This window comes from Saccopteryx bilineata, chromosome 1 (genome assembly GCF_036850765.1).
Source record: "Saccopteryx bilineata isolate mSacBil1 chromosome 1, mSacBil1_pri_phased_curated, whole genome shotgun sequence".
NCBI lineage: Eukaryota > Metazoa > Chordata > Mammalia > Chiroptera > Emballonuridae > Saccopteryx > Saccopteryx bilineata.
Window position 1 is genome coordinate 379,334,246 of NC_089490.1, and position 71,701 is coordinate 379,405,946.

The 71,701-nt window shown below is 43.0% G+C and overlaps 1 protein-coding gene and 2 long non-coding RNA genes across 4 annotated transcripts; 2 read left to right on the forward strand and 1 right to left on the reverse strand.

The window, feature by feature from the left end:
* The first annotated feature begins 5,373 nt into the window (after nt 1-5,373).
* Nucleotides 5,374-48,385, forward strand: EHF (ETS homologous factor). 2 transcript variants are annotated; one of them, XM_066251258.1, is made up of 9 exons: nt 5,374-5,531; nt 26,668-26,767; nt 30,665-30,910; nt 33,077-33,139; nt 35,677-35,745; nt 35,867-35,935; nt 42,015-42,077; nt 43,689-43,884; nt 43,980-48,385. In XM_066251258.1, the coding sequence occupies exons 2-9, from the start codon at nt 26,671-26,673 to the stop codon at nt 44,077-44,079; spliced, it is 903 nt and encodes a 300-aa protein (XP_066107355.1). In that variant the 5' UTR covers nt 5,374-5,531; nt 26,668-26,670; the 3' UTR covers nt 44,080-48,385. The 2 variants fall into 2 exon arrangements, with proteins under 2 accessions (XP_066107355.1, XP_066107356.1); XM_066251259.1 differs by having other exon boundaries at nt 42,018-42,077.
* A 10,396-nt stretch (nt 48,386-58,781) lies between these two features.
* On the reverse strand, nt 58,782-65,235 carry LOC136320734 (uncharacterized). Its single transcript, XR_010728369.1, has 4 exons — nt 65,183-65,235; nt 60,745-60,841; nt 60,419-60,643; nt 58,782-58,966 (listed from the first exon to the last, which is right to left on the reverse strand). It is a non-coding gene; the product is annotated as an uncharacterized lncRNA (long non-coding RNA).
* Nucleotides 65,236-67,369: 2,134 nt separating this feature from the next.
* On the forward strand, nt 67,370-68,818 carry LOC136320735 (uncharacterized). Its single transcript, XR_010728370.1, has 3 exons — nt 67,370-67,448; nt 67,852-67,917; nt 68,338-68,818. It is a non-coding gene; the product is annotated as an uncharacterized lncRNA (long non-coding RNA).
* Nucleotides 68,819-71,701: the final 2,883 nt, after the last annotated feature.

A 71,701-nucleotide genomic window follows, 5' to 3' on the forward strand; every position in this document is an offset into this window, starting at 1 on the left:
CTGGAGGAAGACATGGCAGAAAAGGCTGCGTGCCCATGGCTGGGAGGAAGGGCTACCTGTGAGAGAAGGCTCCCCCTACTGCCTCCCCTCCAATCTCTGTGTGTGACGTCTCGTTATTCTGTTTTCTATTTGGAGGTTCACATGGTCCTGGACATTGAGTTTTTAAGCTAAAATAATGTATAGAAACAACTGCTATAATTATAAAAAAAAACCTTCCCCACACACACAAAAAAGAAGGAAATACTGGCTTGCGAGTAGGTTGCTTGGAAGTGGCCAACTGTTGCCTGGTCTCCCCTCCGGCTCTGAGGCTGAGAAATGAGGCTCCTTGGTGCTGGCAGCACCGTTTAGACTCCCAAACAGTCGGATTCAAAGTGAAGTTGGCAGTGAGTCGGCATTAAGTCAGAGCGCTGTGAGCAGCTATTAGAGAGGCAAGATAAGGCCCGAAGGAGGGTAATGAGATACAGGCGAGGCAGCAGGACTAACACAGGGTTGAACTAAGTTAGGCATGAGCGGCAGTGTCCTGGGAATAATGAAAATATAAAAGGGAGTTCAGAAAATTCATCCTCAGTACCTGGATAAGACTGGGGACGTGTTAAGGCTATATGTGTGTGCAGTGCGTCCTTCTGTCCGAGAACGGTAAACCGCCCTCCCCCACTCCAGCGCCAAGGTTGTCTTCCAGCACAGCAGTTCAGTGGTATGTGCCATTGGCAGAGGATCTGCCCAGCGTGTAGGCACAGGTGCGATGGCAAAGACACTATTGGAGGGCGCCACGCTAACCTATTAGGACAGCTGTCAATGTCAGACCTCCCAAACAGAACTCAGGTGCCACCTTCAGATGCCATGCTTCTCCTAGAAAGACTTGAAGAGCATCAGGAATCTATTCTCAGCCAAAATCTAAAGATTTTGAAAATGTGGCTTTAATGAGGGGTAGAGTAAGAAGCAAGGTTATATTTTTTAAACCTTAATTCTTTATTTGACTCTATCCAAGGAAATCGATGATAATATTCTGCTCTATGTAATCCCCTCTCCTACATCAGACAGAGGCTCTGGTTCCTGTCAGTCCTACAGTGATATTCCTATGTGGCTCTCACTAAATAGTTGTCATGTTCTGCCCTGGAGGGAACTCTATGTCATCAGGAGGGGATGATAGACAGAAACATATATAAACACACACTTGCTTTCAAAAATAAATATAGGGCTTCCAGTTAAAAGGCACTGTGTAAAGGAAGCTAGCATCCTCTTTCTTGCAAAGCAAGCATACAACTCTCATTAACCTTGTAACCACAGCCTGTGTCGGTATTAAGACTCAGACCCCTTAGGGGTTGATACTTGGCTTAGAGTGATTCTTTGTCTTGGCCTTGATTTGGGAATGAAAGTCCCTGGGCTTCTTAGGTTCTGTGACGTATGTCTTCTAGTAGACAATCCAACCAAAAGCAGGGTCCCCAGGCTGCTGTACATAACTTAGGCTGGTTTGCTGTACCCCTTTTTCCTCTGCCGTAACCAGGGTTAGGACTCCATTCAAATCCTCTGTGTGTTTGTGCAGGTCTGAAATGGTGATAGCACCTTGACCTGCAGAGAAGACCAGGCAAACTTCTATGTGGGTCTGTAACAGTAGGTTCCAGTTCCCAGTGTTATCTTGATCTTGACCTGAGGGCAAGCTGCTTGGCCTCCTAAGTCTTCCCGTCCATAAAACCCAGACAATTAGCTTTGTCTTATGACTTTTCCTTCCCTGTGTCTTTATCAGTCTCCTAGAGAATCCTGGGATCCTAGAACAAATGCAGTCTATCCTAGGGTTGGAGGCCTGACATGATAATGAGGCTATTGCCCGATTTCTCCTGGAAGAGGTTACGACTTTTAGGCAGTGGTGAGATTAAAATAATTTAACAACTGGTTCTCTGCCCTAATGACCATTGTAAGTGTAAAAAAAGATATACTGAAAGGTAGTTTATTATTTCACGCATTTAATACTTAAATAAGAACAATAAAAGAGGTACTTAAAACTAGATTAGGTTATAAAAAAGAGTTCTAAAATATTAATGTAAAAATATTAAATAATATCTGACAAAAAACAATAAACTTGTTAAAATATTTCTATATTGTGTCTTGATTGGTGAAGACTCTTGCAATTTTTTTCACCTGTGGATGGAACGAACATTGTTCAGACCCTCGAACTTTGGCTAGGACCGCCCACAACCAAGCACGCCAAAAGAAACTTCGCAGGAACCCTTTGGAAAAAAGCGATCATCTGCCAGCCAGTGAGATTTCACCACGTCATATTAGCTTGACCACCCTAGGAACCCTTTAAATATCTCCCACACGGGTCACCACTTGCGACTTCCCTGGCCTCCATCTTTCCTCGGGGCCAGGAAACCTAACCTGGTGGGAAGCGCTCTGTACTAAATAAAGCCTTTTACTATTCCACACTTCGTAGCTCCGACCCCCTTCCTTCCTTCTTGGTGGGAAAAATAGCTTATAAACATCACTACGGGTGCTTAGAATATGCTGTTGTGCAGATGAACGTTAACAAAGAGTAAGGGATGTAAATTTGTGATTTCTACATTAGGCAGTTGCCCAGGTGCCCACCTTAGAGAAAATCCTGATTACAAGTGCCATTTTAACAATGAGTTCACTTTGCTCAACAAAAAAATTAGGTATTGGTTCTGCCGAACTGGTGCAAACAGGCTGAATCCCACCACTGCTTTTAGGAAACTAGCAATGTCCTTATTATATCAATATAAAGGTTCTGGTGTGTTTGATATTTTTGTGGTTATACTTTTAAACTTCTCATCCATGAGAGACATGCCTAAATATCTGAGACTCTTGCAATAGAAGGCCTCAGCATCAAATCCAATTTTTAACATTCTCCATTAAACATCAAAACTTTTATCCATTCTATCTATCTATCTATCTATCTATCTATCTATCTATCTATCTATCTATCATCTATCATCTATCTCTATCATCTATCTTGATGCAAGGGCTGTCTTGATGAAGTTGACCACAGGATAAAAGACCTCATATGTACATACTCTAAAGAAATTTCTGTATATATGTCTAAAAATCTAGTTTTTTGGGGGAGATGGGAGTACTGTTTTTGTTTTATGCTAAGAAATTCAAGCAAATCTCAAGTAAAGAAGAGAACCAGTAAGCACCCACTAAGCACCAGACACATTGTTAAGTACTTTATGTGCATAAGACCCCCATAAGTACAGTGGTTCATGAGTATGAGGTGACATCTTTTCATCCCTTTTATCCTCACCATCCCAAAGTGACTCTTCTCAGTCTTAATGAAGCATCCTCAGATCTAAAATGGGCAGGATAAAATGGATGAATGAATGGAGATGTAACTGCAACTTTTTAGTTAGAAAATAAAGGGCTTATTAAAGGTAGTTGGCAGTGGCCTGGAGAGTGATGTCACTTTTGGAATTGCTTTTGAAGTTCATGACCTCTTAACCATCCCACCCCATCCACCTGCTTGTGATCCCACCTGCTGTCTTCAGGGTGATCCCAGGCATAACTGCAAAGGAGTTGTACTGGCACTAATAATACCCTGTCTTCCCAACACACACACACACACACACACACACACACACACACACACATGCGTAAATACATACACACACGCACAAGTACACACACACACATACACACACCTGGTATACATACATACACACACGCACAAGTATACACACACCTGGTAGTGGGTGGAGTTACTACTTCAGTTGCTACTCCTGATTCATCACCCATGCAAAAGAAAAAAAAAAGTCACCAGGCTGTTCCTTTAGGGCCCTGCTCTCAGATCTGGAGCTGATAGACTAATTGGGGCTAATGTGATAATGGGCAATAATGACGTTTACTGTTTTTATCAGACATTTACATTTTAACTGGGCCCTTGGGAAATATGTGATGGAAGAGAGGAAGGGATGGGAAAGTTCAGGTTAGGTAGGAAGGCAGAGGGGCTTTTTAGAGCCTCCCTAAATTGTACACCCAAACCTTCAAAACCTCCCATACCTGTCTGAGCTCCACAACCCTTCCAAACCACCCCTGCTCCCCTGCTGATCTCTCCACCCTCAGAAACCTTGGCATTCGTGTTGCACAAACTGGGAAAACAGGCAAGAAAGGAATGTCACTACTGCTCACTCACCTTAACGTGACAACCGCTTACTTTTTGTTCCATTCAGCCTGTGCCCACAGACAGACTTTTCTTTTTCACACAAAGAACTTCTTAGTTTTAATCACAAAATCTTTGTCCCTTTGCCAAAACTCAATTTCCTTTTCCTCTCCCACAGAGGGGCAGCCTGGTAAGTTAAAGAAATCTGCTTGGACACTTACCTCAGGTCCGGCCAGTGGCCAGAAAGACCTGAGAGAAAGTTAATGGTTAGAGGAGGCCATGTTCCTGGCCAGGAGCAGTGGCTCACCTGTGTGGGCGGAAATGCGGGGAGGACCCAGTGGAGCAGAGGATGGGGATGGCATTGGCATGGGCATTTACCATCCACAGAGCCTCCTGGGGGGGGAGGGGGCTTCCCCAGACTGTGTTGTTTTATTTCCAGTTTCAGCATTTTGGTCTTCCCCTCTGTAGCTCCTATTAGGGGGAGCATCGATAAATAGTAAAAAGATCATGTAAGTGTCAAGAGCAAGTAAAGAACGTGGGTAATCTGCCAGCTGGATACTCAGCTCTTGCGTTGTTGAGAGTTGACTGTCCACCTGAACGATTCAGAGGGGAGCCTCGCTCCTGGGACCCTCTCTTTAAACTGTCTTCCAAGGCTCTTACCTGGGGCCAGGAGAGACTGGCTTTTCAAAGTCCATTGGAATTGCCGGGGGCTACCGTCAAAGAAGTGATTGCAGTGCCGACTAAGAGAACCCATGTTATGTGTGGGCCACCTGGCTGGGAGCCCCTTCTGAACCTGGTGCCTGCATAGCCAGGGCGAAGATCTTGATGCCAAAGCACAGTGGACTAAATACAGATGAGCACATGGGGCAGATGTCACTCCCCTATGCCTTCCTCTCCTCTGGGTTTGAATTCCTGCTCACTTGGCTTTTACATTCTCCTTTCCTGATGGTGTCTTTGGGGAACACGTATGGTCCTTTTCACCCGAAACAGCCTCTAAGCTGAAAAGAACAGTCACCACAAAATCAATTCCTCATCCATTAACAGGTTGTCTCTCTGTTCCTGAGACACAGGCATAACCTGGTTAGACCTGTTTTGTTTGAACACTAACGTGTGAGTTGGCCAAATGCAAATGAGCCAATGTTTGTAATCCTTTATTTTATTTTTTTTAAAGGGCCTGGCAGCCAATCAGAAGAGGGGGAAGTGACTTAGGGAATTCCCGGTTGGTGGCTTATTGCTTAACATCCTACAAAATGATTTAAAATTATTGTCATATGCATTTATCTTCACTCTGATGAGGGCTCAGACGTGATAACGCCTCTGGTTCCCCATCCCCATAGGAGCTGGTGTGAGGGCTGCCTGCTGCCTCCCCTCTATCAGCCACAGCTATTGGATTTCCCACCCAGAATCTTTAGTAAATGAGGTAAGTCCTTATTTTTAAACCTTCTTTTGAATCTGGAATCCAACCACCTGAGTGGAAAGAGAAGCCTGCCTTGAATCAGACAGGTGAAACTAAAGCAGACACCCGGAGGCAGCAGGAAGGAAGTAAGCTCGCTTCGCCTGTGCTTACCTCGCTGGGTCTTCATACAATTGTATTTTGGGGGCCAGTTTGAATGTTATCTGAATTCCCTGCATTGAGCCTGGACTTGCAGTTACTGTGAATTCAAAAGCCCCTGGTTTCCTTCTATCTGTGTCTCAAAGCCATTTCCTTGGGTTGAATTCCTAGCCAAATAGACAGCTAGCTCGGTGAAGGGCTGGTGGGCTCACTAGCTGTTGGGGCTCAGGTTCTCACTGTTTAGAGTTGTCCTCTGTGGGTGATTTTTTTCTGACGCAATTGTAGGGAAAGGCAGTCATTTTTTAGTATCTTTTGGTGTTGGAAATGGCTAGAAATAAGCAAGGACATTAGCATCCACATTTGAAAAAGTGGTCAGTCAGCCCTGCTTGGCAAGGGCATTGGGGAGAGCTGCACACCTAAAATGACTTTGTTCAGAAAAAAAAATTTTGGCAAAGAGTTTCGCCATATCGCAAGGTGACAAACTAAGCCTTTGTTTGTTCCATAATGGACTACTCTGACCACACAGGCAGATGTGAGTCAGCAAGACCAAATGCCTTCTAAGTCAGGGACTCTTGAATTTGTTTGGATACCATGGAGAAATACTGACTCCAGGGTAGATGGAGCTGGGGACAGTGCAGAATTAATCTTCTTGTTGGTAAATAACAACACTGAGTCGGGAAAGTGATATTTTTTAAATTGAATTTATTAGGGCGACACTAGTTAACATAATTATACGGGTTTCAGGTAGCCAATTCTATAACACATCTCTGTACACCGTATTGTGTATTCACCCCTGCCCCTAAGTCAAGTCTTTGCCTGTTACCATTTATACCCCCTCACCCTCCTTCACCAGCCCCATCCTGGCAATCACCACACTGCCACACTGTTTTCTGTGTTCGTGAGCTTTTTTGTTTTGTCTTGTTTTGTCCTTTTTTGCTCTATCCCTCCTTGCCATTTGTCTTTGCCAAGGTTTAGTATACTTCCAGTATTGTGGGAACATGTGTCTTTTTTAAGATGAAGAGCTAGATTCTGTGAGTCTAAGTGCACAGGTGTCTTTGCTGTTTTCTTACCTGAGTAGCAGGTAGAAAGTGAATGTTTAGATTCTGAGAACTTTCTGATTGAAGATCTAATGCAGGAGTTAATTCTGTAGGCATGGGTATGAGGATGTGTCCAGAAAGAGCTGTATGATGTACGAAAGGCATTTGGGGGTCATGAGTGGCTGTCTGCTAATTCCACGGAGGTCAAAGGGAGAGTGAATTTCCAATCGGGGAGATGAAGCCATGTTATCAGGATGAACTGCATGGATAAGCAATGTTATCAGAAAAGGCGCTGAAGAACAGGGACATTAATAGCTGTGTTTGGAGTTTGTAGAAGGCCCCACTTGTTTTCTTTTTGAGATCTAGGATTATAAACTACAAAATAACCCACTAATTCCACCTTTTAATACTGTAGATCACATCACTTTCATAGCAATCGCTAATGGCTTATGTGGATAGATATTCAAAACAATGATGAAAAGTTAAATGAGGGTCGCTTGTAATTATGTTTGAAAAAATAAGTATACTGGAGACTATTTCTTTCCGTGTCTCCAAAATATTTTACAAAGGCATTTTAAGAGAAAGTAACTTTGAGGGAACAACTGTGGTTTAACTTCTCCTGTTATTATTCAAGATGGCGGCTCGGCCAGGACTTTTTAGGACAGTTGCGGGTAGGGTGATGACTTTGATCCAGGCGCCACATCTGTAAAATCTCAAACTCAATCATATATTCTCTTTTGTGTTAATAAGTTTCTATTTGTTAAATGTAAACAAACTTTTTGTGACATTTTAATTTATTATTTATTTTATTTAAAAATTTTTAAGAGATTAAACTAAATTTTATTTTATTTCACTTCCTATGGACACAATTTATAGTAATTAGACAAGCTCAACAAATTGGTTCAACATTTGAAACTAGGCTAAAGACAAAAGAGTTGAAATTCTGATATATTTAAAACATTTTTACCACTTGAGGACCTTTTTTTCACTTAAAAATTTTGTTATATTTATATATTCTAAGTTTTTCTTTTTTAGTTTCAAGTATACAACCCAGTGATTAGACATTACATATTATATAACTTAGTAAGTGATCATTTTGATAAGTTTTGCACCCAACTGACACCATATACAGTTATAAGAATATTATTCACTATTTTTCCTGCACTGTACTTGACATCCATCTCCATGACTATTTTAAAAACCGTATCATGAGCTCTTCAAAATGGGAGCACCTTGGGTCTTTCTGGACCTCTGGGAAGCCTTGTACCTTCATACTTATGATTCCGTGTTAATGCTTCCATTAATTTACCAACCTTACCCAGGTCCTCTTTTAATACCTCTTTGACTCCTTGAGAGGCTGAGACAAAATGAAAACTGAGAGGTTAAAATATTTACTCAACCGCATTCAGTGAGCCAGTTGGAAACTGGAAAGAGTTCATATCAGGTCTTCCATCAGAATGTGAGTGCTTTGGGCCAAAGTTCACTGCTATGAAGTAGAATTGAGCTATTGTGTATCCTGTAATGTTTTATTTCATCCTCACACCCCTCAGCCCCACCTCCAAATTATGGGATCTTAGCCCTGCATTGTGTTCCTGAGACCATCTTGCTTTCCTGAAAACCCAGTGTGAAAACAGTGTTCAATGTTAAAGCATCAAGCACAGACATAGACATTTATACAAACCATTAAAAAGTTGTTCAGTCTTCTCACCTGAGGCTGAATCATTTCTAAACTCTATCAAAGAGATGCGAGCTTTCAAAGACCTCTGGGTGGGGTTGGTACCCAGAATGCCATGGTACAACCTGCTAACACACTTGAGAAGCAACACCACAGTTTTATGGAACCAAATATAAAAATTGGAACCTGATTTTTGGTGACACCGTTTTGCTGTGTTTTAGCCCATTTCTCTTGTCAAGATGGCTTTCTGGTCGAGTTAGAGTGACCATCATTTCTGTCGTGGGTGGGGCCCCGGTCAGGAGGCATGGACTCCACTGCAGGTTTGGTGTATAGAAGCCACGCGTCCTCACCCTGGCTTTTTTACTGGGTAACTGACCGAGTGCGGTGGCTTGCAGCTTGGGTAAGCCAGACCTGCAGTAGGAACTGTCATCTGAAGACAGAGGCAGGAAGGCAGCTATATCTTGACAGGCTTTTCTTCCATCTGTTTAATAACTGCAGAGATGGGAAAGATAAACTCGTCTGAATGTTTTCTTATTTAGTTGTTAATAATGTGATTTTAAATAATGTGATTTGTCCTAAGGTGCAGACAGTTGTGCTCTTATTAGAAATATATGACTACTGTGTTTAGTTAAATTGGGCAGGGTTTTAAAGGGCCAGAGCAGGAAGCTGTGCAGGACACAAACAGTGGGGTAGGGAGACCGGCACTGGTATCAGAATGGGACCTATATGCTCAGGCCGGATGGCACTGAGGTCAAGAAGCGATGTGCTGGAGTAGAAATTTCCACGGATCCTTAGAGTTATTTGATAAAAACAACAACAACAACAACAACAACAACAAAAAACCACCCCTTTTATTGGATTTCAGAAAGGGGAAAAGTTGTTTCTTTAAGAATTTTCCCTGAAGTATTTCAGATTCACCCTCTGAGGGACTGGAGAGCAATGTGGACAAAGCATTGCTCAGCACAGGGCCCAGACCGGCAGTCGGAAGACCTGGTTCTCTAGTGCCGGCAAAGCTGCGTGCTCAGAGCAGCACACTCCACCACTGGGCTTTCGTTTCCTCATCTGGACAAAGGCGTTTGAATCCGATTGTCTTTAAAACCCATTTCAATCCTCAGAGTCTGATGACAGGGGAGAACCGGGTTGGGCCCGAAGGTCAGCAGATCTACCTGGAGTCTGTGGAAGCTGAGAGTGGGGTGGGAGGTGCCCTCCTGAGGATGAGACAGAAAAGACAATCAGTAGGAGCCTTTAAATGGCTTCTTTAGAGTCTTCAGATTTTTGGCTAAAGGATATAGCTGGTGGAGATATTAAGACTGGATACCTAGAGCCTTTATTGAGGGGGTTCGGGTCTGTTCCCATTGGCCTCTTGTATCCACAGTCGGTGGGACTATGGAATTGATGAAACTAACTGTTTTGTGACCACTGACCACAAGGAGCTGTCGATGTACACGAGTAGGCACTTTTAATGACGCCTCCATAGACCACCAAAGCAGTCTGCTGAAAAGTGACCGTTCAGACACCCATGGTGCGAAGTCAGTTTGTGTGGTGCTGATCAGCTCACTTGACTGACTGTTTATGAACTATTGGGTAGATTGGATGGACAGGGACTCAGTTCTCCTCGAGGAAGACCCTAGGGGTAACAGAAGGGGTGTATGATTGGCTGAGCCACTGGACAGCCAACCTGGATGGAGACTCTGGTGTTTCCAGAGGGCCTCGGCCTGTGTCTGGGGCAACGAGACCTTGAAACAGGGTCAAGTAGGGTGGCCCATTTAAAGAGGCCCCCAGGGTTTTAATTAGCCTCATTTTAAATGAAACACCCTGTAAAAATACTCTTTTAAAATTGATTTCACTAGCTCCTAACCACACTCCGTGTTCAGTTTGTTTTATAGGGTTGGACCCCTAGTTTTCACAGGGCTGGACCCATTGTTCCGGCTTATTAGATTCACGTTACCTTCTCCCCCCAGTCTTCTTCCACACCCTGGCCCTCAGAGCCCCCCCTCCCCTTCTCTCTCAGAAGCATCTTGATTGTTATTAAAGGTAGGAATCTATTTAAAATACGGCCGATAGGGGTGCATTCAAAACTACTTTCTGATGAAAACAAAGCCAGCCCCAATGTCTAGTATATTTTGGTTATTAGTCTAATACACCACCTCATTAACCCCACTATTTTAGCACAACTGCTTATTTCTACTTTTGCACGACTTTGTCTAGATGCACACTTTCTGCGATACTGTAATTGTGGTGAACTTAGATTTCCATATTCTGCCACTTCCCCCTCACCTTGTATTACAAACACAAAATAAACAGGACTGGGAGTTGACCCTCATTTGTCCAGTTATGGACTTGAGAAATTTCTGTAACCCTGCCAGCTCTTTCTCAGCCTGACGTAAACTTCTTCCAAAAGTCTGAATAGTTGTTCTTGAAATATGATGGAGGTCTTCCGTTTTTGTTTTTTTTTGTTTTTTTTTGTTTTTTTTTATATGATAGTGGATCTCGGAGAATATGGCTGTTCTCATAGAGGTTATTTGGAGATCCCTCATAGGGATCTTTTCAATAATTCCCTCAGTGGAGATAATGTTATATTCTGGTAGTTCAGGTAAGTGGGGTCCTAAAGATGAGGCTATTTTCAGCCTTTTCTTCGTGGTGACTACTGATGAGACTTATTTGGTCTTTGTAGTAGGCTTTAGACTTGACGCAAATTTAGCGTCTGTCTCAATAGCATCTGCTTATGAAATTAAAGCACACCTAGATGGCATTGTAACTCCATTGGCCAGAAGGTGATGGAGTGAGGGACGCAAACAATGAGCAGACTTTGCTTGTGTGTAAAAGGGGTAGGAGGCTATGAGCTCTGGTTACCTGGAAACAGCTGAAACATGGTTCAAAGGACACTAGGTTTAGACTCAGAATACCTGGATTCAAATTTGGCTTTGTTGATGCGTAGCTGAGTGACCCTGAGTGAGTTATATAAGCCCTCGAACCTAAGTTTTCCCACCTGGTAAATGGGGCTAATGGCATTTGCACAGGACTGCTGTCAGGATTAATTTAGACGCAGAATCTGAAAGCACCTAGACAGATGCTTGTGAGTACATGCTTAGTAACGTGTAGAGCTGCAATTGAGTATAAATCCTCAACATGAGTGTTTTCAGTGAGTCTCTGTTGGGTTGAAGTGGATGAACAATTCTGGGATTTTGTTTTTTTGAAATGATCCATGTTGGTTCTGCAATGAAACTTAGGGAAAGAAATGTTAATAGGTTTTCACTGGGGAAGGTGGGTGGCAGGGTGGTGGATAGATTGTGCTCATGCGGGACCTCCAAACTGAGCTTTGTCTTGAGCTAGCGCAAACCACCACCCATGGGGGTTCCAGTGAAGACCTGGGGCAGGCACATACGCGTTCCTATCCCTGTGTCTCAATGCCTGGCTTATAGGAGCCTCCAGAAAACACTGATCCCCCTCTAGGCAGTTCATGGCTAACTGCAACTTGATACAGCATTGCATACCCTACAGTTCTCACGAGTGTTTCTACATATCTACTGATCACTGCAGCTACGGCATTGCTCTGGGTGTTCTAGTGGCTTAAAAAATATTCCTACTTACTATGCCAAGGCACTATGGGGTCTGCCTCCTATAATTTGTTCAAATGAGGCTTCTGGCCATGTGAAAGTAGTTTCTAGAAGCTATCTGAGTTGAAGAAGCAGTCTTTGCTGTTAATAAAACAGGAGGAGTTCCTAATATCTGGGATCCAAGGGTCTCTCTGTGCCCATGTAGAAAATTTAGGGACTGTGAACTTGGATGAGAAGAGTTGTTTTCATTTTCAGTAACCTAACTGAAATTTAACATTTTCTTTTAATATGAAGGTAGGCAAAACTCTGCAGTAGTATCAGCTGTACCTTTGACTGTCACCAAGAGAGTTACAGGCAGGTTCAGGCCACATTACACCTGTTGCAAATTGTCTCAAAATATTGACATTCATCACTACCTATATTTCTTGAAGGTTAGTAGACCGGTACGAGATAGCCTTATTTTATCTATTAATATAGAAGTACATATATATCACACATTGATTTTAAAAAGTATTCTGATCATTGTATTGCAATAAAAACTTCCTTTCTAATCTTGTATATTTTATTTTGTCATTTAAAAACATTTTGAGGAGGGTTCTATAGGTATCATCAGACTTCAAATGGGTCCATGGTATAAACAGAAAGTGAAGAACTCCTAATTCAGAGCAATCTCTAGCATAGGGCTAATGAAAAGACTTCTGAACAGTGTCGGCTAATGGTTGGTCCCCGTTACAATACAGTAGCAGTATATATTTTCCCCACTCATTGTTCCTGCCTATGGGTAGTTTTGTGTTGCTGTGGGACCTTGGCATAACGAAAATAATGGTAATAGTGATAATAATAGTGGTGATAATAGCTAACATTTGCTGAGAGCCAGCTGTGAACCAGGTACCTTTGCAGGCACGTTCAATGTCATACTCTGTTTATTTCTTCAGCTACTTCAGATGGTTGTTCCTGGGGCAAAGGCAGAAAAAGGTCCCCCTCCCATTCTCTGTGGTGCAGGTGAACACAAAAGTAAGGACTGACCCCTAGACAGGGTCTGTGTCCCGGGTCTGTAACTTGTGCAGTCACACGGGACCCCTCCATTAGAAGAACCCTGTGCTCAGTTTCGTGCTGTTGTTGCCGCCTTGAAATGCTTTATACATTTTGAACAAGGGGCGCTGTGTTTTTCTTTTGCACCGAGCCCTGCCGATTATGTAGCTGGATCTGCCCCTGGATGCGGTGAGTTTGTTCAAACGAATGACAACTCCCAGGGCTGGGGCATTCTTGTGGAGAGGCGGTCCCTGTCATCCTTATCTTGCTCATCTAACCCATCTCTGGTAGAAAGCTGAGCCTTGAGCTTTGGGGAATTAAGAGGTTCTGTCCGTGGTTTTTGGCTAAGTTTCTATAAACTGGTCCAAGGTTTGAAACGGGATCATGGACTTAGTGCAGCGGTAGTCAACCTGGTCCCTACCGCCCACTAGTGGGTGTTCCAGCCTTCATGGTGGGTGGTAGCGGAGCAACCAAAGTATAAATAAAAAGATAGATTTAACTATAGTAAGTTGTTTTATAAAGATTTATTCTGCCAAACTTGGCGAAAATCCGACATAAAGTACTTGGTAAGTAATTATTATTATATGCTTTAACTTACTGTAACTCTGCTTTATAAATTTTATAAAATAAAGTTACTTCCCTACTTTATAAATCACCATTACTGTGGAACCGGTGGGTGGTTAGAAAATTTTGCTACTAACAGAGATACAAAAGTGGGCAGTAGGTATAAAAAGGTTGACTACCCCTGACTTATTGGAAAACGGTGAGAAGTTTCCTGGGTTTATTTGCTGGAGTGATGGAATTCAGGCTTCCAGAATGACACATCCACAGTCTTCCTCTTGTCAGGGTGATGCCCACAGCATGGCGGGTCTGTCATCAGGACCTGTGATGGCTCAGACATCAGGTGCTTTTCCAAAGAAGCCATAGTTTCCCCTTAACTTTTCAGTAATAATAAGTGCTCTTTTACCCTGGCTAATAAGTCTGAGGTGGCTCCAGGCAGCCAAGCCCAGCCCCTGAGTCAATCTGGGGTTTTCAACAGGAAGCCAGACTGAAGTTTTGATGGATGGGTTTGAGCGACCATGAACTAGTACTTTTGTAGCATCCTCACTGCTGTATGCTAAAGGGAACTTTCATATATAGCAGGGTGATTAGTATGCCTCCTAGTCACATTTAAGGAAAAAAATTATGGGAGTTGTACTTAAAGGAATCTCATCTTCCAAAATAAAAGTGTGCAATCCTAAGAGACCTCCTCCTTCTCTTTAGAAATACAAAGAGCCATTTTCAAAACTACAAAGAATTCTGTTGCACTCCCCTTCCCCCAATATATTTATTATAATAAATCCAATCCATTTACTAGCTCTGTGTCTGTGGATAAGTTGCTTAAACTCTTTCTGCATCCTCATCTATAAAATGGGGATAATATTAGTACCAACGTCCAGGGTTATTGCAAGAACTAGAGATAATTCATGTCAAGCCTAGCTCAATTCCTAGCACATCCTGAATGCTCAATAAATAGGAACTTTATCACTGTCATAGTTTGTGGTTTTTTAATTATATAGTCTGTGAGATTCCATACTGGTGGCTCTTGAACTTTCCTTAGCTGGAGCATCTTGTTATTTCTTTTAGGAAGAAACCTGACCCTTGAAATGGCCGAATCCATTGTCCCCGTCCATCCCAACCCCTCCCTGGCTCCAATCCCCGCTCTTACCTCCCTCCACCCTTTCTGCATTCCTGCACAGTTGGTCTTATTTATTTTTCAGTCAACTGAGAGTGTTGTTAAATCTTTTCTTTTTCTGGCTGCCTGATTTGGTTCTGAGGCACTTCACTCCCTGCCCTGCTCATGACAAGAATGCTTGGGAATGCTCAGCCAGCCACATCCCTCTCCTGTCAGAACACCCTGTTCTTAATGTGCCTTCAGAAGCAGCATTTCTGGCCTTTCCCCACTGCTGTGACCCCCCACCACCCATTAAGCCAGTGGTCTGCTGGTAATGAAGGCCAATGGCTCAGAGACAGCTGGGGGAAGGTGGAGGGGAACTTCGTGCATTGCCCACGACCCGTGCTTTCCTCTTAAAGCTTAAAAAGAGACGTTAAGAGGCTTCTTCTGTTCTGTGTGTGTTGAAGGCTGGGTGAGGATGCCATTGCTTAATTAATGTTGTCATGATCTCCATTTGAATGATTTGTTTAGCGTTTTGTGGCCGTTTTTGGCTTGAGCTCATCATGTGACATTGACAAAGTGATGAGAAATGAGAGTGTGATGATGCCTTGGATTAATGCAGAAATTGTACCTTGAGCATAGGTCCTTTCCACCTGGGACTTGTCACTCTGCAGGACATGAGCGAGTTTGAGATAGGTATGGGCAGCCTCGTTTCCCCATGGGGAAAGCTATGGTTTAGGGACCGGGATTTTCAAATTATGCTGTTTGCTCAGCACTGGACGTAGGAAGTCTGTGTGGGAGAGGCCAGACTGAGAGTCAGGCAACCTGAGTCTATGTTTTAGGAGGTCACCCTTAGACCACACCTACTCCCTGAACCATATTGACTCTTGGCAGTCAACAATTTGGAAGAGTGCAGTTTGGTTTTGATCATATCCTGGCAGCCCCTTCTCTGCCCTTGCTAATCTGATTCACGATCTTAACCTGGGCTGGCTGGAGGTTGGCCATGTCATTCTACAGATCTTGGACACCGCTCAGTGCCATCGCAGAGCCAGCCAATGGAAAAGTACAGTGTCTTCTGTTCTCCAGGCCCTACCAGCGCTGCCTGGTCTGCTTGAGTCCCTCTTTTTTTTGAAGGGAGTGGGGAGGGGGGTGCGTAGCATCCCAAATGAAAATGTAGGGTTTTGTGTGTGTGAATGTGTGTGTGATTTTTTTTTTTATTTTTATAAGAAAAACAAATTGGCATGAATGCTCAGTCAAACCAGCTCAGGCTGTTCGGGCAGATGCCTTTCTTTGCTTTTTTCTGTTTATTTTCCAACAAATCAATGCTTAACTGGTTGTTATCGGAGCAGAGCAACAGGTGCAAAAAAATAACTCTGCTGCCAACTCAAATGAAAAGGTAGGGCTTATACCCTCTGGGAGGTATTCAGAAGATAACAGAAGCCCCTGCCAGCAACTGAATTAACAGCTCTGTTTACGGTGGGTTTTATGTTAACAACCTGCTTCTAACCCTCCTACACATAAACACACCATTGTCTCGGGGAGAGACATTCAGCCATCCAGACAACCAACGGCTTTATTCTGCCAGAGTGGAGATTGCTTTTGGCTGAGGCTGCTTTGTGAAACTCAGGGGCATTACCCTGCCTGCCAACTTGATGTCTTAGGATGGGTTTCCTGTGAGGGCAAGGGCATGGGGTTGCCGGAGAGAAGGGGAACTGTCCTGCTTTTAAACGTAGTTGAAATTGTTGTCAAGGTTGGTCGTTTCTACACACAGAGCGAGCAGGAGGCCTGTCTCTCTCTGTTCTTGCCTCACTCCATCCCCAATAGGAGGTGGGGACTGTGCTCAGATGACTTTGGAGAGAGCTGCCGTTGTTTTGGAAGTGGTGTTCCTGCTGAATGGTCTACCAGGGCAGATGGCATCTGCCCTTTCTCTCCAGCACCCCGCATAGTGTCTGTTAGACATTATCTACACTGCTCACAAAAATTAGGGGACATTTCAAAATGAATATGAAGCTATAATATATATATATATATATATCCATATTTATATATATATGGAGATGGATAAGTATTGATAGTAGCGTGATAAGAATTTCTTGATGATCATTTCTCTCCACTGAAGGCTAAGACACTGATTTTCCTGGGTATGAGGGCTAAAATCCAGGGTGGTTAAGTACTCTTTTGTAGGGCTGAGGTGGGGGTGGGATCAGGTAAAGGATGACTCAGCCAGCCATGAGAGTCTCCTCATAGGAGGGATCGTTATAAAAGTCCTCTGTAAATGCTGTGTTCTGAGGCCCAGTTTGTTTGTTCAGGCTCCAGGGACTCCTACTTGTGAGTAGCTGAGCCCTGTTGAATTTACCAATTTGGTGGTATCAAGCATTAGGAGCTGCTTTATTTCAAGTCAGAAAATAACATGGTGATCGAATCTCCACAGACAGATTGGAGCGTGAGTTCTCTGGATTGAATGTGTTGTCTCGAACTTTTCAAGGGTTTCCTGGCATTTAGGAATCCTTCCTTCAAGACCGATGTCTCCTGGAGTTTGTTATTGTTTTGTGGGAAATGAGGGAAGGCACGTAAGTGAATCTATGACAAGAACCTTTTAACTGTGAGAGTGCTTACAGATTGGTTACAGGAGGTTCTTTAAAGTATAGATTCTGATTCAGAGATCTTGGGTGGAATCCTAGGACCCTTCAAATTTAACTCCTCCTCAGGTGATGATGATACAAGTGGTCTACAGAACAAACTCAGAATCACTTGTGTGGCCTCTTTAGCGATGTAGAAACATAAGCATCGTAAGGGTAACCGCGGATGCTACAGTTCCTCTGCTTCTTCAAAGACCTACAAAGGGCTGTGACTGTAATAAGAAATAAGGCCTGGGTTCTTTTGTTTTGTTTTGTTTGTTTGTGTTTGCTATACTTTCCTCACTTTATGATCATTTGGTTTTAGAATAGAGAAAAGGGGTTAATGGGGAGACAGATGCTGAAGTTCAGAGTGGTAGGAAATTTGGTGAATTCTTCATGGCATTCCACACAGAAGTCCAGAATGACCTTGCCAGATGCATGGTTTACACTTCAGCTGCTGAATGAGAGGGACAGTGGAGTCCTTCCTGGTGTCCCTGTAGGGGAACAACACCAAGGTCAGTTAAGAGAGTAAGAACAGAAATGTGTCTCCCAACCCTGACTCTACTAAAAGGTTTTCTTTTAATTTCAATCTAACCTGAATGCAAAAAAGATTTCTTAAAGATCCATGGCATCCATAGATCTGTAGGGGTCAGTGGATGGTCTCTGGTGGGTTGGGCTCTCACAAAATACATGTAAAACCAGATGTAGATGTGTGTATTTGGTAGAAGGACAGAGCCCTAGCTTCTGTTGAGGTCTGGAAAGGCTCTGTGACCTTGTAAGATCCAAAGCTTGCCCTGTTCTTCTTAGTTTGTCATATCTGAATGGAATTGATAAAAGCTCTCGAGGTCCTATAAGGTAATCTTGTCTTTCAATCAACTTTGGTGCCTGTCCACTGTCAATATCTGCGTCTTGTCTCAGTCTGGCACCAAGAGTGATAAAGATCAGCATAATATGTATGTTTCCAAATGGCTTACAGTCAGTACAGTCTATCTATAAAGGATCGACACTTGGCCTCCCTAGACTGCATCATTGCTCATGAAAACGCTCGAAAGTCCAGGAATAATACTTCAGATATTGCCCCTGGGAGCGTGAAGTGTCTGCTTCAAAACACATTACAAGGTTATGAAATTACTTGTGATGTAATCCCGAGAGGATCAAATACATTCCCCCAGCTTGATTCACATTTTGATTCAGTTGAAAAACATGAATTATTGTCTGTATTACATTCAGTTAGATTTCACATCAATGTGAGTTTTTCTCTTCCCTATTTGGGAATGTAGTTCTTTTGAGATGATAGTCATACTGAAACAGGAAGTCAGTGAGCTGTTGCAACATTCTTAAGGCAAATGCTTCAAATTCACCTGCTGTAACTTTAAGGGCCGAGAAGGGTCTGGGTATCGCTTTCATCGCCAAAGTAACTATTTAAAATGCCTAATTTCTCTTTTGGTTTGAGGAGTAAAATTACCCACATGCCAGCCACCTCCCCGGCAGATTGGGGATGATGTGGTTGAATGAATGAAAGAGCTAGGAGGATGAGAGACCATGGCTTTGACTTCTAAACCCCTGGGGTTGGGGACAGAGAACACAGGCACAAGCCCTGCTTAAAATCTGCTCTGTAACCCTTAGAGATCCCAAGATATCATTACCTTTGCGGCAGGAGGCAAACTGTGATTTTGGGCTTGCAGTCTAATTCAGATAAAGCACAAATAATGACAGATCAGTTTATCTCCGAAATATAAAATCAAACAAATTATTGAGTCATAGAGGAATTATTTATAGTATATCTGTGTTCAAGGTAGAGCAAAAGTAGGTTTACAATTGTGAGTATGTGAAACAATTTATTCTTGTATTATTATTTTATTTTCCATATGAACAATTGTAAATCTACTTTTGTCTCATCCTGTATGCACGCATGCGTACATATGTGTGTATGTATAGGTCTATATGTGTGTACTGATATATATATATATGTATAGACCTATTTTAATAACTAAAGGAGTGTCATGAATTAAATGGGCCCAGCTTTGGAACCACTGACATAGCCCTACCCGAACATTATTATGGAAGAGGCAAAATAAAGGCAGTTTTCTATTTTTTCATCCTGAAAGGAGCTCTTGGATATATTGGATAGAGAAATGGTTTTAAATTGTTCTGGTGATGGCCTGACCTGTGGTGGCGCAGTGGATAAAGCATCGACTTGAAACACTGAGGTTGCTGGTTCGAAACTCTGGGCTTGCCCGGTCAAGGCACATCTGGGAGTTGATGCTTCCTGCTCTCTCCCTTCTCTCTCTCTCTCTCTCTCTCTCTCTCTCTCTCTTCTATCTAAAATGAATAAATAAAATCTTAAATTGTTCTGGTGAGAAGGAAAGAGGGTCTCAATCAGGGTCCCTGGATGATTGAATGGGCCAGAGAATGTTACTATCTTGGAGAAGCTGGATAAAGGTGCGAGGCCCCGAGCGCAGAGGGAGGAAGCCGTGCCTGTGTGGAAGGCAGGTGGCGGTGAGGCTGAGTTGGACTTAAGGGCAATGTTTTTCTTGGGAAAATACCTTCTCCTCAGCAGAAAGTGGCTACACTTGGAGGGATTTGCTGCTAGACAGTCCGAGTTTGAACTCTCTTCTAACTCTAATTCTTGCTAAGCTGTCTGACCTTGGACACATTCCCTAGCCTCTCTGAGCCTCAGACTGGCCATCTGTGAAATGACATAATATTAGCCTTATAGAGTTATTGTGAGTCTCAACAGAGATAATGCATTTAAAACTATTAGTACAGACCTCACACATTAAGAGTTTAGTAAGCTCTAGATACCATAGTCTAGTTATTATTCTTCTTATTATTTTTACAGCATTCAGTCCTAGGTCTCAGTAACCCCACCCTGGAGCAAAAGACATTGACTCCCGCTGAACAAGCCCGAGCGGGGCTGTGTTTATCTCTGCTGGAAGCTCTCATTGGGTATTTAAGAGGAAAGGCCAAACGAGCAGTCCTTGGCCTTGATACAAGTCCTGAGACTGGGCATAACCTCCTGGGTTGGGCTCCAGCTCCCTGTCGGAGTCCCAGCCGTGCCTCCTTCCCTTGCTTGTTTTAGTCCCTATCAGGTCAAATCCCAGACCCTATTCCTTGGAGTGACTGAGCATTGCTTGTGCTAAGGGACCATGTAGGATAAAGAAAACGTCTGGTCGTTCTCTGGCAGGGGCTGTCATTTCAGACACGACACTCTCCTTTGCACCTGCAAACCAGCCGTTGCGTGTGGGAGTGCAACCCAGGGTGATCTCCATGCCTGTGGAGGTGTGGCGCCCACTGCTCCCGGCAACCTCCGGCACAGTGGGCCTTGTGGGAGGGACGGGAGCAGCAGGGATGGCTTTCAGTGCCTCGAGCAGGGACCATGCCCACAAAGACAGCACATCTCCGTGAGCAACGGCTGGGAGATGCTGTTCATGGCTCAGCCTAATGCTACATCCACAGAGCAGCCCAGAATGGGGGTGGGGAGGCAGGACATCCCGCTCTGGGCTCTGCTGTGCCAGCGAGCCAGAATTGGAGAAGACTGCGTAGGTGGAAGAGGGGAGAGGCCTCGCTTGACATGAACTTGGCCCTCAATTTCCTCCTTGGAGATCCAATAACACAGTAGCAACGTAATAAATAACAAGTGTAATTATAAGAACCAGCTAAAATTTTCAAGTACTTCCTATGTATCAAACACTTTTCTATGCATTTTACAAGTATCCTCTCATTTTATCTTTCAACAACCCTTTTCCTATCCTCTCCGTTTTATAAATGAGGAAACTGAGGCCCAGAGAAGCTGAATTACTTGCCCAAACCTACCCCTTTAGTAAATTAGCAAAGCCAGGCAGGACTTGAATGGTGGCTGTCTGACGCCTGTCTGGAGTTACCAACCATTATACCATCCTTCCTCTGAGTTCCCCCTGGCTCCAAGAATGTCCCCAAATCCAACCAAGACATTTTCAAGAGAGACTTGAGGGCCGTCCCTGTCACAATAGCTAAATTTCTTGACACCTGGCTGGCCTGAGCTAATATGCTGAGGCTTTTGCCGACCTTCTCGTTGAATCCACACATCAACTCCACCTCTCCACTGCTTTCTGTCCTACGGAGAAACAGAGGCTTTAGAGACGGCAGTGCTTCCCAAAGGCACACGCAGCCAGCTGGCTCTCACTCTGCCGTGGAGAAGCACAGCAACACCAAGCTGGGTTTGAAGCTCCATTCTCCTTGAATCTGTGCCTTCAACTCAGACATCAGGGAGATTCCGTCTCTGCTGCCAGGATCACCCTCTCCTGTTTGTGCCGCTGAGCCACAGCCAAAATGTGAGAGACTGAAACTGTAAGGTCAGGCCCAGTGTCCTGTCGCCCTGCCCCCAGGAGCAGTGGTGGTCACGCTGGGGCTGGAAGAGCATGTACCTGTGATAAAGACCTAGAGGAGGGGCGGGCACAGGGTGTTGGATTGTCTGTGCACGTGGGTGGCACAGTAGTCCAAGTCCTTAGCAATTTAGGGCTGTGTGGGACTTTGTGTTTAACCTGAAACCGCCCATTAACAAAGTGGGGAGCAGAAAGTGGCCTACCTCTCACACCACGGTGCGGGTGGGGCCACCCCAGCACGCACGATGCTGCCTCTGCAAAAACGAGTTTTAATGGGCCAAACCCTAGCGGCCCATCATTGGCAGGGCAGTCGCTGCCTCAGATTGAATAGGCTGGAAGTCGAGAGCGAGGTTCTCGTCTGCACTGTTGTCTGCTGGGTAGCATGTATGGTTCCTCGGCTTCCAATGAATCGTAGATGTCTGTCTCCAAAAGTGTCTGTCTTAGAAACTTGCACAGAGGGTGACATCTTGATCAATATAAAAGTCTAGACGATTAATGAAGGCCTGGAGTCAATTACTGTTCCTTCCCATTTTTTTTTTCTATACATGAAGGGAGATAAGAAATTGTAGATAAAAAAAACAAACAAAAAACCCCTGGATCATGCACATTGCCTTTCAGTCTTTGGGTTTGAAATACAATTTCCAGTTTGTGTGTGGGCATGCAGTATTTTAACAACCTAAGCAACCATTTTGTCTATATTCCCAGAGTCCAGAGTGGGAATAGACAGAGTTGGCCTTCAAATCCAGGGCATTTTCCTAAACCTCCCCTTAGGACGCAATGACTTGGTCTGTACCAGGCACTGGACTGGGACCTCACTGTCCTTTATGTCATTGAATCCTCCCACAAGCCTAGGTGGTAGGTGCTAATGCCACACCTGTTTCCCAAGAGAGCATAGAGCCGCTCACAAAGGGTAGGGAAGAGCCCAAGGTCACCACGCTAGCAAGATCAAAGTCAGAGTTGTCACTTCCATAGGTTCTACTGTTAACCAGTATTCTCAGCTGAGTGGGGGGTGGGGTGGGGGTGATCAGGCTCCAGGGGACATTTTTTTTGAGGGAGTTGCTGTTGCTAGAATCTAGTGGCTAGAGGCCAGGGATGCAGCTAAACATCCTGCAATGCACTAGATGACTCTGCAACGAAAAAACCATCCTGGCCCCAAATACCAGACACGCAGAAGCTGAGAAACTGCTTTTTGCTCCACGCACATGGCTGAAGACCACCCCCAGAATTCCCCCTTGAGCTGAAGCGAAGAGAGGGTAGCCCTTTTCCAGCTTGCTTTTGCCTGAAAGGGTGAAATCATTCTTACTTAGGCTCTGCATTTACTTCTTCAGTCCTGGAAAAAGTAAAATGTGTTAGAGAAATACCTTGAGGACTGATGTTTACAAAAAGGGAAAGGAAAGCGATTTCTGTTGAGGCTGGTGTGTGGCGGCCGGAACCCCGACACTATTTACCTTCCAGTGCAGTCCTTAAGCTTAGAGGACATCAGCGTTTCTCCTGACTCCCCCTTTTAAACCAAGGAAGAAATTGAGGCTCAGAAAAGTTAACATTCTCAGGGTCACATGGAGCCTGAATGCTTAGCCAGGCTTCAGAGATTCTAAATCTCTAGTTCATATCCTGACGCTTTGCTGTTTTGTTTGTTTGTTTGTGTTTGGTGGGAAATAATAAATACTATGCTGAAGCTAAAGTAGGAAGCTTATAGAAGAGCGTTAAATAATCCCCCTACTTTTAAATTAAAAGGATTGCTTTTTATACCCCATAAAGTAATCACTAGGTACCATAGAAATTCCGTATTAGTAAAGGGAGCGTGGGTGAGTTGGTTATAATAATGCCTTTTTTTTTTTTTTTTTTTTTTACAATTCTCAGGTCACATTTATTACCCATTATCTCATTTGGTCTTCACCACAGTGCTCTGAGGCTGTTGGGGGGGGGGTAGCACATGTCACCATTTTATACCTGAAGAACTAGGCCCCAGAGTCTGGTGGGGCTACGTGAGCCCGGGGCCTTCTGTGCCCATCCTGAGGGCACTGTTCCTGCAATGCCACGCTGGGCTAGAGACACTGACCTTCTTTTCTCGCAAGCCTGGGTAAGCTCGAGTGAACTCTGACTCACCAAGGGTTAAGCCACATAAACTCTTTTATGAGGAGTAACCATTTACTGCCCCCTGTAAAAAAGGGCCCCTCACTGTGCCGGCTGCTTTCCCTAGGAGAGGGGTGCCAGCAGGGAGCAGTGCTCGCGCCAGCCCCCGGGGTTGGCCAGGACAGCCGCCACCTTGCGGTCCCCGAGGCTCCTCTGCGGGCTGAGCAGTTCTGGATGGCTCCAAAGGGTCATGGCCAGAAATGATGTCCTGCTCTGAGGAAAGGGGCTTGCGGGAATTAGGTCACATGGGGAGAACCAGCCCACATTGTCCTGTGATATCTATTGAATTCTTTTTTACTATCCACTAAGTTCTCTCCCTGCACAACCTCATCGGAGTCTCATAGTATTTTGAGTGTCGGTATTGTTCCCATTTTACAGGTGGGGAAAGTGAACACCGGAAAGTTTTTGGCTAAACAGACTTGGAAGTGTCTCAAGATCACACACAGTAATCAGGGGAAGCGAGGATCTGGGGCCATATCTTTCCAACTCCAAAGCCAGGGTCCTTAGCCCTTACCTCACTCTGCCATCTGGGGTTTCATTTTGGGAAGTGCTGAGCAAAAATTCTGAGTCAACCAAAGACTCAGAATTGGCCAGAGCAGGCCTTAGTTCCACTGAAATAGCCACTTAGAAATAACCCTACAGGCAAAGCCTTGTGAAAGAGTTTCAGGGAAGTCTTCCCTCCCTACCCCCCCCCCCCCCCCCCAGCCTGGAGGGCCTATTCCTCCCTGCAGATGGGCTGGGCTCTGAGCTTCAGCCCTTTCAGGGTTAAACAGTAACCTTTTTACTGCTTGAGCAAATTTTGGCGAAGAACAAACCCAGCCTTGAGCAAACAGGAGACTGGCCATGCCCCTTCCCTTCCCAAGCCACCCCCTCCAGGGACTGAGAGGTGTTCTTTTCCCTTGAAGTCCCTCATCTGATTTCCTAGCTTTAGGGCGGTTGTTCTAAAGAGCTGGATGGGGTAGGAGCCCAGTTATTGTGAAAAGGAGAAAAAGCGTTGACTTACATTGGTTTTTCCTTCTCTGAGGGTAAGAATCAAAGAGGTTTCTGGAAAGCAACTTAAAAATGATTTAAGTCACCTTCTTTAGGTGTTTGTGTGGGGAAACTGAGGCCCACGGTTGTTTCTGGTTCAGGTTATTCAAAGAGGTTGTGACTCTCCTCATAGTAACACCTGCTGTTATATGAGCCATGCCCTATTTTGTGCCAAGTGCTTAAGGTGTAGAAACTCATTTAATCTCCCATCAATGCCCATGGTTAAGTATGACAATCTGCATTTTGCATATAAGGAAACTGGGGTTCAGAGAGGTTACTGACTTGTCAGAATTAGCACTAACTTTAGCTCATTAGTGGTAGAGCTTAGACTCAACCCCAGCTCTTTCTGGCTTGGAAACTCTTCTTACACAGGGTTGACCCCGCAGAACCCAGTTCTCTCGTCTTATCACGCGGTGGTCCCTTCTGTGGCGATGTTCACCATTCCCACCCTGTCTTTCCTTTCCTACCTTCTCCTTAGGCTGGCTTCAAGTCCAATTTTTGCCAAACAGCCATGATGATGATATTAGCAATCATCATAAAGGTTTCTGTCTAGCCTGATTGAACTCTTAATCACTGCTCTGTCCTCAGTACCTAACACAGTACCCAGCCTATGATAGGGCTAATACATTTTCGTTGACTAACAAATACATAAATGAATTTTTACTCCTTGTCCAGGCCCCTGTCAGGCCCTCCACAGAACCAGAGGAGCAGTTGCTAAATCAGGAAAAGGGTTTATGAGGGCTGGGACTACTCTGGGTGGGCACTTTGATCCTGGGGATACTGGGGACACTTAAGGATGCAAGATTCCCCCACAACAGCCAGAAAGATTTCTATGATCTGCTGCTAGTAAAGCTAGCTTTTTCTACCTACCCCAACATTTTTGGAAATGCGATTACCTTTATAAATCCTCGGTAATGTTCAAGCACCTTCTGAAAACAAGGCTGTTCTTTTGAATGACTGAACGTTCATTCCAATGGGGCTGGAGTCTAAAAGGTGGGGGTGCTTGGCTTCAGGGAGGGGGGCATTACAGGTGTTGGACAATTGAAGCAAGAATTTGGGCAGTATAAAATGTTTACATTATTTAAAAAATTCAAGCAAGCCCATGAAAGACAGACTTTTCTCCTGGGTCCTTTACTGTGAAAACGGACCCCTCAGACTGAGTAAGTTACCTTTGGGTCAGCTTTGAAGCTTGCGTCATTCTCCAGGTCTGCGAGAGAAAGAGTCAGAATTTTTACGAGGTAGGTAGAGGAGGGGCGGTATCTTGTTAGGGAAACCAGTTGACTCCTGATATTCTCATGGAAACCAGATACTGCAGGAGTTGTAGGTCAAATATGAGCAAGGCCCTTGGATCCCAGCCCGCCCCATGGCAGATATCTTTGCTGGAGACACTTGCTGGGTGCCCGGGTGAGGGGCTGCCCCGGTGTGCTAGGACCTGGAATTGTCTGATTTCAGAGTCCCTGCCCAGGTGCCGGGTCTGTGCTACTACTACCAGCTTGGATCTTCATTGCTTGTAATTTCACTTTGAACAAAATCTCTTGGGCATTTTCACTTTTATTTTTAAAAAAAAGAGAAAGAAAGAAAGAAAGACTTGGCTGCTGGCCAGACGTGCCTTGTGAGCAGGTATTGCATTTTCCCTCCATTCCATTCCCGATCAGAGATTATTCATTTATGAATGGGTGGCTGTAAAAACTTGCCTCATGCATATGAAAACCGAACCTGGAAAATTTTAATTGCCAATGAGTTTTGCTTTTACTGAAAGGGCCGTGGCAACGTGCTTTGTGGGCTATGGTTGGGAGGACACGTTCTTCTTTTTCTGTCTCCCTAAATTAAGTTGATGACCTGTACTCTCAACATGACGTTTGTCCAAGAGGCACTGACTGAAGGGGCTGTTTGATCACCTTACAGATCATGATTCTGGAAGGAAGTGGTGTAATGAATCTCAACCCCAGCAACAACCTCCTTCAACCGCAGACAGCCTGGACAGACAGCTACCCCCTGTGCAATGGTAAGCAGGCTGAGTGGGTGTCATGCCCCATGGGGATTTTTGCCTCGCTCTCATTAGGCTTGAAAAGTACAGCAGGAGGTGTGGGGAGCCATGGGAATGAAGAAAACTTTTCATGCTGGTGTTCTCTTTAGAGCCCGGTGCTCCCGACTGAAGCCCATTTGATATATTTCGTTGTTTTTTTCCCAAGATTCCAGGTTCTGGGTGGAAACCTAGAAGAAAGGGTTGTGGAAGAGATGTCCAAAGGGAAGGCTGCCTGTTGAAGCTTGGAACAGTGTTTGGCCTAGGACATCAAGATAGGATTGGAGAGAAGGGCGTGTGCTTGCATGAGGCTGCATTGTGCGGAAGCATGGGATTTGAGGAGAAAAGGGTTATAGCAGCTTCATCTTTCTAGTTCATGTTCCAGTGACCTACCTTTGTAGGGGGAGAGAAGATTGGTTATGAGACCGTGTGCCTTGCTTTAGTGCTTTAATCTAGAACCTATTGATTAGAAGAGGGAGGGGGTGGGTGGTGGGGCTTATAGAGGGTTTGGCGACCAAGCCCGTGGCTTACTGTAAAAGCGGAAGTGAATAGAGTTGTTGCTGAATCAGGGCCCCACACCCCATTGGGAAGGCATCCAGTTTAGGCGGACTGCTGTGTCTTTGAGAAGCCCTGGGTCCTCCCCTACCCCGCTTCTGCTGCCGATCTGCTCCCCCTGGACTCTGCTGTTCTGACTCCCCTAACAAACGGAAGCGGCCAGGGGGTGAGCAGAAGCCGAGAAGGAGTGGGAGGGTAATGGGAGGATTAAGCCCTCCACTGTGCAGCTGGTCCGTGCGCAGCTCCGCCTCTCAACCAGAACCCAGCCGAACGTGGCTGAAAGCTGCGCAGGTGACCTGCCCCTCCTTCGTCACCAGTCCCACCAAACTGCTCCCTTTTCTGGGCAGTGACATTTTCTGTTGCTGGCCTCCAATTGCCTGTGGGGACATCAAAGTAGGATTCTAAATAGAGCAGGAAAGTTCTTCGGACTGGAAAATGGAAAGTCTTTGGCATCCCCAGAGCCCTGGATCTTCAATGAAGGCAGCTGTCTTCCTATTTGCTTCGGAGAAAGCCAGGACAATGTGCTCAGCAGAGAGTAGAATTTAGGTGCCGCTTTTACTTTCTTAATTTCCAGAGGCCTCAAAAAAACCCCAACTCCTGGTCATGATTGATGGGCTGGGGAAGTCAGCTGAATGACAGAGAAGAGCTGAACTCATAGGACTTTCAGGGTTTCTCCTGAAATTCCGTGAATCTGATGAATCCATGGGCTAGTGGGGAGAATTCCCTGGTCAGCTTTATACACAGTTCCCTGGTTCTTACAAGGCCTGATAGGCTGCTCCATCAGGAACTAGTCTTTAACCTGGATCGGGTGAAGTTGAGAGAAGACATCATTCCAGGCCGGTGGTTGGCTCATTGAGAGTTATCAACCCTTGTTTGCACTCCCAGAGTGGCCCGGTCATAGTAACACAGTTATTTTAGAAAAAGAGAAGATTCATGGAAGCATAAAAAATACATACCATCCTTAAACAGCTGTGAGACCTCCAACATGGAAAGGAAATGGAAACACCCAGTCTAAGCTCTGTGTGTCTATATATTTGGAAATATTTCTATGTAATTAAATTTTTGGATGAGATTGTCCCAACCCTCGACCCTATTCCTCTCTACCACTGGCTTGCCCTTCAGGGTCCGAGCTGAGGGTTAGGGGCTGCGGTTGTCTGGCTGTGAGGTATGAGGAGTAAAGTATACACTGTGAGTGGCAGGAACTACCCAAAGCAGTCTCGTGCCTACATCAGCTCGGCCTCCTGGTCTTAGTAATTCTGAGGTCTGGAAACAGTGGATGGATTCTGAAAGGGTGAGTGAAAGTAAGATTGGGTTGGAAACATTTCCCCTTCAGCCTCTCCCCTGGAGGCGTTGAGGGCTAGGTCATGGGTATTATGGGAATCCCATCTTCAAGAGTTCCGTAGCTTCTTGCAACTCAGACAGTATCCACAGACCATCCTCCTCCTCCTCCTCCTCTTCTCGTGGAAGCTTGTTAGGAATGCAGAAACTCAGGTCTCACTCAGATCTGTGGATTCAGAATCTGCGATTGAACAACAATCCCTGGTGATTCATAATTACCTTAGCATTTGAGAAGTACTGATCTATCATGACCTTGAAGCAAAATTTAGGGACAGTTTTCTATCTATCATCTATCTATCTATCTATCTATCTATCATCTATGATTTTAGTTTATTGTGTTTACATAGATTCAAGTGTCCCACCGAATATATCTCCCTCTACCCCCGTGTTCCCCTCACCCCCCCCCCACTTTCCCCCTTCCCCCAACGCCTTCCCCCTTCCCTCCAGGAAGGGACAGTTTTCTTGTGCAATGCATTCCTCTATTGGTCCGTGCTTGAGTCTATGGGGATGTCTGTGGGCCCTGTTCAGTTAGGTTTCCCCTGCTTTAGCTTGGTGGGCTGCAACAGTGTATTCCTCTTCCTCCTGCCACTCAAATTTCCAAAAGAGAGTTATTTCCCTCTTGATCTCTGCTTACAAGGGACCTCTCAGCCCGGTCACATGCTCCCAGAGGCTGGTTTTCTCTTCTCCATCCCCCAGGACTTTAGACTGACTTTGTGATGTTCTCTGAAGTGAGCATGAGGTAGTAACCATACACAGGTGGTTAGCCCACATTAAGTTTAGCAAATTTCATTGGCTTGAGTGAACATTTCTTCTTCACTGGGATTGAATTAACCATCTTGTGCATGCACCTCACGTCTCTTCCAGGCTCCCACTTTATTTCTTCTTCAGCAACAAATTCCACCCAAGAAATCTATAGAGTGCACGTGAGATGGCAAAGCCTCTAATGTAGTTTTTATAGGTGATACAAAGATGGGTGAGACAGGGTCCATGACCTCGAGCATACAATTTATGAAGGAGGTTGAGACAGTACTTAGATACTCCTAAAACAAAACAAAACAGAGGATGACAAAAACCACTAGGAGACTAGGAGAAATACCCGCCACGTCTCCTGGGGGTTCAGAGGGCAGCAGCCCTCACAGTAAGCTGGGAATTGGCGACGACTTTGGGGGGGGTCATAGTTTGAAAGCTGTGTAGGAATTCAGCAGGGAGTGATTGGTAGAATATAAGCTGGGCTGAAAGGACAACATAGAAAAAAAAAGCAAAAGTCATAGGTCACTTGATGAATAAATAGCCAGTCGAGGGCTTCAACACATGGCTTGGCAGTTTCGTACTTAATTTCAGTGAAAAGCGACTGAAGGTAACTGAGTAAGGATAGGACCCCGTAGTAGCTATGATAACCAGTGTGGGGCAGGCGTAGATCAGCACAGTTAGCCGATGAGTAACCTGGAGCCACCTGGGGAGAAGCAAAGGCGTCACCGAAAAGAAAAAAATCTTTACTCTCAGGTCCCATTTTTGGCTGAAAATAGTCTGAATTTGTGGCATGTATGTGTAATGTGTGTGTAAGAGAGAGGAAAATATGGGAGAGAGAAAGGAGGAAGAAGAGAGCAAGAGAACTATGTGGGCATGAATGGTAGCTAATAAGTTGCCGAAACTGTAGCAATGCTTTGGCTTTTGTGGTACTTTGGGGAATGAGCTCATGGGCTCAGAGTATCTCAGGTCTCATGTCCTCATCCAGCCCCCAGGGGTATTTTATACTAAGGACAGCGTCCAGATGCACGGAGGCTGAACGACTGGTCCCCACAACGGGGAAAAAAGCCACATTTCCTAGAGCCTCGTCTCCAGAGCCCATGCCATGAACCCGCAGCAGTGCACAGGGACTGTGGTTGTGTTCCTCGTGACATCTGGTAGCAGCGGTGCGCTCCAGTGCCTGGGATCGCGCCCAGGAACAACCACGGGTTACTCACAGAACCGCCTCCTGTTTTGCAGTTTCCAGTGGGTTTTTTGGAAGCCAGTGGCATGAAATCCATCCTCAGTATTGGACCAAGTACCAGGTGTGGGATTGGCTCCAACACCTCCTGGACACCAACCAGCTGGACGCCAGCTGCATCCCCTTTCAGGAGTTTGACATCAACGGCGAGCACCTGTGCAACATGAGTTTGCAGGAGTTCATCCGGGCGGCAGGGACGGCGGGGCAGCTCCTGTACAGCAACCTGCAGCATCTCAAGTGGAACGGTGACTATCTCTCTCCCTCTCTCTCTAGCAACCGGCTGAGAAGAGCAGAGACAGCAGCCAGCAGGGCTCCTAGTCAGGGACATCAAAGGATGGTCTCACCTCCAAATTACTGTTTCCAAGACAGGGAAGTATGAGAGAACAGGCATGAAACCTAGGCTGTGAGGTGTGTCCAATCCCATACAAACCCACTGCAATTTAATTCTCTCCTCTGGTTAAGGAGAGGTATTCACAGAATACTTGCTCACTCTCAGAAAAAACCTTTTCTTCTCTGCCTTGTAAACAGAGTTTGATAGTTTACTTCCCAATTACTTGCTTAAGATCATCATGGCTATTTTTTTTTAGACTTCTAGACCTAGGTTCTTAAGATGAAAACTAAGATGGTAAGGGGATATGCAAAATTAAATCTATGCTTGTGTTTTGGGAGAGAAGGGGAGAAGACTTACAATATTTTAGCAGATTCTTAAAAATTCTGTTGACTAATAAAAACAGGGGGTTAGAGCTAGTGGTCTGGACACATGCAGGGTGTTCCTGCAGTGATTTCTAGAGTTGGTGCTGTCCTTAGAGCTCCAAATGTCTCTCTTTCAAGGTTCCCATTGCACCCAGACAGGCATTAAATGCTGTCATTGTGATAGTTTATACACGAACACACACACATTCTATACCGGCTTGTGAGACATGGTTGAACAGACGAACCATCTTGCAGAATGTCTTTGACGCTGGCATAAAATTGCCCTAATAACGGCTCTAAAAAATCCAGCTTTTCTGAGAACGATGGCTACTTTGGAAAGCACTGGTATATAAGAAGTGAGCTGACCAGTTCACAGCAGAACAAGCAAGTCTGTCTCAGCCGAACCTCTGTGTAGAAACCTGGGGCTTTGGAAAGCATGAGCTCCAGGGCTATGAAACATATTCAGACCCTGACAGCTGCCATCAATGCTGAGGGGGACCCAGAGCCTGTCCCAGAGCTGGTGCAGTAATGGCCATTTTGGATGATCTCACTCGGCTCCTGGACACTCCCTTCTTCCCACCCACTTCACAGAGGTGATCACACATTTTTCTTTTACTAGGACCATACCAAACAAGGCTCTATAAGTAACCCCCAGGAATCTTCAGAAAGAGCAGACTTACACTTGAGGAATTAAAAATATTGACCTCCCCATCTCCAATTAAATTCAGTCCTTTAAAGCTTTGCCTTGATTGAAGCCTAAGGTAGGGAGTCCTGGATCTGACTTTCCATCTCTGACCCTTCACCTTTGACCTTCGTGCCTTGTTTGGCCCCACTAGATGCTGCTGGTGCCTCTGTCAGTGCCCAAGGACTAGATTTCTCACCTTTGATTTGTTGTTTGCCTTTTTGTAGACATTCTATTAACTTACAGTTATTAAGTGTTTACATATACTAGGCTCGCTAAGTGAATTGATTCAGTTAATGAATTTAGGAAAAAATAAATACTGTATCCATTTTACAGAAGGGACAACTGAAGGTCAGAGAGGTTAAAGGCATTACTCCTGCTTCTGAGATATTTATAATCTGGTTGGGGAAGAAAAATATACGAGATCTCTTTATATGTGTAAATTCACTTTTATGTATGACCCATCTAGAGACGAGCTGCAAGGCATGAGAAGGGAAGAACCACTGCCTTATGCAGATATACCTCATAGAATGGATCAAGTCAAAATGGATTTGATTACATTTACAATCAAAGAAGAAAAAAGCCAGTTAAATGAAAATGGCTTTCCTTGTATTTTTGTTTTTATTTCATATCATGCCTTAGTATGGGAAAGCACCTTAGGTGTCATCTAATAATGACTTTATCTAGTTGAATCCCTGAAATTTACAGATGAGGACACCAAGAGTCAAGAAGGTGAAGTGCCTTGCAGTTGGTAGTGAGTGGAAAACTGGCCTTCTGACTTCTCTGTCCACCATCCTGGATGCCTTCCCTCTACACAGCCAAGTAATTCTGTCTGATGTGGGTGCCAGAGCTACTGAGTCTCTGGGCCAGGAGGTTCAAGCTCGAGTTTGTAGACGCAGAGAGGGAAGCCCCTCACATAAGCAAACAGAGGCGACCAGGCAGTGGGGTTGGCAGGAGCTCTTCCAGGATGCCAGCTCCATCCTTAAGTATTGGTGCCATGTGGGCCCGCTCTGACTTTCCCATCTGTCCTTTCCAGGCCAGTGCAGCAGTGACCTGTTCCAGTCTGCACACAACGTCATTGTCAAGACTGAACAAACGGGTGAGTAGTAGCAGACACAGAGGACCCCGGGAGGGAGTGCGAGGGAGTGAGGGAGCAGGACAGAGCCAGCGTTTTAGCAGGAAACCCAGGAACACCTCTTGCTTGGCTGTCTCCAATGGGCCACCCTCCATGAGCTTCATCCCATGTGCTCGGGACCAGTGCCTGCCAATTAGTTCTGATTTGTAGACCGAGGGTGAGACTAATTCTGCCCACACTTCTCTGCTTCTTACAACTGGTCAGGACGTCATGCAGGCTCCAGTCCAGGAGCCGGGGGAAAATTCAGAGTCTAAGGAGGCCTCCTTCTCACCACAAAGAGTCACGGGACGTGGCTAAGTTAGGAGAAGCAAGGGGATAGAAAAGGGGAGTCGATGACTCCCTCCTCCTCCCTCAAAACAAAGGAAGATGCAGAGCTGATGTTGTACTTATCGTAGTTTCTAAGGGGCTCCTGGAGATTCTGTAAGAATATCAAAGGCAGCAATGGAGCCAACTCCTGCCTTTAGTACACGGTAAGAGAAAAGATGATTCTGGGCTCTGAGTGGTGTCTGAAGTCCCTCAGTATCTACATTCATTTTTGTTCTTCTTCCTCCATCCCAATCTCTCTCCCGGGGACTTTCTGTCTCCCCTGGAGACTTGCAGGAGGCAGCGACCGCCTGGAGGAATTGTGCTCTGTGGCCTTTCACCACTCATAACGCTGGCCTATGGCCTCTCAGTCTAAGGAGAGCTACACAGGTCCCCCAAAGTCTCCTGGCCATGATGAAACCGCAGCTGCCACCCTCCGGGGCTGCTCCCCCTGTCCTCATCAGCGAGCCTGCGAGCCATGAGCGCCGCCTAAGTTTGCCGCTGAGGGTTGCGTGCCAGTCACTAAGGGCAGAATTTCACCTGAGGGTGATTCATGAGTCACTTGGAGCCTAAATTGGCCTCATGCAGTTATTTGCTCTTTTATAAGGGGGGTAGTCTACCATTATTAAAGAAAAAAACAATAGCTGCTAAGCATGTTAATTAGCTTTTCCTAGCCCTGCCCTTCCCCCCACAGACCAAGGGCTGGGTTACCTTGATGGCCTGTGCTTTATGGTTCTGACTGGCTTAGAGGCAAACACAGGATTTAGCAGAGATAGTGTGCCCCACCCTCACAGTGACCCGACCGATAGCCCCACCATTGCCACAATGGTATGGAGAGGTCCCAAATAACTTGATAATTCCTCCTTGACCATCCAGACATTCTTGTGTTGCCAGTTCAGAAAAGCTAAGACAAAAGGTGGAGAAGAAGGTCCGCCCAGGGAGGCGGGGAGAGGAGGCTCACAGAGGGGCCAACACCCCCAAACCCTTTGGTTCAGTTTGTTTTCAGAGACAACAACAGGTGTACAAAGTGACCCAACAAGGAGACAGGGTGTAACCCCAAGAGATTGGGCTTGGGGTGCCCAAACACGTAGCTATTAGTTAAAATACCAGCTAAATCCCTGTGTCGTAAACAAGAGGACTTAGCCAGTGACTCAGGTTTTATACCTTTTATGTTGTAAAAACAAAATGAAACTCGGCCAGTGGCTTACCACCCGGCCCTGAAATTCAGAATCTGGGTAGGAGGCGAGCCGAGGGCAGCCTTGATCTGTGAAGAGAAGAAAGCGGGAAGTTCCTGGTGGGGACAGGTGACAGACCTTGCCAGGTCTCACTGCTCCTGGCCAGCCAGGGAAGAAAATGCTGTTGGAGACCCAGATGTGGGGGGTGTGTAGGCGTGGGGCTTCATTTGCGGTAGGTGGAGGAGAGTGTCCTTTGACGCTGAAATCTGAAGAGTCAATCAGAGTGAGCTGTGCTTGCTGAGAAAGAGAGAGAGAGAGAGAGAGAGAGAGAGAAAGAGAGAGAGAGAGAGAGAGAGATACTTTTGCAAGATGAGGCAATGGGGTCCTACTTTTAAAAGTTGTTTGCTGGATTTGCGTTTTGAGAATTTTTTTGTTGCTCCTTAAGCTAATTGGAGAAATCTTAGAGGGATGGGATTGTCACCCAAAGTGAGGGAGATCGTTCTGGATTGAAGCAATGAAGACACAACGATAAAATGGGTTTTCTGACAGAAACATCATTAATTTTCTCAGAGACATATTACTTAAAAAAAAAAAAAAGATGCTTATTAATCATGAATTTATTTGCTCCTAACAATTTTTTCTAGTGTAAAAAATATTCTGATCATTATATAGTAGGGTGCAAGACACCGCCAAGCACTCCCTACCGTGTACAGACTGAGAAAACGCCCCGGAAACTGAAGCATTGGTCTAGGACCGGATCTCCCAGTTACAACTTAACCCCAAATGCAACAGGTGTAGGACACATGGCTGAAACTATAACAAAGTCCATTCCCCAGGACACTGGGAAGAACACGGGGCAACATTATTATAAAGTAGCATGTAGCTGAAGTAGAATTGTATTCTTTCTCTCTAGGGATCCCCTCTTTGGTCGCATGCCTTTCTGATGAGCAGTCAGTTAGAAAAAGTGAATTCTTCCCTCAGGAATGATCACTGCTGACCATTCTCATGTTCTATCCTTTGTAGACCCTTCCATCCTGAACACCTGGAAAGAAGAAAACTATTTATACGACACCAGCTATGGTAGCACAGTAGGTAACTAACTCCCCAGCACTTCATGACCTTTTGCATTTTTATTTGGCTATTCTAATAGCCAAAAAGTTATGTTGTCAGGAGGGGGCTCTCAATGTCTTTTATCTTTTCACCACTGCTGCAGATTTGTTGGACAGCAAAACTTTCTGTCGGGCCCAGATCTCCATGACAACCACCAGTCACCTTCCTGTAGGTAAGTTGTCCTGACATCGCAGGCTAAGTGTGCCCATGCAAGTGCTTCCTGAGCATTAATGACAATTACCAGCATCCTAGATTTCCACTTTGCTGGAGTCTTTTTCATTAAAAGGTTATGAAAGGATGGTGTTACTATTTATAAAAGATCTGCTTTTGAGCTAATATTTGTACATGAAACATGACCAGTCTGGGTGCCTCCAGAAAGAGTGTTTGTCTCCTATGAAACCAAGTTTCTCTCTTGTGATAACAAAAAACTCTTTTCAACAAAAATTTGCTCTCGGGAAATTATCTAATAAAATTATTCATACTTGAATATACTTATGGGGGAAGAAGGCGATATTTAATTTTCGACAAACTCTTTTTGGCTTTAGAGAAAGAATGTCTAACAGTTGCATTCAGAGGTCTGTGAGGCTGTGGCCGTGGTCCTTGGGGAGGCGGGGAAGCAAGTGGACATTTTCAGAACTCCGGAAATCACATTGTTAGGTCAGTTTTTGAAGTCTGACCTGGTGGCTCATCAGGACTCTCCAATCAGTCAGACAGCCTACACTCTTTTGAATTATGTTCACATTAGTTGTATTTGGTTAAGACTGAGTAAACCTGGGGGCTATCCAGGACTCAAGTCAGGTTGCATGGAGTGAGAAGGTTGGTCTGCTAGGAGGCTGGGAGAGGGGCTTTCAGATTATATCCCCCTTCCTTCTACAAATAGGTACATTGTCATGTACCATGTAGGAAAGGGTGCTTTAGGGACATGAATAGAGGGCTTCATGTTGACCCTTGATCTGGGTGTGAACTTGTTATCTGTTTGGGTCTATGATATGGAGCTTAGACTTGTGACAAGTGAATTGCTCTTCTCCTGGAATTGTATTTGGGACAACTTCAGAACTGGAATTTAAATGAGTATTTGTGAAGAAAAGCACAAAATCAAACAATAGTCCTCTCTTTTCTTCCTCTTTTTTTTTTGCTCTGATTTTGAGAACTGAAATAATGAAGCTTTGGTTTGAGGTTTTGTTCAGGTCAAGCCCCTCGAATGAGACAGGGCTGGGATCCAGTGTAAATGATTCTGGAATTGAGGTTAAGCACTGAGGCCAATTCATTTCTCTATCGTCCCCAGCCCTTGCTCAGTGACCCACACTATGTGTCACTAAGTACTTGCTGAAATTAGGGAACAGATCCAACAGAGGAAAGGCTCTGCCGTGGATTTGCCCTTCTGGGGGAACTGAGCCAATCAAGGTAAAATTTCTGTGGCAATCGTGGCCACCCAGTCAGGAGCAAGGTTTTCAGAGCTGGGGAAACCAGCCACTTGCTCACCCTCTGACTTCCTCTCACACTTCTAAGGTGTCACCTCCCACCTGCTTCCGGTTGGATCTTTGGTTGATGGCAAAAATTCCAACTAAAAGTAAAGTGGAACCAACCACTTCCTGAGACACTTCCTGAGGGGTTATTAGATCTTGAGACACCTAGGACCTTGGTTGCCAAACTGCAGCTCGCGAGCCACATGCAGCTCTTTGGCCCCTTGAGTGCGGGCGCAAAGGCCAGCTTAGGAGTACCCTAATTAAGTTAATAACAATGTACCTACCTATGTAGTTTCAGTTTAAAAAATTTGGCTCTCAAAAGAAATTTCAATTGTTGTACTTTTGATATTTGGCTCTGTTGACTAATGAGTGTGCCGACCATTGATCTAGGAAACCCGAAAGTCAGAGTCACAGCTCTGCTATCCTCACAACCACGCCACTGTTCTCTCTTCTGTAGCTTGATTTCTAGAATCTCAGAATCTGTAGGAGCCTTATAGGCTAGTTCCTGCTCTCATATTTGCAGTAACAGAAAACTCACAATCTCTTAAGTCCACCTATTCTGATTTTAAAAAGTCTTTCTTAAAATGACCTTTACATATCTGTTCCACATTATCGCCCCTAATCCTTGACCCCCTATCCCTCATTCCTATCCCACAATTGTGGGATAATCAATTCAGGCCCTCTATTAGAATTATTACTGAAAGAATCAATTGAATGTCAGGGGTTGGCAAATTCTTTGGAATTACAGCCCTCTGGTTGGATATTTAATTACAGCCCTGTATCAGTCAGCTCCTTTCCATATAGTTTAGTGTTTATTAGATGGGACCAGAACCCCCCCCCCAAAAAAAAGACTTGTCACCTGTCTGAGTCTTTACCTTGCAAGTTTCCATTACACTGGATGCAGTTAAATATCTTTCTATGTTTTAATGCAAGCTACAAGCTGCGCGAAGGCGAGGCCCAATGTAAACTGATGCCCTCTGTGATAAACGCAGGTGGGGAGGCAGGTTTTGTTTTGATTGCTCTGCCATCTGCCCATTTCATAAAATGGCCGCCGCAGTGTTCCTGATCTGCCCGATAGACCTCGAGCCAATCACGCCAACTCAGGCTCGATGTGTTTATTCACTGACTTGCTGAGCCTAAAGCTAGGGTGGCACAGTCTATTATAACACTGAAATTTGTATATCCCGTCAAGAGATGGCTCACAGCTGAATCATATATGCAAATGCTTCTAATCTTTGCTTCTGGTGAAGCAGCTTAGCTGAAGTCATGATCTGGCACTCGCATCATAAACCTGTGGCTTCGTGCTGCTTCTGCCCTGACCAGACCTTGGCCTCAGGTGCCTGGGAGCCCAGTGAGGGAAAGCCAAGCTGGACCACTTCCCCAGAGCAAGCCATTCTTTTATAAGCATGAATCACTTAACCACATGGCTGCCTTCAAAGCTTCTGACTTTTATTTGGGTGTGAGGGGAAGACCAGAAGGAGAGAGGGCATCATATTTTAGGGAGGTTTCAAATGAAAAGATTTTGGTGCTAAGGCAGGTCAGTGATTGCACAGCTTGACCGCACACATTGGGGACAGGACAAGGAGGCTGGAAGAAGTTAGTTTCCTATATATTGCTCCATTTGGTGGTGTAAACATTTTTATTTGGGGATTTTTTATTTTTTTTGAGAGAGAGAGAGACAGGAAGGTAGAAAGATGAGAAGCATCAACTCATAGTTGCGTCACTTTAATTGTTCATTGAGTACTTCTCATATGTGCCTTCACCGGGGACTCCAGCCAAACCAGTGACCCCTAGCTCAAGCCAGCGACCATGTAATCATGTTGATGACCCCAGGCTTTAGTCGGTGACCCCATGCTCAAGCTGTTGAGCCCCCACTCAAGCCAGATGAGCCCATGCTCAAACCGATAACCTTGGTGTTTTGAACCTGGGACCTTAGCATCCCAGGTTGATGCTCCATCCACTGTGCTACCACGATTCTGGCAAGGTATTCTTCTTCTTCTTCTTCTTCTTCTTCTTCTTCTTCTTATTATTATTATTATTATTACTACTGTTGTTGTTATTATTATTCTTTTAAATTTGGTCCCTCCTAAACTGGATGGCTGACGTCTCAAACAGAAAATTCCCTCATAGTCTATCTGGTCTAGGAGTTTTTAATCTGGAGTCCATGGACTTGTTAGAGAGCCACAAACTCCTGAAATTGCTTACAGATTTTCACAAGTGGACAATATATGCATTTTGGGGGGGAGAGGGTTTAAGGTCTCTATCTTATTCACAAAGTTACCTTAACTGCCAAATAATTGATTTTACATCAGCTTGTAACCCATACACAATGATTAGGGCCAATAAATTGGGAGGCACAGCGTTTTTCTAAATTCAACCCTGGCTTTGTAGCAATGGCCCTGTGTCCCTCCTGGCTGCCATTTATGATGAGCTTTGCTTGTGGCCTGCTAGGTAAATGCCACTCTTTGTCTGAAGAACAACGTGGCCCTGTCAGAGTGATGTATCACTTGGAAACCGGAGTGAGTGCCAGGCCTGTTGCAATATTGTCACATCCTGATGGGATGTTGCAACCTAACCCTGAAACCTACAGAGAGAGAGAGAGTGAAGTCTCCTTGCATTTCCTGTGAATGTGTCCTTCTAGATTTCAGAGAACCCTGTCAGGTGCAGGTCTCTTGCTGACAATTTCAGGGAAGAAATTCTTAACCAGAACAAGAGGTTTATTTTCTAACCACATGTTATTAATTCTCTCTCCCCCATCTTGCCATGGCTTTCAGAGAAACTGCTGGAGTGCCAAGTCATGACGAGCTGGGTGATCAGATAGGCAAATGTGTCCATGCATATTGGGAAATACAAAATCATCAAATTGGAATTGCTTTTACCACTAACCAGGGCATTATGGAACTGGACCTGATTCCTGGCAGAGAAGACTTTCATAGAATCTGTTATGTGAGACCAACTTAAAAAATAGCATAGAATGTTGGTTAGGAGTAAAACCTCTGAGTTCCAACTGGCCGTGTTCATATCATGGCTGTACTCTTAGGCTCTGATTTTAGACAAGTCATCCTACTTCTCTGTGTCTCAGCTCCTGCATAGCTGTAAACTTTGGACCATAATAATACCTACCTCATAGGGTTACTGTGTGAATTAAATAGAGTGATGCATGTAAAGTGCCTAGCTTCATGCCTGGTACAGCGTAAGTGCTCAATAAACAGTAGCTGTTCATCTTAACCATTTAAATCAGGAGCTGATAGTTATTCAAACATTTTTGAATAATGGACCACTCTTGACAATGAAATGAATGCTAGAGATTCTCTCCCTTCACATATATTTTCCATCAGTCTGAAATGCCCTTGAAGGCCACATCTGGGTTAGTGAACCTAGATTAGAAAGCACACAGAAGAGATGCATTTTACTGGCCCAGTTTCTTAACAAAGCTGGCTTGTGTTTAGGGACTACTCTGATTAAAATTGGTGGCTTTTTGATTCTGTGATTTTTTTGTTAAGATCTGCCTTGGTTTCTGACTGGTGGTGGCCTAGTGGATAGAGCATCGAACTGGGATGCTGAGGTCCCAGGTCTGAAGCCCTGAAGTCATTGGTTTGAGTGCAGGCTTTCCAGCTTGAGTGTGGGGTTGCTGGCTAGAGCATGGGATCATCAACATGATTCCATGGTCACTGGCTTGAAGCCCAAGGTCGCTGGCTTGAGCCCAAGGTCATTGGCTAAAGCAAGGGGTCACTGGCTCAGCTGATGCCCCTTGGTCAAGGTAAGTATGAGGAGTAATGAATGAACAGCTAAAGTGACACAACTACAAGTTGGTGCCTCTCATCTCTCTCCCTTCTCTCTTTCTCTCTCTCTTTCTCTCTATCTTTATCTCTCTTTCTTTCTCTCTCGCTTAAAAAAAAAAAGATCTGCCTTGGTCCTCCTGACACCCAAAGTGCGTACACACACACACACACACACACACACACACTGCTAGATTGTTTAGTTTTCTTTTCAAGAAATTTCATTTCACAAATCTGCCTCTGTCATCTCTTTGGTGATAGTCACAAGGGTTACCATAATGAGTCATTTGTTAAACTAATCTATGTTTCCATAGTCCATGGTGGCCCTCTGCACTGAGCCCAGGCCAGTCAATGGCCTCTTTGTCCGGCTCATTAAAATGTAACTTTGCATGCCAAAAAGACACTCCTTTGGTTTAAAAGCCATCTTTCTTTGTTATAAGTGTTTACATTTTTGTATTATGAAAAAAAAAATACAAAAAAACACCTTTTCAATGGCCTAAATCCTTCAATGGCTTTCCAGTGCTCTCAGAATAAAAGCTAAAATCCTAAAATCCCACAAAGCCTCAATGGGCTGCGCCTCAGCTCCTCCCCTCTGCCCCCTGCTCACAGTCACACGGGCTTCCTGCTGCTCTGTGGACATATCACCACACACTGACCTCAGTGCCTTTGTACTTACTGTTCTCATTCTTGCACAAGCTCGCTACATGGCTGTGATTTCCCCCCACACTTCTGGTCCCCTATCGCAAAGCTCTTCTGTAACCACTACCTTATATTAAATTGCAAATTAGCCCCATCTCCATATATCTATTCCCAGTTCTTACCCTGCAATATTTTTCTCCATAGCATATATCCTATCTTAGTTTTGTTTTGGTCACTACTACAAACTGGAAGTGTGCTAGGTTTGTAGTAGGTGCTCAATAAATATTGGTTAAACAAGTGGATGAAATAATGAAAATGATAATAGAAAGAAATAGTTCAATTAAACAGCTCCCATTTTTCTCTTTAGCAGAGTCACCTGATATGAAAAAGGAGCAAGACCACCCTGCCAAGTCCCACACCAAAAAGCATAGTAAGTTGGCTGGCTTTTAGATGACAGCCCGTCCCTTCAAGTTGGATGTCACTGGAGGCCACCAGGTTTTAGACACATTGCCTCTGCCTGCTGCCTCCATTTCTTCAGCTCAGACTGGGGATGATCAGAAAATAGAGGCAACACTAGTGGGCAGAGTAACCCTTCTGTAGGAGTTTCTCAAGGGGGAGCTCTGGGGAATATAACCCCTCATTCTGTTCTATCTGTTCTACAACAGAGACACCCAGTGAATAAGGGCGTCTTGTAGGCATGGAGTTAGCAGTTTCTCTTTCTCCAGAAAAAAGGGTGGGAAGAGGAAGAAGACAGGAAGAAACAGCTGAAATGTATTATTGTTTTCTTTTGCTGAATGTTGGCTCCCTACCTTTGTGGAGTTATTGTTCCAAAACATGACGGTTTATTCTTAAGATTCCACAGTGCTCCTTGGGAGTTATATTTCTCCCCCTACTCCCAAATAAAATCTTATGAAAGTGTATGAGAGAAATATCAGAGACAAGAGGTGTGTGGTTGGGGGGGGGGGGCAGTATAGAAATAAACCAAGATGGTATAATCTAGAAATTACAGGGAACTGAATGAACATCTTCTCTATCTGCTACTCCAGGTCATCTCACAGAACGGAATGAACACAGCCCCTCAAACCAGGGAGGAGGGAACGGGGTTTGTGTGTCACCAGTCTAGTGGGGGCGAAACTGAATTTGGTTGCTAATCCTATTACAGTTACTCCTTCATTTTCAAAGAGAAATGCGAGACCTCACACCCCAATCTGTTCTAGGAGTTAAAATCCTGGAGTGTGACTGATGTGCCTATGGCCGGTGGGAGAGATTTTATTGGGTGAAGTACTTTTACTAAATAAAAGTGGTTGAAAGTTGCCTTCTGGGGAAGTAACAAGTTGAAATGAACCCCGGACGATTTGTCAACAATAATTAGAAGGTACTCTGAGTATAGGGCACCAGAGACCTATTCTTTTCTCTTGGCTTTGCTACTAGTTAACTGTGTAACGTTGGTCAAGTCACCAAGTTCTGTGTCCCCGATTCCTGATTTGCAAACTAAAAGATTGTACCAGCTCATTCTCAAACGCCCTTTTAAAATGTACAGTTTTTTTTTTTTTTTTTTTTTTTCTGAAGCTGGAAACGGGGAGAGACAGACTCCCGCATGCGCCTGACCGGGATCCACCCAGCACGACCACCAGGGGGCGATGCTCTGCCCACCAGGGGGCGATGCTCTGCCCCTCCGGGGCGTCGCTCTGTTGCAACTAGAGCCACTCTAGCGCCTAGGGCAGAGGCCAAGGAGCCATCCCCAGCGCCCAGGCCATCTTTGCTCCAATGGAGCTTTGGCTGAGGGAGGGGAAGAGAGAGACAGAGAGGAAGGAGAGGGGGAGGGTTGGAGAAGCAGATGGGCGCTTCTCCTGTGTGCCCGGGCCAGGAATTGAACTCGGGACTTCTGCACGCCATTGAATTCCATGATGTGGCTTCAGCGGTGGGTAGCAGGATAATTGAGTAGCCTCTATTTGTTGGAAAACGGCCCAACTCTTTGCTTTCGCGGCACCTAATTTGCTGTGATTGAGGCCATTGCTAAACTCCTCTTTCTGCTGCTCAGACCCGCGAGGGACTCACTTATGGGAATTCATCCGCGACATCCTCCTGAACCCCGACAAGAATCCCGGGCTAATCAAGTGGGAAGACAGGTCTGAGGGCATCTTCAGGTTCTTGAAATCGGAGGCTGTGGCTCAGCTATGGGGGAAAAAGAAAAACAACAGCAGTATGACCTACGAAAAACTCAGCCGAGCCATGAGGTGAGCAGTTTCTAGTTCCCGAACGCGATAGGCTGCAGGACCAGTCTGGAGGGCTTGGTCTGGCCGGCCACCTTACACAATGCCCTTTGTTACAGATATTACTACAAAAGAGAAATTCTGGAACGTGTGGACGGACGAAGACTGGTATATAAATTTGGCAAGAATGCACGTGGATGGCGAGAAAATGAAAACTGACAGTTGGAACACACAACAAAACATACCCTATATCCTGACCAACCAAGAACTCCTGGACGTAAATATTTCAAAGACTACTTTTCTCTGATATTTATGTACCGCGAGGGGGAGAAAAAAAAATCTACATCTAACGGGAAGAAGGAACACTACAGTTGATAAAATTATTTTGTGACTTTGAAGTATATCCTATATGGGGAACAAACGTACACAGTTTTCTGTGAACTATGATGCTGTACGTGATTGTGATTGTTTTTTGCCTTTATTGTGAAGTTCTTTCCCACTGCAGGAAGAATGGGGTTTGTCGCCTCGTGCTTCTTGCTAAAAGAAAGGACAAAAATCAGAGGGCATTAAATATTTTTATATGCAAATGACTTAGGAAAAGATGACGTGTCCTTCGCACATAAGCATCCACACAGCCTCCTCAAGAAAAAGGGGCATGGTTGCTAGGAGGAACTCCAGGGTTTCAGATTGATGGGATGAAGCAGAGGATGCTGGGAAGTTTGACCTGACTCTTAGGAGGCACTGAGTGGAGAATGAGGACTTCCAAATTCCAGGTGGACTGTAATCACTGCATAATCACATAACTTGCAATGTTTAAATCAGCCGAAGAATAATGGTGGGGGCTTTATATTCATTCAGGAATGATTTCGCTGATGCCAAGGCTATCTCCCCCTCCCCCTTTGGATGATTGGTGAAAAACCTCAAATACCACCTCTGCTCACTTCTAGTTATTTAAGAAAGGATTCAATCTTGGTTATTGTTGTCCCAATTGCTTAAAAATAAATGGGAAAAAGGAGTTGGTGATGAGTTTGCTTTTGTAGTTATAGTCTCTGCTTTCCCAATGGGCACAACTGACATTTTTGGCTGAAGAATTTTTTTTGTTGTGCATTTTGTGGCTGTCCTGGGAATTGTCGGATGTTTAGCAATATCTCTGACCTTTATCCACTAGATGCCACTAGCACTTCTGTCTCCAAAGTTGTGACAACCACAAATGTCTCCAGACATTTCCAAATGTCCCCTGGGGAGGCAAAATTGCCCTTGAGTGAGAACCACTGAGTTAGCCAGTCAAGATGAAGGTGGTGATTTATTCTCAGAACAATAAGATGAATAAGATTTTTTAGTCAGCCTATTTTTAATTTTTAAAATATTAAGGACAAGGAGTTTTAATATCTGTAGGGACTTCTTTTCAGAATCTCAGGTGAGAGCCAAAGTCAGAAAATTGAACAGGTAATGTAGCAAGCACTCAAAGAAGACATTTTCACTGGAATGACAAAGCAGAGGAAAAGTTATATGATGGAAGGAAATGCTAAGAGAAAAATGTGTGTGAGAGAGACAGAGAGAGACAAGAGAGAGAGAGAAAGAGAGAGAAAGTTCCAGGGAAAATTTTCCTTGCAGATGTTAATTCTTGTAGTCTTTCCCCTTTTGGATTATTTTTTTTCCTGTCTCATATGAACTCATCCCAAAGTGAATGGGGTGTTGTCTAGAGTTACAACCTAAGGAATGTTAAAAAGAGAGAGAGAAAAAAGGAAATATATCAGAGAAAAACAGAAAATAGCTCAGGAGCTATGGTCGTAAGGAGACACTTCTTCAAGGATGGGATTGTTTGGGGTCCCTGGAGACTTATCCACGGTTCCTGAAATCTGGGAAGACTGTGAACCCGCAGACACTTTGCAAATGCATTCGAACATCCAGATCCCTTTTGCAACTTTTCTTTTTAGCTCCTGATGTCCTTGGCTTCCTCCTCCCTCCTGCTCTCTTGAGCAATAATATGGGGCTGAAGATATGTATCAATAAGAGAGTGTGCTCTTCATCAACTAATGTATCACCTGCCACAGGGTCTTACCCAGTGAAGTGAGCAATTCTTAGTCAAAAGCTGTAAAGTGTTTGTAATGTATTCAGAAGGCTGGAAGGAAGAATTAACACTCGGTCCTAATTGTAATGACAACCATTATGAATGGTAATCTTGGTGCATGAGGGTAGTGAGATTAATGACCTTATGAAGGTACAACCAAGTCCATTTTTATTTCTGGCTGGCTGGGTCACCTCAACAAAGGTGTTCCTTAATGTTGTTAAGTTACTGAGGAAACTGAGAGTAATAACAGTGAGCAGCCCAGATCCTAGACATGTTTGCATAAAAGACACACCTTGCTTTCCAAGCCAGGCTAAGAACTATGAGGACTTCCCAACATTAGACTTTGCTTCATACAGAACAAATTAAACATCCAGATATTTGAATTGGTGTAAAAATGTGAATGTTTGGTATGTATGTACATCTGAATTGTGTGAAGATTTAGGGGCATCTGCTAATTCTCTATCTGCTCTAATTTCCTTGGCTTTGCCTGTTCGTCATCTAAGGTGGCTAGATTTTTCTCCAAGCTTACACTTCCCCAGACCTGGAAGTTTCTCACATTCTTCCAAATTGGCTCTTTCTGCACCTTCTCCACTGAAGAATAATCTTTGCTCGGTAGTGAGTCTAGGGAGTACTGACTGGAACATTTCTGCAGATAATTAGCAGACTGTGTTATTTCTTGAAGTGACGGTTTCTTGGCACCCGGTTCCTACTTAAATAGGCTGGAGTATTAAGTTCTCAGCATATCTCTTTATTGTCTTGGCTTGAATTGGATGCATTTTCTATGTGCTGTTCGTGACTTGAAGAACTCAAGGTAAGCAAGCCATGCCAACTTGGGGTGTGAACAGAATACTTCCCACCATAGTGTTGAAAGAGAGAGTAAAATCCCAGACATAAGCCAGCATCAGGAGAAGCACCCACTTCTTTGGGGGACGCACAGCTTCTCCCTTGAGAAGCTTGTCTGTGCTGGATACTCACACAGTCACCAAACTCCTTGAACCGTCCTTAAGCTAAAAGTTTGGGCTCTTATTTATAGTTTTCATGGGAACCAGAGGCAGGAAATGTATTGTTAAGAATTTACCAGACTAGGTCACCCAAGATACCTAGGAATTTGACTTGACGAAACTTGAGTACGGCCCTGGCTCCCAGGGTCATATCTGTAGCTTCTTGAACTTGCCTTCTGAGCCGGGCAGACCCAGGTTATGAGTTTTCCTTTGGACAAGCTGGTCCTTCCTCATAGTTTTTGCCTTTCTAGACTGTAAGCTCTTTGTGGGCAGGGACTATATCTTATCGATATTCCCCCCCCCCCCCATACCTAGCATGAGATAGGTGCTCAATAAATATTTGTTAGATTAATAAATGAATGCCTTCTGGAAGACTTCTCGGATTGGGAGGTCACATCCGGAATCGGGATGAAAATCATTTCTTCACCAGACTAAAATCACAACAGCCGTAACTTCAAGGACATGTAAACTATTAGATGAACTTTTTATTGCAATACTCCTTACTTTGCCTTCCAACCAGCGTGGAAATGAAACCAACATAGGATGTTTGCTCTTGCAAGTCACGCTTTGGATGAGAATTCTGTTGCCTCATTAGGAACTGTGAGATTTATCTGGTATAAGAAACCAGAATGAACCTTTAACCTATTTTAACCAATGAAGATTCTGAATGTGTTTATATGATGTAAATTGATATTTAAGTGTAAAGCAAATGTAAGTTTTAGTATTTGGGGGTTGGTTTATATATATATATATTTTTTTTTTCTCTTTTTGAAAAATATGGAGGGATCTTTTGATAAGGTGAGTCATGCACATTAGATTTTAGTTTTGCAAGTGTGTTGTTTTGCAAATGTATAAAACACAGGAAAAGTAAAATAGTAAGAGGGAAAGCAATTATATTATTCTTCTGTAGTTAAAACATATTGTTGAGTGCCCACTATGTGTGCTGCATGAAACCATGTATGGGAGGAGCTAATCTAATTATATGGGTGTAAGATACTCCATAAGAACCTAATGGATGAGCACTTATTATATGAAAGAAAGATGAGGACAGCAGTCACAATAGCAGAGCTGAGTTGACCTTAGCGTTGGTTCTCAGGATTCCATTTCTGCAATAAGAGTTAGAGTGTCTAATAAAACCCCACTGAAACTCCGCCTTCTGAACCACTGAAATGTATAAGCCTTCAGAAGTTTAGCTACAGCAGGATTAATCTTTTCGTGGCTATCTGTATAATTCTTGCTGTTCTTCTCATCTGGTTTCTGTGTAGACAATTTGTGAAACAACCCTACTACCGCTATTTTTTTTTTTAAGAAATCTTGCCCTTTAACGATGTTAAATTCAAATTGAGTATTTCTATTTTATGAAAGAATTATATTTTTCAAAATATGTGTTTTGTTTGTTTGTTTGTTTGTTTGACGGGTCCAGACAACACTAATAAATACTACAGAGAACGTATTGTAACTGTGTGTTTTGTGCTTCAACAAACCATGCATGCAGGGCTTAGAGGAAATGTGCTTAGTCTATAGCAGCAAAACATGCAGTTCCTGCATTTATTTACTTTGTAAGTACTTGTTGAACATCTTCAGTGCCAGGCACTGACTTATGGCAGAGAACAAAAGACAAAAAACTGCTCTCAGGAGGTTTATGATCTCTTGAGTGAAAAGAGATGATAAACAAAACACTACAATATTAACAAAACAGAGCATGTCAAACATATAGTCAAGAAATAAAGAGCAAGGAAGAGGAGAGTGCTGGAGTATGGTCAAATGTATTGCAAGTTTGGGCAGCATTATGAAGGAAATGTTCCAGGAGAGGTCTGAAGGATATAAGGAAAGGAGCCGTGCAAATAATTGGGGAATGATTTCTTATTGGTGGGATGAGCAAGTGCAAATGTCCTGAGGTTGGTGTGTCTCTAATGTCCAAGGAACAGCAAGAAAGTCTGAGTCCCAGAGTAGACTAGGCAATAGTAGCAAATAACGAAAAAGAGGCACCAGCAGCCCAGATCACATAGAACTTGGATGTCATTAATGAGGGCTCTAGCTTTTCTTTAGAGTGAGATGGCAGTCCACAAAACAGTGACACGCCCCAACTTCTGATTTAAGAAGATCCCTATAGCCATTGTGTTGAGAATGAATTGCAAGAAGGTATCAATGCCGAATGTACATTCTTAGTGAAGGAGGAACAAAGGGAAGTAGAAAAGATGCTTTCTCATGCAAGTTTCCAATACAATACTTAAAATAGTTCAAGACAGTAAGTGAGCTCTACCAGTTCATGATATACTTCTCCCAGGCCCAGAAAGTCCCAGTCATCCAGCCATTTAACTTCATAAATACAATAATAAAAATAATAATAGCTAACCATTTCAGTAAGACCCCCTTGATCCCGGGAACCATATGTTCTTTACATACACTTGATCTTCTTGGAAGCCTGTGATATATGGATACTATTCCCAATTTTCAAATGAGGGAAAATGAAGTTCAGAAAAGGTTAAATGGCTTGCACAAGACTTCACCATTTGTAATAAGTGGGAGAGCTGGTATTGTTCACCCAGGTCTCTTTTTCTCAAAGTCCAGAGATTTAACCCTAGTATTTCTTTAGTTTGTCAGAATGCTAATATTACACACACACATGCATGTGCACATGTAGTTTCTGGTTAAAACTGAGTTAAACAATGTTTCACAGAGTTATTTACTGTTAGGATTTCTCAGAGCCTTTATTGCCATGATGTGCATTGTGAATCTACAAGAGGGAAAAAGTGTCCCCAGTTTCCCAAGCATATTTGACAATGGATCCTTTTCATCAAAGAAGATTTTATGAAACCAGTACCCTTTACAACACAGTTAGGGAAATGATGATCTTTAAAGATTACTTCTCTGGCTTAGAAGAAGCAGTATTTTCACGTTGGGCTAAATTAGGATGCTGATGACATTCATGCACATCAAACTTGGCCAACTTTGTATATATTCCTTTTTCTCCTCATTGAAAAGAAATTCCCTCACTGTCCTGAGAATTATTGATTTGTATTGATGCATTTCTCAGTTTTACCAAGAACTTCCAAAGTGACTTTTCTCTGAGAACTATGAACTCTCTTGAATTCCAACTCTTTAAAACTATCTGTCCAAAATTACAAGCACTAGCCACATGTGACTATTTAAGCTTATATTAGTTAAAATTCCATAAATAAAATAATGTAGTTTCTTAATTGCCCTATCTACATTCCAAGTGCTGAATAGCTACATAGGGCTAGTGGCTCCTGTATTAGACAGTGCAAATACAGGATATTTCCATAATCAAAGAAAGTTCTATTGGACAGAACCGCTTTAGAATCTAGCCTGGGTGGATGGGATAAGGGTGGAAAGGGCAGTGAGCAAAAGTAACCAACAGTGAAATAAGATCCAGTTAGCCTTAGAAATCAAAGGTGACCCTGAATTGTAGAGAACAAAAAAATAAAGAGCCAAAGCAAATACCTCTGTGTTTGCTGGAATGGTGACAGTATCTACCAGTGCAAACAAGTTTGATGCTGTCAGTGCAGTCTTGGAGTGGGAGGATTTGATCATTCTTATCTCCAAACCCCACAAATACCCTACAGTAATTCATACGAATGTTCGTTCCAAGGATGTGGCGTTCAGGTTGAGAATACTGGCATTAGAGAGAGATCACTGAAATGAGATGGGAAAGCAACGATCCCCAAATGGGAACGGCTGGCACTGCCTACTCTGCTCTAGATGGCTCTAATGCCATTTTCTTCCTTCTGTTTAAGACCACCTCCCTGAATAAGTAGGCTGCTCATAAATTGTTTATTTCCCTTTAAGTCATTTTTCTTCTATGAACTATCATTATCTGGCTTCTGTTCACACCAACTCACTGAAAATGCCCTATTAAAGGTCATGATCAAGCTCATCTTGGCCTCAGGGGCTTTGCCTTAGCTGTTCCTTCTTTCTAACACACACTTTGGGTCATCATGGGGCTGGCTTCTTCTAATCACGCAGCTCTCAGTTCAAGAAGTCGCCTTTGCTAACTGATCACAGTGGCTTTGGCAGCACACCTACCTCCCATCACTTCCTATTTATATCATCCTCATTTTATTTTCTTCTCAAGACTTACGCTATCTGAAATCATATTTTTAATTTATTTGTTTATGTTTCTCGTATTTTTCATTTCCTGCCAAAAAGCAAGCTCCAGGAGAGCAGGGACCTTGTTTGCCATGTTCATCAACATATCCCTGAAGCTAGGATGTAAATATTTGTTGAAGAAATAAAGAACCCCTTTTCTATTCAGATTCCAAGGCCTTTCTTTTGACTTCATGACTTTTGACACTGGCGACCCACCTCTCTGCTTTCCTGCAACAGTTTTCTTCTCCTGCTTTCTTGAGTACTCATTCTACCATTCTCACCCTTCCCATCCTCCTAACTGTATGTGTTTCCCAAGATTCAGTCCTCAGCTCTCTTCTCTCGCTCAAAGCTGAGCCCCTCGAAAGCTCAGTTCAGAGGTGTCCTAAGGATATGGATACAAGTTGTTTTCCTTCTGGTCCTGGCTATAACTTGAACTGGCTATAGACTGTGGACGTGTAATTTAAATTCCCTATTCCTTAGTTTCTTCATCTCTTAGATGGGAGTACATACCTTCTTACCATTGGTATTGTGGGATTGGAGTGAAGAGATTGTAATATTTAATTATTCTATAATTTATGAATGGTTTATACATAAAGGCACTGTGCTAAGCACTTAGCTCTTTTTTTAATTTTTTTTCTTTTACTGCTCACTTTAATCCCATGGAATAGGTACCTCTGCGGTCTCCATTTTGCAAGTGAGGAAACTGAGGTTCATAGAGGTGGAGAATCTTGTGTGAGCTCATCCTGCTGGTATGTGGCTGAGCTGAAATTTGAACCTCTGCCTGGCTGAGTCAAGAGTTGGGGTCTTAATCATGATGCCCTATTGTGTCTCTTGAAAAGTGTTATGGAAAAAAAATTAGCACTGAATGAAGTAAAGGAACTATTTCTAAATTTGTGACAACTCAAAGAGCAGTATTTAGGGTGTTTAGTCTGGGAACACAATGATAGCTAGCAAAGAGGGGTGTCTTCAAGCTATTTTGCCCTCTGTTCAAGTCATGCCCAGTCATCTCTAGTCAGGGACTAAGATTCAAAGAGGATTTGGTGTCTGATCTGCCTTAAAATTGTAGTCCCAGAGATGCTTAGAGCTAGAGAATTATTTGGTGCCAACTTCCATCATAAAAGCACAGACAGCTTATTGCACAGACTCAAGGCCACCAAGGTGCTTAGCTTGGAGGGGAAGCTTTCTGTGTTTCCTATTCATGCATCCTTTCATCCAAGTGTGAGCTTTCCTAGTAATGGGTCTCTCATAATCACATAAATCTTTCAGCCCCAACACAGAGACATCCTCAAGGAAGCTCCTTCTCCTTCTAGCCTTCAGGGTGATGGCCCGCAACCTTTTTATGCTGATTCTTCTAATCCAGTCAACAACATCTCCCCTCTGGGTCCCAGCCAGATCTGGGAGGAAAAACTGCACATCATAGATGTTAGTGGAGGCAAATGTAGAATCAGAAGGACCAAGTCAGAACTGCTAAGAAATGATGAATGCAGAGACCCCTAGCAGCGCTAAGAAAGGAACTCAAGAGAGTATGGAATCTGGTCAGAGATCCCATCAATCATCAGCTCTCTGACATCTCCTGTCTGCTTCCTTGTGCCCACATGTGTGCGTGTGTGCATGTGCCTGTCCTCCTCTCCCTGCTCTTTGTGTCTCTTTCGGGGTCCCGGTTTCTTTCTCATACCCCTTCTTCCTTTTGCTTACCTTTCAGACTCCTTTTTTTCCCTCCAAACCTGTCTTTCCAGGTTGCTGAAAGACAGAGCTGACAAGAGGACAGTCCCGGACCAGGAATGGTGCCACCTCTCTGAAAGCCTCAGTGGTGACAAAAACAAGTGGTATTTACCTAAGAGTTATTAACACATCAACTGTTCTCCCTTTGACTGTTTAGTCATGTCATTCAGCACTAATGGACTTTTCCAATGGCAAATAGAAAGAGAAGAAGAAAAACAAACAGTGTATTCACACAAGATAGAGTCAGTGATCCCTGCTGAAGCTGTGAAAACAGAGGCCATCTCTTAAGTTTGACCTGAGGACACATCTCACCTTACTGGGGACACACAGGATTCTGGGGCTCATGCTGGACTCTCCCCTGAGGTTCCTTATGAGAAGGAAAGCAAGAAGGAAAAGATGTGGCTGTCTGGTATGTATAGGGAGAAAAGTGCTACAAATATTTAACAATTTTCCACCGAGTATAGATCACAACCAAGGTACCAGGCACTGCGCCGCTGTTGCCAGTGCTCAAAGTGGAGTAAAAGCAAGATCCAGTGCCTGGTCCAAGCTCACACAGCAAGTCCGTGCGAGAGCCCACTTAACTCTAGTACATACTGCCTCACTGTGCTGCCTCCACTGATGCCCGTTCTTTCTTTGAGTAGGGGATAGCTTTAAATCACTAAGACTGTAAAAACAGGCTAACAGAGTTAAAAGCACATGTTTTTATTTGGCACAAACCCAGTTCCGAACCTCAGACTTTCACTTACAAGCTGGGTGACCTTAGGCAAGTGACTTAACTACTCTTTAAGTATCAGCTTCCGCATGAACAAGCAGGCAGGCATCCTAACTTGGAGCTTATGCTTGATGGGGGAGGCAGCCAAATAACCAGGGTATTGCATGGCAGTGTGATCACTAACAGGAAAATTCAAGAAGGTGGAACTTGGGTTCCAGTCATGGCCTCTTCATTAATTAGCTATGGGCCCTTAGGCAAATTTCTTAAACTCTCTTGCTTTGGTTTCTTCATCTGTTAATCAACAGGTTAGACAAGATCATCTCTGAGGTTGTTCCAAATAGCAAGTTCCAGGAATTTATGAAAATAAGTTTGAATCTAGTCCAAAATTTATTTAAGTCTTTATAATTTTGCCAAACTATTATTTTGAAAATAAATTAAATTATATTTATTAAAGTGACTTGTAAATTCCTTTTTTATTAAATGAATTTGAGATATAACATTATGCATGTCTAAGGTGTACAACATGTTACTTTGATATATTTATATATTGTGCAACATGATTCTCAACGTAGCAATATTTATCACATCACATAATTATAGCACAACATTATTGTCTCTGTTCATTTCACTGTGCATTAGATCTCTATGGCTTATTTACTGCTTGTTATAAGTTTGTATCCTCCATCACCATTATTCTCTCCCTTACTCTCTGGTTTTTAAAGGTTTAACTTTTTTATATTTCATATATAAAGTCATATCACGCAGTACTTTTCTTTCTCTGTCTGACTTAGCTTGCTTAGCATAGGGTGCTCAGAGTCCATTCATGCTGTCACAGATGAGAGGATATCTTCCTTTCTCATGGCTAAATAATAGTCCATTGTGTATATCTGCCAAACTATTTAGAAATGGCTCCCCTTACCTCCCTTGGCATGAGTTGGGAGCTAAAGGAACATGGAATCATCTGATGGTTTTGTAGGAGGTGGGAGGAGAGTGCAAGAAAAAAAAACAAAAACAAAAACAGAGTGTGAATCCCTGTATCTATGTGGCCAGTTCCAGGGGAAGCTGTCCTTGGGGGCCTAAGAGCTGTGTCTCCACCTGGCAGGGCTGTGTCCTGAGCATATGCTCATTGGTAACAGCCATGGCTGATATTTACTTAGTGTTTACTCTGTCAGGCAGAGAACCATACTTAACTTGTATGATCTCACTTACTCCTGTGAGGTAGGTAATATTACTATTACCATTTTTGCCTTGAGATGAGGAAGTTGTGGCTCAAAATGATTAAATGGTTTTCCCGAGTGGCAGAATTCTTACTTGAACCCAGCTCCGAGGCAATGGCGTTTCTACTGCCTGAGCTCTTAAGCTGTTAAAGGAAGTACCATCTGAGGTTTGATCAGATGAGTGAAGTCCTTTCTTCCTTCGAGTAAGCTTTCTTAGAAACAGGAAGTAGAATTTTGCCAAAAACGCAAAAATAAACAGGTCCCTGGGGCATTGAGTGTAATTTGAAATTCAAAACTCATGAGAGTTATTGCTTTTTCCTGAGTCTGATTGGTCCCAGTCATGCTGATGGTGGAACCACAGATTAGACTCCTGCGAGCTCCCGCAGCAGAAATGCATTCTGCATCCACAGGTACCACTGGTCTCAGAGGGAGGTGTGTTCTGGGTGAGCAGTGCGGGGTAAGGGATTCGGGTGACAGAGAAGAGAAAGGGTTGTTTCTGGTCCTGACAACCAGCAAGTTCTTCACAAAAGAGTGGAATAGTTATTGGCCTTTGAAAGGGAGCAATTATTTTCCTTTTTAATATCACATTAGAAAGGATGTTGAGTAATTATTTTCAAAATGATATATAGAAAAGTAGCTAAGAAAGTTAATAAATTCCACCACTCAAAATAACCATTGTACACATTTGGTGGATATCAGTCTAGGCTTCTAGAATAAGAAGAAGATAGATGGATTGAGGGCTGAGAATTGCCAGAACAGAGGATGTGGGTGCAAGCAAGACTTTTCACTGTAAAACTGTATATCTCAATTATAATAAAGCATTAGCTATTCAATAAAAATGGATAGGTGTACAGACAGAAATAATTTTCTAAAAATTTGACTTTACATGCTACTCAATAATTACAAACCATTCAACTTGAACTCAACTTGAAGAAAAAGAAATGAAAGGAATCTGTCTCACTAGTGGTGGCGTAGTGGATAGAACATAAACCTAGGACACCGAGGTCCCTGGTTAGAAACCCCTGAGCATGGGATCATCAACCTGATCCCAAGGTTGCTGGCTTGAGTAAGGGGTCACTGGCGCAGCTTGAGCACCTAGGTCAAGGCATGTATGAGAAGCAATCAATGAAAAAGTAAAGTGAAGCATCGACGAGTTGATGCTTCGAATCTCTCCCTTCCCTTTCTCCCTTTTCTCCCTTCCTGTCTCTCTCTCTCTCTCTCTCAAATCAATACAAAATAAATAAATAAAAGGAATCTCTGGATTCAAATACATTTTTCTTACTATAAGGTATATTATTGCAAAGAAGATACTTTTATGTTCATGAAGATAAAGTATGAAAATGTTGGCATTGGGTCTTATACTTTTTAGATGTACAAGTTTCCATTTTAGACAGGATTGATTAACTCTTTATTGTGAGAAATCTAGAATGAAGCCTTCTTCCTTTTGCTTATTTAGGTTAGTATATTTTTATTTCTACATTGCTGAAGATTGAATACTTTTATTCTATTCTGAGAAAATCAAAACCCCAATTTCAAAATTGTTAAGCCTTATTATAAACTTAAGTGCATTAAATGTGTGCCACCAATTCTTTTACCTTGGTTCCTCATTTTGATTCACTTCCTGGATGTTGGGGTATCATAACATAATATCCATGCAGTTCTAAGGAAACTAGCTCCTCCTCCCGCTTCACGTATGGAGCACGTGACCCAGTTGAGCAAGTCAGAGCATTCTATCCTGGGGTGAGCAAAAGTAGGTTTACAATTGTGAGTAATGTGAAAGTTTAGTATTATTTATTTATTTACTTATTATTGCATTATTAATTATATTATTATTAACCTGCTTTTTCCCATGCCTGTATTCTTGGTGAAGATTATCTCTATGAGCTAAGCTGGTACAATCAGAGTGAGTCTCAAAAATCAAAAATATATTGATTGCTTTTTAGAGAGATAGAAAGAAGTAGGAGAGAGAGAGAGAGAGAGAGAAAGAGAGAGAGAAGCATTCGTTTGTTGTTGCACTTAGTTTTGCATTCATTGTTTGCTTCCTGTAAGTGCCCTGACTGAGGATTGAACCCACAACCTTGGCATTTTGGAATGATGTTCCAACCAACTGAGCTAATAGATCAGAGCACCTCAAGACTTTTTGCTGGGAGTGTTGGGACATGGAAAGCACTTCCTCAAGATCGTGTGATATTAAGATGTATATCACAAACTACTGCAACATTATTTTCTTCTAAAAGGAAAGTTAACCTAAGGATAAAGTTAATACACTGAAGGGTGCAGAAAATATTAAATTTTATAAAACTAGTGCAGAATCCCTGATGAATCATGGATCCCTGGATCAGGCTGCACCTGAAGTCCTTTCTACTACTAAACTATTCATTAATGGGAGACAATAGACCTTTAATTTAGACTATTTGTGTTTTCTGTTGATTTCAAAACAAAGAGTACTACTTAATACAATTGTGAAAGTAGCTGGTGACAGGGGCTAATGGAAAGAACATTTCTGTAGAGGAAATGGCATAAACAAACCTTTGGAGTCCATAGAACAGACAGCATGTGGCCCAGTCTTTGGAAGTCTAGCTTTTTCTCAGGTTCCAAGCAATATCATTCTTGTTAACAAGGAGTCAAACATTTTGGTGACAGCTTGCTTGTCATAGTATAAGTTATTTTCTTATAGGAAGATTTTACCTTGGGCTACCAAATAAAAGGAAGCCAAGAAGAACCCAGTGAGAGAGATGAAAGAAAGAATTTTTTCTGGCAAATTGATGAAGCTCATTTTATTCTCATTTGAAATGTTTTAAGGAATGAGGAACAGTTCTGTCCTGGGACAAGTAGAGACAGAATCCTAAGTAAGAGAAGCATTACCTCATGCTAATGAAGGTGACAACTTTTTATCAGAAAATTTGACTGCAATTGTTTGTCTACAGCAGGGGTAGTCAACCTTTTTATACCTACTGCCCACTTTTGTATCTCTGTTAGTAGTAAAATTTTCTAACCATCCACCAGTTTCATAGTAATGGTGATTTATAAAGTAGGGAAGTAACTTTACTTTATAAAATTTATAAAGCAGAGTTATAGCAAGTTAAAGCATATAATAATAATTACTTACCAAGTACTTTATGTCAGATTTTTGCTAAGTTTGGCAGAATAAATCTTTATAAAACAACTTACTATAGTTAAATCTATCTTTTTATTTATACTTTGGTTGCTCTGCTACCACCCACCATGAAAGCTAGAATGCCCACTACTGGGAGGTAAGGACCAGGTTGACTACCACTGGTCTACAGGAAAAAATCTTCTCCTGTAACCTCCTGAATGAATCTATCATTGAAGTCACCAATCTCTGATCTGGTTGATTCTCTGATTTGGATGAACTAGAATAATTTCAGGACTTGAGTGACCCTGAAAGGACCCCTATTGCCTCCAAGCTGGCCTGCACAATGGAAGATACAGTGTTTTGAAAATATGTGACTTGAGGAATTTCAAACAATTTATGTTTTTCAGTGAGACAGTATATTGCAGTATTTAGCACTTGGCTCCAGGGCCATATTGCTTGAGTTTGAATCCTGGCTCAACCATGATACCAAAATCACACTTAATCTCTGAAATAACTTTATGTGGGATTGGTATTCCCATTTTACAGATAAAAAATAAGGTCCAGAAAGTTCATGAGTTTTCCAAATTTATGTAGTTACTTAATGGTAGAGATAGGATTTAAACCAAAGTCTGTCTGGCTTCAACATCCTTATTTTTATTCTTGAGCTACTTTTTATCAGTTCTGTTAGGAGACATCATCCATACCCTAACAGTTGCAAGGAGAACACCTTTTTCAGATTTTTCCAGAGCAAGAAACAGAAGCCTGAAAGGTTGGGTGATTTCTCAAGCCAGGACAAGAAGTAAGGGAACAACTTCTGGTTTCCTCATTTCCTGCCTCTAGTCCATTCCATACACTTCTGCCAAGAATTCCACATAATACACAATTTCAGTCATGTCATCTTTGGGCTTTAAATTAAAATATTGCCATTATTTATAGATCAAACCCCTTATCTGTATTTCCTTTTCTTAGATTTTATTTATTGATTTTTTTTTTTAGAGAGAGAGAGAAGTGGTTGGTGGAAGGAAGGAGGAGTGAGAAGCATCAACTTGTAGTAGTTGCTTCTTATACGTATCTTGACCAGCAAGCCCAGGATTTCAAACCAGAGACCTCAGCATCCCAGATTAATGCTCTATCCACTGTGCCACCACAGGTCAGGCTGCACTTTCCATTCTTACCCTTCATAAAAATAAAATAAAATTAGGGTCCAATGAAATCAAAACAGTCTTCAAATTTAAAATAACACAATAGATGTCTACTTCCAACTATAATACAGCAGCTCCCAGAAAAATTACTAGAAAATTTCAAAGGCATAGAAGCTGGTAAGGCAACCAGGACTAGAGGGAACAAAATCACAAAGAAGAGGGAATCATGTAACAAAGTGAGCTGATATTTTATTTTATTTTATTTTATTTTTTTATTTTTTTATTTTATTTTTTAAGCTGATATTTTAAGTGACTATTTTCAGGCCGTTTTTCAATTTTGGGTTTGAAACAAAGGGACCAGGCAGGAGGTAGCTACTAAGTGTCATAGAACATAATGATTATGACAGTCTTGTGGGGCTGGAAAGACAAAATGGAAGTTAGTGAAACTTTAGAATAGCAATGAGAAGAGAGGGCTGGAAAACATGATCCCAATATTCTATCAGATTTCCCACTCTTCAGAATTTGTCCAATTCTAAAACTTCTTATGACAAGAGACTAATAAATCTAGGCTCTCACAGAAAAATAAAATTTTGGTACTGTCACAATGCCAAAGGAACGAGGATTAAAAATCAGGACCAAGCAGGTAGAAAAATTTTTAATAAACACTCCAGGATCTTACTGGAAATTTCAGAAAGTGAAAATAAACCATAAGTGATAGATCCTTATAATAATTGTAAATCTACTTCATTTGATTGGTGAAAGTTAATAGCCTCTAATCTATCTGCTTAACAAAGGAAAGGTTGAAATTTTTTTAGGAAGAAGATAATGTTATTCAGAGTATTGATAATTTTTCAAAAACAATTCAATAAAATGTTATTTAAACCAAATGACCACAACCTAGAGAAAAACTAGACAATAGAAAAAAAAACATATAGAGGCATAAATATATCTAAAAACAGTGTAATTGGAGTCCCAGAATGAGAGGAGAGAGAACGAGCCAAGCAACACTGGGAAAATTTCCCCAGGAGTTTTCCAAAATGGTTGAAACCCACTGCCTCCATAATTCCTTCAAACTCCAGGAAAAAAGAACCAGAAGAAAACCACACCTAAATATTCATTGCTAAACTCCAAAATACAAAGGCAAAGACAAGCAACAGAGAGAAATTCTTAAAAGTAATTAGGAAAAAAGAAGAGTAACAGCATGACTTTTTTAATGAAACAATGGAACCTATAAGACAATGGAATAATGTTTTTGAAGTTCTGGAAAAAAATTAAAGTTAAAATTCTATAACCAAAATTCTAGCAGCAAAAATGTTCTTTGAATGTTAAGGCCAAATACCATATTTTTCACTCCATAAGAAACACTTTTTCCCAAAAAAAGTGGAGGGGAAAACGCCTTATGGAGCAAATGTTGATTTTTTTTTTTAGCTGAGTGTTGTGATGGTAAGCATATGTAAAATAAGCATCAGAGGGAGCGTAATCATACCTGCCATGGAGGCATGTGGGATCCCGGCATCTTTTGAGTGATCTCCTGGTTCTGTTTTCCACAGTTGCACGCGGCGCAGGAGGGAAGCCGAGAGATGTTGTGTGCGAGCATTCATATGGCATCATTGAGGGCAGATGTGAGAGGCACACTGCAGTGGTGGAGGGCTGCGCTACAGCTGCTGGATCTCTGTGTGAAGTGCTGACATCACCTGCTGCCCTATTAGTGCTTGACCAGTTTAGAGCACATATTAGCAAAACCACACACTCAAAAAAATACAACAACTTTAAAGGGAAGACTCATCTAGCTGTAATTCCTGGGGGTCTTACCAGCCAGTTGCAACCTCTCGACGTTTCCATCACCAAACCATTTAAAGTCTTTATGTGAGAAGAGTGGAACAAATGGATGGCTGCTGGTAAACACCGACTGGAAAAATGAAGAGACCCACTATCACTCAAGTTTGTGAATGGGTGAAGACATCATGGAAGTTGATAAAAAATGAAACTGTGGTACAGTCATTAAAAAAATGTGGCATTAGCAATACCTCAGATGGCACTGAAGATGGTATCATATATGAAAATAGTGAAGAAAGTGATACCAGTGGTTGTGAACAACTGAGTTTCTTAAATTCTGACACTAGCGATGATGAGTTCCTGGGGTTCCCGGACAACTAGAAGAGTGAACATTCAAGTCTCTTCTCATTTGGTAACAACAGTGCTAATGGTTGTTAATACTGCTGTTGAGTTTACATTGTTGAAATATTATTGTGGTATATTTTACTAAATATTTTAACACACCATTTGGTTCAGAATATTTTTTTTTGCTTATTTTCCTCCTTAAAACCCTAGGTATATCTTATGGTCAGGTGCGTCTTATGGAGCAAAAAATATAGTAAAGACTTCCAGAACTAAAAGGTCTTAAAGAGATCATCCAGTCTTTTCATATTTCTCTAGAAGAGAGACTCATTGCTCTCAAGTAGCTTCATGCCCAGCAATAATCTGTGTAAAGTCTACATTGCCTGACACAGAGTGAACATTCAATACATGAAAAGAATAAGTGAACTGTCATTAGATTTTATCTAAAATCTTTACTTTTCTGTTGTTTTTTTCAATAAAGGAGCATTGAAAAGTTCCTTTGTTCACATAAAGTCTTATAATTCCACAGTGTCTAAATTGAAAGGGTAATATCTGATTCACTGTTTTAGGAAAAATGGAGTGAGGTTTGCATCAGCTTGTGATAGCCTCCAAGGGGGCCTCCCAATGATTCTACTCCTTGGTACTTACATCCTTGTATGATCTGCTCCCACAGTGCACCAGGTTTGATTTGTTAGACCAATAGACTCTGACAGAGTAATGGCCTGTCACTTTTAATATTAGTACAGAAGTTACTAAAGCTTCCATATAGAGCATTCTCTTTCTTCCTTTGTCAGATTATTTGCTCCGAGGGAAGCCAGCTTTCATATTGTGAACAGCTTTTTAGAGATGACCACATGGTGCAGAACTCCACACAATGGCCACATCAGTGAACTTAGAGGTAAATCCTTCAGCCCCACTCAGGGTTTCAGGTGGTTAACACCTTGACTGCAACTTCATAGGAGTTTCTGAGCCAGACCCCACCAACTGAGGTCTCCTGGATGCTTGGTCCTCAGAAAGTGTATGAGAATATAAATGTTTGTAATATTAAGATGTAAAGTTTTAGAGTAATTTGTTATGCAGCAATAGATACTAATACATCCATTACAGATGCTTAATTAATATTTATAGAATAATTTAATAAACTTGTATTTGGCTTCTCATTCTGAGTTCAGGTTATTAACTTTCCCAAGATCCCACATTTGCCTCTTCTTTACCAATGACTTGCCATCTGCCTTCTTGATTATGGTGTTTCCCCACATCTTCCTTCTGCTCACATCCTGCCTTCAGCCAGACAGGGCAATGCAGTTGGATTGCAGGCTCCTTGATTTGGGTTGGTTCTTCTCCATACCATTGACTAGTCCTATTTTCCACAAGAGCCAATATTCCTGGCCTTATCATGCATCCAGAAGCTATGGGAACACTTGCTTCCTTCTAGACCTGTTTTCATTACACATTTTAACACATTATCTAATAAAGTTTATGTCTGAGCTCCTGAGGAAACTGTCATTTTAAAAGAATTATATTCTGATCCACATCTGTCTTTCCAGAGAGTAGATTGAGATGGAAGGGCCCTGGCCGGTTGGCTCAGCGGTAGAGCGTCGGCCTGGCATGCGGGGGACCCGGGTTCGATTCCCGGCCAGGGCACATAGGAGAAGCACCCATTTGCTTCTCCAACCCCCCCTTCCTCTCTGTCTCTCTCTTCCCCTCCCGCAGCCAAGGCTCCATTGGAGCAAAGATGGCCCGGGCACTGGGGATGGCTCCTTGGCCTCTGCCCCAGGTGCTAGAGTGGCTCTGGTCGCAGCAGAGCGACGCCCGGGATGGGCAGAGCATAGCCCCCTGGTGGGAAGAGCGTTGCCCCTGGTGGGCATGCCGGGTGGATCCTGGTCGGGCTCATGCGGGAGTCTGTCTGACTGTCTCTCCCTGTTTCCAGCTTCAGAAAAATACAAAAAAAAAAAAAAAAAAAAGAGAGAGAGAGAGATGGAAGGAGCACTCATGGGAAAGAAGAAAGACTTTTCAAGTCATCCTAGTATAACATGTCCTGGACAAAGTCAAGACAGGGGTTAATAAATGAATCCTAGGGTCAAAGCAGATTCAGGAAATATCCACGTACCTGATTTGGTTGAGACCTCAGGGAAGCCTGACCCATATGAGAAGCTTCTGGTGAATTTCTGTTGTAACAGGAGTGAGAACAGGGTTTTCTAGGGTCCAGGTCTCCAAGCTGCCACATTGTCATAATTTTCACCTATTATTGCTTTGTTCCCTCAACAACTTCCTTGAGTTGGGATCAGAGCTCCACTTTCCATAGGAGGAAACGTGCTCAGAAAGGTTGTTTTCCTTGCCCAAATCACACACACCATACAGGGCAGAGATGAGATATGAACCCGGGACCGTCTGACTTTCAGAGCCCCATGTATTTTCCACTACCCACATTGTCTCTATACACAGGCTGATGACATTGTACTCCAGTCCTCACCTGCATGGCCACCCTTCCCAAATTAAGACAAGGAGTGTGTGTCTGGGCTTCTTGGTTGAGGTGAGGCTCTGATGTCCCACTCATTTTCAACAGAGTGGTTCCATTTTTGTTGATTTTACACTTTGGGCTTTCCTATAAAATTTCATTTGAGTAAAGTATTCCAAAGTAAAGTCAAACCAAATCGAACTGGAACAAACAAACAAGTCCTCTGACCTTGATCATTAGGTAACCTCTAAGTCTCTACTGTATAAAAATCTACCCCAGTTCCTCCCTTTTAAGCGGTAAGTTTTCACTCTTGAGACTCCTGGCAATGGAGAGTGAGTAGGGAGCCAGCCCCTTTTGGGTGTAATACAGCATCTGCTTCCCTCTTGCTGTGCTCAGCTTCAGGGCTCAGGCCCCAAGGGAAAGGGGACGCTCTGGCAACATTAACCTGAGACTATTCTGCAGGCCACAACCTCCGCTAGCAGGCCTGTGAGCCAGTATATCCTAATGGTTAAAAGCACAGGCTTTGGACTCAGACGCATCTAGTTTAAGTCCTGATTTCCACTGATTGCTAGCTTTTTGACCACAGCCAAGTTCTTTTATCCCCTTAAGCCTCAGTATCCTCATTGCTGAAATAGAGACAATGGTGATATTAAAAAGTTCTTGCAACAATGAAAAAAGACCATGTAAGTAAAGCGTGAGCAGCTCTTCTTTGTTAAGCTCTACTAAGTGTTTTAGGCGTGATGCCCTACTCCAAAACCACCTTGTGAGGTTGGGTATTTGGCCCGTGACCGACTACATGAAGAAGTAGTCAGTAAGTGGGGATTGTCATTACATGGTTATTGCTATCACAGTGACTTGATGTTGGGTCAGCTGTGGTGGGTAACCACTGTGAGCATCCACCTGCAATATTACTGGGCTGAACCCTCCCATGGGCTGCGTCTGCTTCCTCCTCTGGCTGGTGAAGATGACACCGCCATAGGGCTCAGGGCTTCCCCAGTGAGCTCTTCCCATTGGTGGTTCCCCTCTCTCGGCCTGAGGAACCTGTGCTCTCCTTCTCAATGTCAGTCCCAACCAGGCACCCACCAGTGGACACTGGTAGGCAAGAAGAATTCTCAGAATATGTGTTAAGGATTAAATCAGAAAACGAACTACTTTCCAGATACAACATGGTTGACCATCATTCGCCATTGGTGTGTGAAATTCTTTGACAAATCATAGAATCTCTCCAAGCCTAAGTTTCTTTATTTTGAAAAACTGGAAAAAGAATGAATAAGGATCGAAATGTTCATTGAGTACCCAGTACATGCCAGGAGATCTAAATAAGCTGCCTCTACTTTTCATCTCAATACCCTATAATTATTGCCACCATTTTACAGATGATAAACCTGAGGCTCAGGGAAGTTAAGAGAGTCACCAAGAGCATACAGAACTTGAAGGCTGGTTTTCTGAAACCATGTTATGTTTTTTTTCTGATACATCATCCAACAATTTCAAAGGCTGTCCCAGAATCTCCTCCCACTTGCCCATCTGGGTATATGGAAGGACAAAATCTCCTCTTTTTTTTCCATCCTTTTCATACTCTTTGCAAACCACTCTGGAGACAGGTGCCTGCAGTCTGTCAATAGAGTTTCAAACTCTATCCTCTCTCCACCCCCAGGCAACCTCGCCCCCTACCTTTTGTGGATAATTTGGAATGTGAGCTTCTGGGTTTTTTCCTGAGAGAGTTTCTTCTCTGAAATCTATAAGCTTGGATAGACACAAATGCAGCTTTGGTCCCTGTAAACAAACCCAGTGACACAAGCACATGACTCACCCACCAGTCATTTCCAGTGGCTTTCCAAAGAATGGGCATGGCATGGCCCTAATCACCCCCCCCCCCCACCCGTCAGTCATTCTGTCCCCTGGGAAACTGGTCATGCCTGAGAGGACTAGTTTACATATCAGTCCCATACTGTGCCATTCCCATAGAGTAATTTAGAGAAGTGAGAAACAAAGTCTGAGAGCAAAGGAATTCATGGCTTTGCTGGGAAAGAAAGACGCCTCCTTTTTGCTGGGAGAAATTGATCATTGGACAACCAAGTGATTTAGAATCTATTGAGAACCTGGTCCCTGGAACATAAAAAGGGATGAGTTCATGGGACCTTAGAGGCCAAACTAAGGTTGGAACATATTGCCTGACCAGCACAAGTGGTGGAACATTTCATATTATGACTTTTTAAAAAAAATCTGGAATTCTGCCATAGGTTTAAAACATGGGACCCTGCCAGTAATCCTAGATTTTGATTAAAAAAAAAAATGAAGTTGTTGGGATTAAAGGGACCTCTTTCCAAATCTCCTTCTGCAAATATTAAGAAGTCCACCTTAACGTTTTGTCTTTAGACTAAAGTTTTGATCTTGTGATCAAAGATATTAATAGTTAATATATAGACCCTGGCTGGTAGCTCAGTGGATAGAGCATTGGCCAGTGTATGGACAGCCACGGTTCAATTCCTGCTCAGGGCACACAAGAGAAGTGGTCTTCTGCTTTTCTCGACTTCTACCTCCCCCTTCTCTCCCTCTTCCCCTCCCACAGCCAGTGGCTCGGTTGGTTCTAACATTGGCCCCAGGCGCTGAGGATAGCTTGGTTGATCCAAGTGTGGCAGCTTCAGGTGTGAAAACAGTTTGGTTGATTTGAGTATGAGCCCCAGACAGGGCAGCCGAGTGGATCCCAGTTGGGGCGTATGCATGAGTCTGTCTCACTATCTTCCCCCCCCTCACTTAAAATAAAATAAAAATGTTAACATATAACTATCCTGAGGAGGAATGATGCATGAGGCCAGAGACAAGCTTCTCTATTGTGCTATTTCAATTGATTAGGAAGAAAGAGCTGGACTTCTATATTGAGAGGAATTTTCAGTTTCAGGGAGAGAACACCAGGAGGCTGTGACTGATTAGCAGTGTCCTTAGACCGGAATCCCGGAATCAGAAGGGACAGGATAGAAGGAAGCCTTGTAGGCACATTTGTTGACCCTCCAATGGCTGCATTTGCTAACTCATTCAGCGGCGGTACCCAACTTGATTTCTTATCCTTACTGATCCTTAGGCTACCTCTCACTCCCTCCTGAACCTCCTATTGGTTCATAACAGTTATGAACCAATATAAATGTTAAATGATCAAGTTCCTAAAAAAAATAATCCAACTGGAATTTCAGTTGGGATTGCGTTAATTTTATAGGTCCTTATCTGAAGCACGACAGTCACTATTATAGTGATGGATGCCTTACCCAGCCAGTTTCTCCTCGATATGTCTAGTCAACCTGTTCATGGAGCAGCACTGGCAGTTTTCCTGTTCTGTCTCAGATCCTGCGGAAGGAAACAGGAGTTGGGCTTGTGGTGTAGTCTTTCTAAAGTCTACAGTAGTGCACAGTCACGTCCCATGCCTTCACATTCGCTCACCACGCACTCACTGACTCACCCAGACCAACTTCCTATCTTGCAAACACCACTCATGGTAAGTGCCCTACACAGACCTAATTTTTTTTTATCTTTTATATCATATTTGAACTGTACCTGTTTTCTATTTAGATATGTTCAGACACATGAGTACTTATCGTTGTATTACAATTACCTACAATATTCAGCACAGTAACATGCTATACAGGTTTGCAGCCTAACAACAATAGGCTATACCATATAGCCTAAGTGTAGTAGACAGTCACATCGAGGCTTGTGTAAGTGCATTCCATGATGTTCAGACAACCATGACATTGCCTAACGTCACTTTTCCCAAGATGTATCCTTGTTGTGAAGTGATGCACAACTGCGTATTGACATCTAATCCATTGTTTCCCATTGCTACATAACGCCCAGGGTGCATGTCTCCCACAGTGTACCTCTCTTCTCTTCCACCTGTGAATGCTGGCTGTCTCGGTGCTCTGTCAGCACTGCGGTAACCTTGCAGGTAATATTTTGGTGCTTGGTCTCTTATGGGGGATTTGGTAAGGGATTCATATACTTAGAAGTTGGACTTGCTGGGTCTAAACTTCCACCCGTAGTGCACGAATGTCCTTGTGGCTTCTTGTCTTCCCCGAGGCTTCCATTGCCCAGCTGTGGCAATCATGCCATTAGAGCAGGTATAAAATGATATCTTGTCTTAAATTGCCTTTCTCTGTTTACCTATAATTTTGAGTGCCTTTCATATGTTAAGTGACCTTATGTGTTTCCTTTTCTGTAAATTGCCTTTTTATACCCTCTGCTCATTTTTCTATTAGGGCAATTGTCTTTGATTAAATTTCTTTATACTTAATTCCAAATACTTAATTTTGTTATAGTCAAATCCATGCCTTTTTTTTTTTTTGCCATAGCATTTGTGTTCTGGAAGTTTCATGAGTCCTCCTCCACCTGCATTTGCCAATTCCTGGGTCACAAAGGTATTCTACATTTTCTTCTATTAATTTTATAGTTTTACTGTCCACATTTAGGTTTTTAACCCATGGAGTTAAGTAGAAATATAGCTTTGATTTTATTTTTATAATAGTCAGTTTTCTAGTTTCCCAAGTGTCTCTCTCAATGGACGTGTGGGTCTATCTGTCACCTGCCTATCTTTATCTAGCCACTAACTTCTTCTCCTCTGTTAGCTGATTTGTCCATTCCTGGATCAAAACCACACTGCTTTATTGGTTTTCTAATATATCTCAAAATGAATGATGTTTTGAGCAGTTATGAACCAATATAAATGTTAAATGATCAAGTTCCTAAAAAAAATAATCCAACTGGAATTTCAGTTGGGATTGCGTTAATTATATAGGTCCTTATCTGAAGACCAAGAGTTTTTTTTTGTTTTTTTTTAGCTGTTGGTGACCTTGTGACCGTTGGCAATGGGCCGGATGTGGCACTCAGTCGGTGTTAGGAGAAAGGCTGGTGATGCCAGCACATCTGGTGAAGCCAGCACGTAAGGCACTCCTCCGGCTCCTGGAAATCCTCGCCAATCGAGATGACTCACGGTTTCATAAAAAGCTGCTGATCTCATTAGTTTCAGAAACAATTGCATAACTGGGCAGGGCCTCTCAGGAGATGCAGTGCTGACTGGGGCCCCTGCAGCAATACCTCTTACTTCTCCTAAGGTGGTGAAATAGCCAGAAACTGGTTTCCATCCAAACCCTGGAAACCACCGTAGGTGAGGTCATTCCATACATGCCAAGACCTTTGTGAGATTATTATCTGCATAGTCCGGAAAAATCACTTTTCCACCAAACTTTCCAGATGATTGATGGAGAAAAATTTCTCCAACTGTAATAACTGTCATTGTTATTACTAAAGGAATATGTTGCTATAGCGTACATACACACATATACACACATTCAAACTATTTAGATGGGGGAAAATTCTAATTATTTCATATTCATAAAAAATGTCCTTCTGAACAACAAAAAGATGAAAAAAAGGGGAAAAATCCTAAAACAACAACAAAACTAATTCACATACCCAGAGATGATCATTATTTAAAAAAATTTTGTTTTGATTTTATTTTTGCTTCTCGATTTTTTGAATGACTGTGAAATATTTCAAACCTAAAGAAATGTGTAGAGTTTTTTCTTTTTGAGAAATAAAGAATGACAATAACAAATACAGTTGGAGACCCCTGGGTATCCAACCTTCAGTCCTGGTTTCTTCCTTTTCTTTCTGAATTTTCATGTTTAATTTTATACTTTTGCTATCTAGCTACCCCTAAGCTGTAAGTAACAATGGTTTGCACATTTAAAAATTTTATATAGATGATCCTATGCTGTCTATATCATTCTGTAATTCAACTTTTATCAGTATTTATATATGTTCTTTTCTTACCTTCATTTTAAGTGCTAAATACTATTCCATTTTATACATATATCACAATTATCCATTATGGTATTGATATTTAAATCATTTCCAAATTTTTGCTTCCATGAAAAAGTGCAATACATATTTTTGCACATATTTTTTAGTGCATGTGTTGAAATTTCTCCAGAATGCTATATCGAAGAGTATGAGTGTCTTCTGTGTTCTTAGATAATGCCAAAATATTTTCTAAAGCAGCGGTATCAGTTTACCCTCCACCAGCGGGCATGAGCGTCCCCATTGTTCCATGTCCTCACAAACACTTGGCATGCTTATAATTTTGAAATTTTATTAATATGATGGATGTAAAATGGTATCACACTGTTAAAATTTGTGTCCCATAAAATTTAACAAAGTTAGGCCCTGACCGGTTGGCTCAGTGGTAGAGCGTCAGCCTGGCGTGCAGAAGTCCCTGGTTGGATTCCCGGCCAGGGCACACAGGAGAAGCACCCATCTGCTTCTCCACCCCTCCCCCTCTCCTTCCTCTCTGTCTCTCTCTTCCCCTCCCGCAGTCGAGGCTCCATTGGAGCAAAGATGGCCCGGGCGCTGGGGATGGCTCCTTGGCCTCTGCCCCAGGCGCTAGAGTGGCTCTGGTAGCAACAGAGCGACGCCCGGGATGGGCAGAGCATCGCCCCCTGGTGGGCAGAGCTTCACCCCTGGTGGGCGTGCTGGGTGAATCCCGGTCGGGCGCATGCGGGAGTCTGTCTGACTGTCTCTCCCCGTTTCCAGCTTCAGAAAAATACACACACACACAAAAAATTAACAAAGTTGAACACATTTTTACAGTTATTACCTTTTCATTTTTTCTTTTCTATAAATTGCCTGTTAATATACTTGGTCCATTTTTAATTGCATTGATTTTTTGTTGTGTGTTGTTTTGTAAGCGTTTTTTGTTGTTGTCGTTTGTTTGTTTTGTTGTGTTTTTTTTTTGGTGACAGAGACAGAGAAAGTCAGAGAGAGGGACAGATAGGGACAGACAGACAGGAAGGGAGAGAGATGAGAAGCATCAATTCTTTGTTGCAGCACCTTAGCTGTTCATTGATTGATTTCTCATATATGCCTTGACCGGGGGCTACAGCAGACTGAGTGACCCCTTGCTCAAGCCAGCGACCTTGGGCTCAAGCTGGTGAGCCTTGCTCAAACCAGGTGAGCCGCACCCAAGCTGGCGACCTTGGGGTCTGGAACCTGGGTCCTCTGCATCCCAGTCCCACACTCTATCCACTGTGCCACTGCCTGGTCAGATTGTAAGCATTTTTAACGTGCTCTGGATATGAACCATTTGAGGCTATATACTTTACAAGTATCTATACTTAATACATAATTTGTCTTTTTTAAAAATAAAGCCTATTTTTTTAAGAGCAGTTTTAGGTTTATAGCAAAATTGAAGGGAAAGTACAGAGATTTTCCCTACACTCCCTGCTTCCCGCACTATCAACATTCTCCACCAGGGTGGTACATTTGTTCCAGCTGATGAATCTACACTGACATATCCCAACACCAAAAGCCCATAGTTCCCCTTAGGCTTCACTCTTGGTGCTGTACAGTCTATGGGTTTGGACAGATGTATAATAGCATACCCAGCATTATAATATCACACTGGATTTTCACTGCCCTAACAATCCTCAGTGTTCTTCCTCTTCATCCCTCTTCCTCACTGGAATCCCGAACAACCCTGATCTTATAGTTGTGCCTTTTCTCAAATGTCACATAGTTGAAATCACACAATACATCACCTTTTCAAATTAGCTTCTTTCATTAAGTTTATTTAAGTTTCTTCCATGTCTTTCCATGGCTTGATAACTCATTTCTTTTGAGCTCTGAATTATACTCTATTGTCTGGATATACCACAGTTTATCCATGCACCCACTGCAGGACATCCTGTTTCCTTTCAAGTTTTGGAAATTATGAAAAAGCTGCTATAAACATCTATGTGCATGTTTTTAGGTAGACATAAGTTTTCAACTTTTTTGAGTAAATACCAAAGTACATGAGGGCTGGATCATGTGCTAAGAGTACGTTTAGTTTGACTAAACTAAACTGACTTCCAAAGTGGCTGCACCATTTTGCATTCCCATCGGCAATGAATGAGAGTCATTGTTGTTCTACATCCTTGCCAACATTTGGTGTTATTGGTGTTCTGAATTTTGGCCGTTCTCATAGGTGAGTAGTGGTATCTTGCCATTTTCCTTGATGACGTATAACGTGGAGCATCTTTTAATATGTTTATTTGCCATTTGTATATCTTCTTTGGTGAGGTATTTGGACTTTGAGGCATTTTAAAATTTGTCTTCTTATTGCCAAGTTTTAAGAGTTCTTTACATGTTTTGGACAATAGTCCT

Coding starts and splice junctions, on each gene's coding strand:
- EHF (XM_066251258.1), top strand. CDS start 26,671: ATGATTCTGGAAGGAAGTGGTGTAATGAATCTCAACCCCAGCAACAAC. Junction 26,768..30,664: donor CAGCTACCCCCTGTGCAATG/GTAAGCAGGCTG, acceptor CCTGTTTTGCAG/TTTCCAGTGGGTTTTTTGGA. Junction 35,936..42,014: donor CACCAGTCACCTTCCTGTAG/GTAAGTTGTCCT, acceptor TTTTCTCTTTAG/CAGAGTCACCTGATATGAAA.